The 72,089-nt window shown below is 40.8% G+C and overlaps 3 protein-coding genes across 10 annotated transcripts; 1 reads left to right on the top strand and 2 right to left on the bottom strand.

The window, feature by feature from the left end:
• Positions 1 to 36,119: 36,119 nt before the first annotated feature.
• Positions 36,120 to 39,899, bottom strand: lgals2a (lectin, galactoside-binding, soluble, 2a). The gene is made up of 5 exons (XM_061750125.1): positions 39,802 to 39,899; positions 39,416 to 39,563; positions 37,441 to 37,520; positions 37,091 to 37,262; positions 36,120 to 36,631 (listed from the first exon to the last, which is right to left on the bottom strand). The coding sequence occupies exons 2-5, from the start codon at positions 39,419 to 39,421 to the stop codon at positions 36,485 to 36,487; spliced, it is 405 nt and encodes a 134-aa protein (XP_061606109.1). The 5' UTR covers positions 39,422 to 39,563; positions 39,802 to 39,899; the 3' UTR covers positions 36,120 to 36,484.
• Positions 39,900 to 42,854: 2,955 nt separating this feature from the next.
• gtpbp1 (GTP binding protein 1) lies at positions 42,855 to 51,169 on the top strand. 4 transcript variants are annotated; one of them, XM_061748674.1, is made up of 15 exons: positions 42,855 to 43,088; positions 43,304 to 43,507; positions 44,728 to 44,839; positions 44,970 to 45,150; positions 45,241 to 45,424; positions 46,386 to 46,550; positions 46,623 to 46,746; positions 47,988 to 48,102; positions 48,189 to 48,333; positions 48,718 to 48,900; positions 49,142 to 49,277; positions 49,409 to 49,587; positions 49,765 to 49,875; positions 50,090 to 50,140; positions 50,311 to 51,169. In XM_061748674.1, exons 1-15 carry the CDS (start codon positions 43,017 to 43,019, stop codon positions 50,413 to 50,415), a joined length of 2,067 nt encoding a protein of 688 aa, XP_061604658.1. In that variant the 5' UTR covers positions 42,855 to 43,016; the 3' UTR covers positions 50,416 to 51,169. The 4 variants fall into 4 exon arrangements, with proteins under 4 accessions (XP_061604658.1, XP_061604660.1, XP_061604657.1 ...); XM_061748673.1 differs by having other exon boundaries at positions 42,857 to 43,088; positions 49,717 to 49,875; XM_061748676.1 differs by lacking the exon at positions 50,090 to 50,140 and having other exon boundaries at positions 42,856 to 43,088.
• Positions 50,606 to 66,306, bottom strand: sgsm3 (small G protein signaling modulator 3). 5 transcript variants are annotated; one of them, XM_061748669.1, is made up of 22 exons: positions 66,127 to 66,306; positions 62,152 to 62,271; positions 61,815 to 61,980; positions 61,614 to 61,699; positions 60,374 to 60,437; positions 57,357 to 57,565; positions 57,181 to 57,288; positions 56,849 to 56,992; positions 56,566 to 56,761; positions 56,282 to 56,427; positions 55,900 to 56,130; positions 55,569 to 55,751; positions 55,260 to 55,415; positions 55,118 to 55,172; positions 54,967 to 55,016; positions 54,692 to 54,844; positions 54,536 to 54,606; positions 54,380 to 54,428; positions 54,134 to 54,219; positions 53,908 to 54,030; positions 52,123 to 52,183; positions 50,606 to 51,998 (listed from the first exon to the last, which is right to left on the bottom strand). In XM_061748669.1, the coding sequence occupies exons 3-22, from the start codon at positions 61,819 to 61,821 to the stop codon at positions 51,915 to 51,917; spliced, it is 2,262 nt and encodes a 753-aa protein (XP_061604653.1). In that variant the 5' UTR covers positions 61,822 to 61,980; positions 62,152 to 62,271; positions 66,127 to 66,306; the 3' UTR covers positions 50,606 to 51,914. The 5 variants fall into 5 exon arrangements, 4 of the variants coding, with proteins under 4 accessions (XP_061604653.1, XP_061604654.1, XP_061604655.1 ...); XM_061748670.1 differs by having other exon boundaries at positions 61,815 to 62,271; XM_061748671.1 differs by lacking the exon at positions 62,152 to 62,271.
• Between the last annotated feature and the right edge of the window lie 5,783 nt (positions 66,307 to 72,089).

The raw sequence follows: 72,089 nt of genomic DNA, 5'->3' as shown, positions 1-72,089 counted from the left end.
GTGGTGGTAGCATCATTCTTTGGGGCTGTTTTCCTTCAGCTGGGTCAAGTCAGCGTTAAGAGAAAAACTTTCTGCTAGAAAGAAAACAAGTCAGGAAAAGCCTACAAGAACATCTGAAATTTATTTGGGGTTAATCAGAGGCACTTTAAATGTTGGCAGGTTTGCTTTGACTCCCATTTAACATGAGTTTGAATGTGACTGCTTATTTCTGAACAGAGCCACATCCCATTTATAAGAGGGTGTGCACACTTGTGCAACATTATTTCACTTGTTTATTTGTACTTCTTAAAAGTTTTTGTATTTTTTTATTTCAATGGGCTTTTTGCACATACCGCCATGACTCGCATATCCGCTGCAGATATGCTACGTTACATTACATGTATGGGTCTGTCCCAGAACCTGCTTTCCTGGACACAACAGTGCATGAAAACATCAAATTAAAAAGAGAAATAGACTCCGGGAACTAAAAATTAACTCTAAATTTGGAATACTAAGATTTGACATTCACTTCTTTTAAGGTAAGATAGACAAAAACTACTCAGAATTTTACAGAGCCAATTTCGTTACACAGGTTATAGGTGACAAAAATACTATTAGAAACAGTTTAGAAATTTTTCATTTAAAATTTTAAATTATTATTCAAAACAATATCATTTGAACAGGAGTATGTAGAGTTTTTTTTATATCCACTGTATGTCTTTGTTGATTTTAAACATAGTTAGAGGACATTTAGCATATGTACAGCTTGTACAAATAGAAATCGTATCGCTGTCTTCATATAGATTGAGGAACAGAAGGATACGAATTAATGTTTGATAGCAACTGCAAAATTCTGGACATACCCTGTAAGGAAGACACATTTCCTAATGCATTATTTTGCTCAAAATATTGCCTTCCTTGGTTTGATATCAAATAATTGATATTCATGTAAAGCTAGCCAAACCAAAATACGAATGTATCAAAATTGCCTTATGCAAATGATCCTCCTTAGTCTATCCCATTTCCCTTTCAAAACTGACCAAGTTGAAGCAATTATTTGCGCGGTTTCTCCTCCCTGCTCCCTTTCACCAGTCTGTAGGTAGAATGATGCAAGCCCCCCACCTTCATTTTCTCCCTTACTCTCCACTCCCACTTTCAGCTTTGTCTTCACCATCATTTCCTCCCCATCTCCTGCCATCCTCCCCTCTGTTCCTCCTCCCGTTTTCATCCTCCTTTCCTCTCCCTTCCTCCCCTTCCTCACAGAGTGCTGTGTCAGGTCTTTTTACACTCAGCCGTGTGAAATGAGATTTGAAAATGGCTCTCAAAGCAAAACTAAACACACATGCACATACACACGTAAAAGGAAGGCCACTCGTAAATATAAAGATTGTGATGCGGCTTCATAGCATACTCACATATGAAGGGAAGGAGAGGGAGAATGGGTCAGGGATTATCGCAAGAGGAAAAACGGTGAAATAGAAGAAAATAAAACACAGATGGATGATCAAGTGGAACAAAACATGAACTGAAAGGAGAGGTTTCACTTGAAATTTACTATCCTTCTAGTTTGTGGTTTCCCCAGTGAGAGTGAGAGAGACAGTGAAGGGAGTTGCAAAGAGCTGGGTATAAAATGCCCATCAAGTTTCAAATGACGGTCTCCAATTTATACAGGGAGAGATAAGACACCTCCACTCTGTCCCAACTTTGTTACTCAACAGCAAATTTAAATATGAATTTCCTCCATTTCATAAACCATCTGGTGGGTTTCCAAATACATTTGTTTGATGTACAGAGAAACCAAACATCCCCAGACCAATCAAGGAAAACAACTGAAAACCAAATTAAATTTCTTGAGTCCCGTGCATTTCAATTCTTTCTCTTGGATTTATTACACATTATTATTCGAATGGTTGGCAAAACAATGAATATCCACAAAAGCAGGAGCCAGTGAAAAGCTAAAAAGGTTCAGTTTGGGTGGTTTAAAAAAAAAAAAAAAACTTTCAGCCAATGTCCGGAACATCATAACTTAGCTAGATAGATAGAAGTTAGAAGATGAATGACAGGCAATTACAGAAGTAATATGGTGAGGACCTTTGATCCGTGTGCTGTATGGTAAGCCCATGCCTGCAGAGCATTTAGCAGGTCAAAGGTAAATTAAGCATGCAAAGACATGATATCCAATAATAGCTGTGTGGTTTCCGTACACTTTCAATCATAGTTAACAGTGAATAAATATAAAAAACAAACATATTAAAATGTCTGTTACAACTGCACATAAATAACACTACGGCTCGAGCTAAAGATGCCTATCATTAGATTTCTTTTCAACATGCAATCAATCAATCCTTTTTTTTTTTTTTTTTTTTGCCCGTACAAAAACCTCCTAGATTTGCATGACTGTTTTTTAATTGAAGTTTGGTTAGTGTGCTATTAGTGGTGGGGTCACGCTGGGGTTAATGTGGTATGCAGGTGGGATGGAGATTATCCCGTCAGCAACAAATTGACTTTAATGCTCCTATTTGCACCCAAATACCCCCACCAATGCGTACAAAGAACTAAATTATTTAGAGTTGCTCTTCCCTTCCTCAGCTCTTCATTATTTAGAAGATTACAGTTTTTTTTTTTTTTTGCTTTTATTTCTCTTCACTCTGCAGCGCCCTTCATCTTGGTAAGCTCATCTCTCTGATTCTTTTGTTGATGATTCTTTGTCTGTTGTTTTACAACAAAGAATCAAAATTGCTCTTAATGGTACTGTCTCTCGATCAAAAAACTGTGCTTCATTGATCTCCTTGGGATAATATGGACCTTCTAGTTATTATTACGATGTAGGCTCCACCTGCTACAGCTTCCAAGTTGACAAAGCCAAAAGACTTGCTGTAATTGATGCGTTCACATTCTTCAGGTATTCACTCAGATGAATCATCCTTGTCCCACTTGCTGCGTGCACATTATGTAACTTCAGCAGAAGAAAGGTTGTCATAGATTAAGGGTGCGTTTTGATCAAATCAAAATGAATCAATGCAACTAACAGTGAAGAAAAAACATTGTTTTCATCAATGTCCAGTTCACTGTCAAGCAACAAGCAAATGAATGTGATGAGAAGTGACAACAACACACATCTACAGTATTTTCAGTAAGTTGCGCTGTATTGCTTTACTCCCGACAGAAAACGATGACAGTCAACTGTACACTATAAAGTACTCAAAGAAGACAAAAGGGGAACAGAAAGAGAGTGGCAAAATGGAAAAGATATGATAAGGAATGCAAAGATATTGTGACAGCGGGCCTAGAGACAGTTCTACACTGTCAGGCATAGGTTCCCTCAGGGGTGCTTAAATGCATCATGGCTGTCCACTGGGAAGCACTGAAGTCATTAGCTGTACTTTTGCTTCAGGACAAAAATAGTCAGGATTGCCTGGAACTGAGGGTTTACCACATGAATACGCATAGATATTTCTAAACAAATATAACATCACCCTTCTAATATAATATTTTTTTTTTTTTTGCCTAAATCATCTCCTCATGATCCTGGCCACTTCTGCTTAAGTCATATACATCCTCAGTTGAACAGAACATGCATTTCTATCCTGAAATTAAATTTTAATCATTATTGTTAGGTTCAGTTCTAGAAGTTTTCTGATTATTCAATAATCATGTAATTGAGTGAACTAATACAACCAGCAGAGGCAGTGTTGGTTCAACTAGTTTGTGCCCTGAAGAAGAGGAACATGACAGCTCAGGCCAACATCATTGCAAGACCTACTCTATGGACAACTCATCAAATATATATGAAAAAGAAATAAAACATGAATTTATCATTAATCTTTCACATAGACAGATGTGTGAGCTGATCTACTAACCTGGCGCGCCCAGGTATGCGACTGACAAATGCACAAATGGCAAAGCAGTTAGTTTTGCAAGTAGTATATGCAAATAGATAAATTTAACACAAATGCGATGAGATTAATTAAAGCAAAGACAAATTGCAATGGCTGATTTGCATCTTTGAATAAGCACATCTAACAAACACACCAGCATGAAAAGCAGTGTCACTGTTGTGCAGGCAAAATAAGACGCAGCAGGGAGGCCTTTTCCGCTCGAATAAATATATTTGAAACCAGCAACAACAAAAAATAAATAATTTAAATAATCGCAACATATTGCCTATTCAGCAATGCGATTTTGGAACTTCTGAATGATCTAAGGACTGATTTGGAGCCAGTCACAAAAAGGTGTCATGCTTTATGAATTATGACAAAACTCCGGTCAACTCTGCACTTCCTTGCGTCTGGGTTATTTCAGAGCACTGTGACAATTGGTGCTGTTTTTCTCCCAGAGCTGTTTTCCGGGTTTGCTGTCACAAGTTTTAGATGCAATGTTACGCAGGATGGGCACTCGGTACACATCAAATCAAACAAAGCACAGCTTTTATATGGTTGCTTGCTTCCCCCCAAATTATCGACGTGATAGATTTCTTTTCTGTAATTCAGTAATAATGCGGTCTCCACCACTTATATACCTGTTGCACTTCTTTTTTTTTTTTTATATAAATAAGCGCAATGTTAATGTTCAAAGTGTTTATGTTACAGTAACTTTTTATTATATTAAATTAAACTTTAGCAATAAAACCTCTGCTAAGTTTTTGATGAACACTACCTATTACAGTACTGTTTTTTAATGTTGGTCATTATGGTGGGACTTGGAGAGCCATGTTTTTTTGTTAGGGGATACTTGGTGTAAAAGGTTTGAGAACCACTGCTGTACTGTATTATTTTTTTATTGAACCACAAAAAACATTGTCAAGGCACAATGGTCAAGAAGAAGCAGGTGGCCCTGGCTGCTGTAGCTATTTAAAAATAATACAATGAGAGGAAATGAGCAAGAACGAAAGGAGAGAGGTTGGATATTTGAGAGGCTGTTGGCAACGATCGCCCGATTCATTGACTGCACTCTTGCATTTCGGCGACAGACTCTCCACGCTCCGCTTTTTCGCCACAGGTGCATGTTATATACTGCATCGGTATGGTTTGGCTGCAGCTGGCTGGATCTTGCGAAAAGTAATTTTTGTTGTAAAAGTTGATGTGATTTGACATGGCATTTCTGATGGACCTCTAAATCTGCGACATGGTTCTTCCACGATTCAAATTTCGCATCGCTGCAAAATCGGCACCTCACTCACTGCAGGACAGTTCAGTCGTGTTCAGCCGCGTCACACGGTGTGCGGTGGGCCACACAATTTTGCGGATGTTGTTTGGGATCTTACTAACTCAGGCCCTATAACTAGAATATTATCCATGTTTCGTTAAACATGCATGCATATTATATTTGCCACCAGTTTGGTCAGACATGTTAAATGTACAGTGATACCCCAGAACCAAACATGAAAAGATTGCTTTAGAATTCAGCAGAGAAAATGCGGAATGGGAATAAATAGTGGAAACAAATATACAAGGTCCTTGGCATGAAGGCACTGTTGGCACACTATCAAAAGCACATGATCTTTTTGTTACTTATTTATCATCTACATATTGTCTCAGCAAGCATTCAAGGCTTTTGTCAGTCTGGTGTATGCGAGTGTGTGCTCTGCATATCTTCTAAGTAATCCATGGATGACTGTGGGCAAAACAGAATCCTAAATTCAATTACCTCAAACTTGGCACAGAAAACTGTTGAGCAATGACCTTACATAAATGTCAAACAAAATTTATGCAGTTTTATTTTACATAGTATTGAAATTTCCCAGAAGAGCAAATTCATCACGGCACCCTTTTGTCAAAGAGCCAGTGGCAGCCAAGTGGACAAAATGTCCACTTTGTACACATCTGATCTTCATGTTTTTCTAATCACATTCATTTGCATGATAGTGACCAAAGCAGGATACAGTAAAGGTACGCAGCTGCCACAGGAACTCAGAGTTTAACATATTAAATATTAATTGAACAATTACCTAGTTGTACATGCACTTGGGGCTCCTGTTAAATAAAACATAAAATGGCGTAATGTGGTGCTTTCTAAATTTAAAGTGGATTATTTGCAATATAGAACTTGTGTTTTGTAACCTCAAACACCCAACCTCTAACCTCACACACCAAATATTTGAAAAAGAGCCAATAGATACATCCATCCATCCATTTTCTGAGCCGCTTCTCCTCATTAGGGTCGCAGCCGTGCTGGAGCCTATCCCAGCTATCATCGGGCAGGAGGCGGGGTACACCCTGAACTGGTTGCCAGCCAATCGCAGGGCACATACAAACAAACAACCAGTCGCACTCACATTCACACCTACGGGCAATTTAGAGTCGTCAATTAACCTACCATGCATGTTTTTGGGATGTGGGAGGAAACCGGAGTGTGAACGGTGAAAAAGATGCTTAAGCTATACCTCAACAATTCAGCACTATATTATGTCTTTGCATATGTTTTCATCACTTATCTTCAAAACATATTTAATTTATTCAGAAACAAAACACGGATATCTGCTTACAGTCCCTTTAAATGTTGTCCTGTTCCAGGTAAACTGCAGCGACAGCAAGAACCATAGTTTTGCTGTCTGCCATTCTTCCTTTAGCCACTAATTGGTCTTTTCAATGTTTATCTATCCACATTCATGTCTGAAACTTGGCAAGATGAATTTGCAAGATTGCAGAGCTGTAGTCACACAGCTCCATCTGCCACTATCAACATCTGCTATTCCTGCAGCTGTTGGAGGACCATTCCGTGAAAATTTGTCAAAAAAGGTACCTACACGTAATCACGAGAGGTTCTTGAATTTGCTAAATGCACACACTCACACATAATTCAGCATGAGTGTCTCACACCGTCCTCAAAGAACAAGGCTAAAAAAGCCCTTGAAGCTCCCCAAAGGCAAATATTAGCCCCCTATATGTCACGCTGCTCTTTGGCATATGAGGCATCATGGTGGCAGTGACACACGCACATACTGTACGTCAGACAGACTATATGTCTTTCACAAAGTTGTACCTAATGACATGCACCTTGATGCCATGACAAATATGAAATCTGACTGGTGTGTTTGTAATTTGTGTGTTCATCTCGCCATCGGAGACTCATCACACACATGAGGTGTGTCACACAGCAAAGGGTGAAGGAGTGTAAAGTGTACACAAACACCGTTGCTGAGTGCCAAAATGAAAAGCAGACCCAATTATCAAAGGGATGATTCACCCGCTGATCTTCAAAGACCACTACGTCTCATTTCTCTTCCTCTTCCCATCTCACGCTCTCAAATCATCTGCTCCCGCTACCTCACAATCCGTCTGCTTTGTCCCTTGCTTATAGAATGATTTGCTATTTGGGTCTTAGTAGGTGTGCTCTTCTATAAGCGTCCGTCAGACGGAGTTAATAATGCAGCCAGCAATTGTTTGTTTATTCAGTAGAGAGGCGCTATACTGAATAGAAGGATGTCATTTTTGTCTTATCTGTCTGAGTCACTCATTTGTTGTCCTAAGTCTCAGCTTGGATTTTTTTCTTCTTTTGCCTTTCTTGACCGATAAGTTTGCTTCATTTTGTTGTGCTGTAGATGTATTTCCAACAAGCATGCTAGTAGGGGGAGCCATTAGTGAACTCATCGACGCCCAACGTGTCATTGTAATGTCTGTTTAGAGTTGTGTCGCTGATATAGACCAACGTCCTCCGTCTGTCGGCGGTGGGGTCCACCAGTCAGCACCGCTACGAAGGGGCCCCTTTCAAGTTGTCATTGCACCGTTAAAGCAGTTCTGAATCACCTTTTGGCGGCACGGTGGACGACTGGTTAGAGCGTCAGCCTCACAGTTCTGAGGACCCGGGTTCAATCCCCGGCCCCGCCTGTGTGGAGTTTGCATGTTCTCCCCGTGCCTGCGTGGGTTTTCTCCGGGTACTGCGGTTTCCTCCCACATCCCAAAAACATGCATGAATTGGAGACTCTAAATTGCCCGTAGGCATGACTGTGAGTGCGAATGGTTGTTTGTTCCTATGTGCCCTGCGATTGGCTGGCAACCAGTTCAGGGTGTACCCTGCCTCCTGCCCGATGACAGCTGGGATAGGCTCCAGCACGCCCGCGACCCTAGTGAGGAGAAGCGGCTCAGAAAATGGATGGATGGATGGATGGATGGATGGATGAATCACCTTTTGTTCCCCGTCCAAGAGTGTTCCGAAATACAGTGGAACCCCGATTTATGAACGCCTCAATGTTTGAACTATTCCATTTATGAACCACAAAGCGAACAAAAATATTGCCGGATAGTCAAGCCTTATCGCAGTGTGCAAACATTTAATTCTTCCATTTTCTGATGGGCGGTGGGGGGAGGTGGATTACTCTCAGCCGCTCTAGTGTCGCGGTCAGTTACTACTTTGCTTATTGGGTCATTGTGTGCCTTTTCGGGTATTTAAAAAAAACATTTTTGCCTTTATTTTCGTGTTTTGCCAGCACAATACGGGTCCTAGAAAAGCAAGGGACAAGCGTGGCAAGAGGGAGGGACTCACTGTGGACTTAAAGAATACTATTTGTGAGGAGTATGTCAATGGCGCATGCATTGCTGAGTTTGCTCACAAGCACAGTATAGAAGAAACAAATCCACAATGGCCACTATTGTGAGAGGGAAAAATGGCCAAGGGAGTGAAGTATATTTTAAAAGGACCGGGTGACCGGGAAATTGGATTTAATTTTTATTTTCATGATGGTAGCAACCTTGGTTGTTAAAGTTAAGGGATTTTGTGATTTCCGACTGACTGTGAATGCACCAGAAGTAGTCGTGACACTCTTTGGGCGCGTGTTGGCACGGCAGCTGTATTTTAAATGAGGACAGTTCTGCTTGGTTAATAGATATTTTTGATCAATCACTCCTTGTTATGTTTTATATACAGTACTATATAGCTTCTTATTATGTTCAAAGTGTGCAAACATTTAGTAAAATAGGGACTTTTGTCAAGACTGGAAACTCATGTTTACATTATTTCTTATTGGAAAATGATGTTTAATTTACAAACCCCGTTCAAGAACCAATTAAGTTTGTAAATCGAGGTTCCACTGTAAACAATCATTGAAAAAAAATATATATAACAGTTTATTACAGTCATTATAATCCGTCAAGGGGAAATTCAACTCAAACTCTGCTGTATATTTATGCTGCACACCACACAGCGAACCCGATCACACACATGCTGGCGAGCACGGAGAGATGTTAGCGTGGGGGGACACTGACTCTCCCCTCCATTACTTTTAGATGAAGGCATTTCTTAACTGGGCGCCATCAATAATCGTTTTTTAATTTAATGGTTTATGCGCCTATAACGAAGCATATAAATTATATTTAATGGTCTATGTGTTCGCTGTTTGGTTCACTGTGGGTGTGTTGTTTAGGAAGACACTTGTTTGTGCGTCATCAATTTGGATATTTATGTAGATGGTGAGGCGGCACGGTGGCCGACTGGTTAGAGCGTCAGCCTCACAGTTCTGAGGACCCGGGTTCAATCCCTGGCCCCGCCTGTGTGGAGTTTGCATGTTCTCCCCGTGCCTGCGTGGGTTTTCTCCGGGCACTCCGGTTTCCTCCCACATCCCAAAAAACATGCATTAATTGGAGACTAAAATTGCCCGTAGGCATGACTGTGAGTGCGAATGGTTGTTTGTTTCGATGTGCCCTGCGATTGGCTGGCAACCAGTTCAGGGTGTACCCCGCCTCCTGCCCGATGACAGCTGGGATAGGCTCCAGCACGCCCGCGACCCTAGTGAGGAGAAGCGGCTCAGAAAATGGATGGATGGATGTAGATGGTGATGTTAGGTTTATATTTACATTGCATTGTTGTATCCAATCTCTTGATTTGAGCTACAGTTAATATTGGCACGTATCATCTGACTGGCGCGAGCCATATCCAAATTGGGCCACTTGGGAGCAAAACAAACAAAACAAACCACAATTGTGACGCTTGAACTTCCTATTGCAGTATAAAGATAATGAGCAACATTTTCCCACTCCAAGGTCCATAGTTCTTTTTCTGTCACATGTGATTTTTGGCATGTCACCATGCACAGAAGGGTACCAGCAATGGCAAAGAGGAAAAGTGGGATGATTGTGGTCTGGTTGCTTCGTACAATATAAGCAATACTATCAATTACATATATAATCACTTGACAAAAATTGACTTCAGGATAAGAAATTATGCAAATGTAAATGTATTCTCTCCTTTATTAAGTGTGTATGGTGTCATGATTTGTTTTGGATGACTTGGGTTTGATTTGATTGATTGTTACATTCTTGTTTACGCGTTTGCTTTATCTCCACCTGTTCTCATCAGCCCTCTACCTTGTGTTAACCAATCAGCTGCCTCCAGCCACTCGTGTCTTGTCCAGGTGTGCCTCGTTGTCTCATTAATTTGTTTGTATTTAGTTCCCTAAGTATGTTGTGTTCCAAAATTCCAAGTCCAAAATCTGCAGACTCCATTGGAGAAGAGCAGTTTGTTTTGTCTGGTTGTTTACTTGTACAAACAAAGCAATAAACAAAGCAAATTTGGCTTCAATTCAGTCCTTAAGTGAATTACATAAGCGATGATGAATACAACTGCTTGACTGCCAAGCATTATTTTCTGCTTTTTCTCAAGTGCTACCACAATCCACAGGTAAGACCCACACATAAAAATCTCTCTGCACAGCAACAATGTATTTCAGTATTTTAGGTTTGACTCATCTCCCCTGCCTGAGCTCTCAACTTCCTCTGCTGCCCAAATAAGCAGCACAGACAGAGGCAATGGTGGACAGTCAGTCACAAAAGACATTTATTTCCATAAAACTAAGATGGTACATACAGCCCATGGAGGGGGAAAAAACAAACTAAGAAGGTAGCTTGGTCTCCAGATATAGCCATTTAAACAAATAAAAGTGATGTCTCATCACATAAAAGGCATAATTGTGGCCAGCTTCAAAAAGATTTAGATGTCCTAAATTAACTCGTCTTTACGCTGAAATCTACCACTAAAATTTGGCACAATCTGACACACACACATGAGCGCACATAAACTTATTTAACAACCTTGGAGGCAGAATTCAATGTATGATTTTGGGAGACTTGATCATAAATATATACATGTCTTGATGAGAGTATGAAAATGTTTTTTGAGTTTTTCAGGATTGAACGACTGTACCGTTTTCTGGTACAGATTCATCCTCATGGGGCTCATAAGAAAAAGAATTTGTGTTGGAATTCCTGTGTGATTCTTTGTCCTTCTCACTGCGCATGTGTGTATGTAGCAGCTAGAATGCCCCGGGATGCTATCTGCCTCTCCAGAGATGAAAAGTCTCGTCAAAAAAATAGAGAGCTTTCATGGTCTACTTGATCACTTGTGTCTGCATCAACAATAGATTTAACTGTCGTCCTTAATTGCTTGCTCCAGTTCTCAATAATGCTGAAATATAAGGCAATGCGAATCTGTTACATGGCAATTAATAAGTATCCTGTCTGAGTGTTCGTCTGGCCTTCTATCCTTCTCGATGGTTTCTGGGAATAATGCCAGAGAAGGATGCTCGACACTTGACAGATGTAGTCTCAAGAAATTTGCTTGGCCTCTACACACACATGAACTGCTATCATCCATAGTTAATTTTACATTGTATGTGGATGCATCTAAACATACATTACTGGCTTCAGTTTGGGTTGATGTTGAAATGGTAATTTGTGTATGAGTTCAGTCTACATTTTCAATTGAGTTGATAACCTGTGTTTATCATCCTCCATCCAACAAACGCTTTACATTCTGTCCGGTTAGTTACTGGAATACAAAGCCAGATTATTGAGTCTACACACCAGGGACAAATGTTTGACATTGTGTTGGCAAATTAAGTATTTTCCATTTTCATAATTGTTTCATAAATTTTAACAAAAAGGTTAAATTACTCATTATTTCCTAAAACAGGCATATTCAATGTTCTAAAATGTATATACTGTAGTTGAGTTCTTTCTAGATTATGCAAATAATCGAAAATAGAGCCCTAAATGTTTAGTCACATCATCATAATATTACATAATACACATCATTGGCCCCTGTAATCGATTGTTATATATATTTGTTAACAACAAATAATTAATACACTCTAAAATATAAAAGTGCTTTGGAGGTTCTATATTGCACCCCTGGTTCCATATAGCGCCATTGTACACCACAGTGTTTCTTTCGAGGTTTATTACCGGTTCTTTACAAATGTGATATTTGTATATAGCATCCATGATTCTACATACTGTAGCTACTGTACATTATCACTCAGAATTATGTTTTCGCTAGGAACCCCGTTCATTGCTTGAAGGTTTGGGGATGTTTTTTTGTAGTTGTTGGGAGAATAAAAACTAGAAAAAAGACTGCATTCCAAAAATATAAGATTGATTGAGAGTCCACTCAAAGCCGACACTTAAAGCATTCGTCACCCTGCTTGTATTAAATATCTGAAGCTGATCAAATTCAGGAATTTAATTCACTTGTATCTCTGTGAATACAAACGTTTAACCCTCAAGAGAGACGAAAGATGAGATGTCACTGTCAATCATTGTCTTGCTTTTCTGGATTTTACTGTGATAGTTTTTTTTTCCCCCCCCCCCCCCACATGGCTGGCCCCATACCTGAACGTGTGCAGACATATCGACATGTTCTATGCTCCATGTGGCTGAGCCATCTAAAAAAACATTTAATATGCAGCTCAACTCTTCCATGCAAGGCATCCTGAAGACTCTCGCCTGTGGACTTTCTCTTCATCTCATCTTGACAGAGCAGGGGCCAGCTTAATAGAATTCATAAGACAAAGAAGGGATTGTTTGGTAAATGAGGCATGTGAGCGGGAGGGAGGTCCGCGTAGAAATTAATTATTAGACCCCGGCTTGTGATCAACAAGCATGGACTTGTGGAGTTTTGAGTGTGTGTGTGTGTGTGTGTGTGTACGCACGCATCTTTTTCCAATTAAATACGTTGAAATTGCGAAACTTGACCTGTAGGAATCTAATTACAAGAGTCCTTCAGTGGAAAGAGAACATTCATTGGTTAGTGTATGTTGTAGCCTATCTAGTGCTTTACAAATTTATTAGACCTCCACCCATTGTAAGGTTTATGCCACAAATTCCCTAAACCATAGGTGTCAAACTGGTGGCCCGGGGGCCAGATCCGGCCCATCATATCATTTTATGTGGCCCGCGAACGCAAATCGGCAGGATCTTGAGGGTAGCTGTAATGATGAAGATAACAGACTCTGTGCAACCAATATGACTTTGAAGGGTTAGGATTAAGGGTTAATTTAAGTTCACGTCAACGGTTAGTTTAAGGGATTGTAGTTCCATTACACTCAACTGTTTTTATTTTTCATTCACGAAGTACAATATTTACCATTTCAGTGTATTTTTACAGTTATGTGAAAATTTTTGATTTGTCAGTATTTGAACTCAATTATTTTTTGGGAGTTTTCTGGTTTTGCGATGAAATGGAATCAAAGAACTCTTTGAATAAAAAGTTTAAAAAAATAATTCAAATTACCCTCTTAATATGTATTTGCGTGTACTTAGAATACCCTAAATCAAAATTATTAGAACCAGAAAACCCCCTAACTCATTTTATTCAATTAACGCCAGAAAATGTAGATGTCTGCCTGGTGTTTAAACTCTTTATCAAGATGCTGTTGTATGCTATTAAAATGGAGCATTCCCATCATTGATTGTGCAGTCACGTTTTAAAAGTCCTCTATAAATCTGTCACTGTTTCTCTGTAATCCACAAAAATATATAGTTGTGTCTCTAAGTGCCTGTGCAACTGAGTTGAAAGTGCATTTAGCTTTATGCTCACACGTAAACTGTTGCAATTTCCCTGTTGCTGTGTGTTTGCAATTACAGGTTTATGAGCGACAAGGGCTGATGATTCAGGACGGCAGGAAGGTGCGCAGCCGAACACGATCATCACTATCAGCCACGACAATTGTACCATAAATCTGTCAACTCCCCTTCATGGTAGGTTAGCAAAAACAAAACAGACAGATGTGTAATTGAGGTATGTGACATTTACCTTCCACATAAACATAAGCAATTTGACTTCAGTGAAGATCTCAAGACTATTCAACTAATTTCAAACCCTCTCAGCAGACAAGCATTTCCACAACAAGACAGTTTTACTTGCACTGGTGCACCACTGCAAACTACAACCAAAATAACTAACATCATCTCAGTGTCAGTCAAAACTGAGCAATATTATCTTTGACACAGCTCTCATATGAGAGATTGTATTGTGCAAGTGATGACAATGTCGTGGCTGATTGGTGTACAAGTGTATGAAATCTCCACAGTTGTTAGCTAATTATTACCACCAGACTAAAATAATAAGTTCTTCTCACTCACTTCCAAACACACACACACAGTGACAGAATCTGACATTTTATTGCTTAACATTTCACAATGAGATCAGTGCGTCCAAGGGTTCGTACTGGCGCTGAACTAATGCATCCCAGTTTTTCCTGTGATGTTAAAATGTCAACTCATATATATATACACACACACACACACATTTTCTTTACCGCTTATCCTCACTAGGGTCGCGGGCTGCTGGAGCCTATCCCAGCTATCATCGGGCGGGATGCATCCTGAACTGGTTGCCAGCCAATCGCAGGTATATATATATATATATATATATATATATATATATATATATATATATATATATATATATACGATTAATTGCTTTAGTCATACGACATGACAGCAAGCATCATCTGAGGAAGCCATTGATGGCATTTTGGAAAATAAAGCCATATATATATATATATATATATATATATATATATATATATATATATATGCGCTGTACATAACTCAACCCCTCAGGCTTTATTTTCCAAAATGCCATCAATGGCTTCCTCAGCTGATGCTTGCTGTCATGTCGTATGACTAAAGCAATTAATCGTATTTCATAACTTCAATGTCACATCATTAGGATCCTTGACGAATGTATTGTAACACTTTGGAAGAAGGAGCAGGTTTCAGATGTCACAAGAGGGATATGGTTTCATCTCAAACTTGCCTGCGTGTGGGATTTGACAAGTTGTTAATCACTCAATACTTGCAAAGGCATTTTGTGCATGATTTGTGCAGAGCATGATGAAATTTAAATGATTAACATGGAGCCAAATTTAAAAAGGTACACATCTCTTTCCACTGAAATAGTTATTTCAGTTCATTGTGATACCCTGATGTAGTAGTACATTTGATGGCGTTTCCAACTTAACAAAAGGTACCTACTGTATAAACAGTGTCCTCGTAAAGCCATATATAAAAGTGCTTGCATGCACACACAGACACGCACACACACACTGTCAGTATACCACGATCAATCAAATCTATCAACAAATAGACAGAGTGAGGGCTGACATTTACACCCCTGCAGCTCTCAGCTTTGTGTGAACTGTGGACTTGTATTTGTGTGTGCGTGTGTGCGCATGCAAATGTGTATTACATATCCAGCATGAAAGAAAGGTGGCCCCAAAGAACAGGTTGGCTTTGCCACGAGGCAGGAAAGAGGGCAAACAAAGTGCTTGAATGATATGATACGCATAAGTGATGCTCCATCATACTGGTATCTTTAACACCGCTAACCTTTAACTAAAAGCACAATTCAGTCTTTCTGACATTTTAGTGTTTACACAAAACAGATCACTTTTCTTCCTGTACCCACAGAGTAGCAGTGGCAGAAAGTGAACAAATGAGCTTTGATCACCCAGGGAAGATCTCATGAAGAGTGATGAGCACTGAGCATTGTCATTATTACGTCAGGGAGTGTTGTTGGCTTAAAAGAGCTTTGCACTCTTCAATATAATGTTTTGTCACCAGCAAACATGCTACGCAACATCATGTGTGTGTATACTTGTATAGGTATTTTTGTTGGAATATATTTTGGTTTCCTTTTAGCCTAGTATGAAAGTGAGGACATGCTGAGAAAGCAGGGACTGATTGTTCTTGTGCAATCACTACAGAATAGAAGCAAAGGCAGATCAAATAATTGGCATGGGTTTTTTTTGTTTTGTATTTTAATAAACATTTTATAGTTAATACAGAGTTGGGTTTCAACTGCTTTTATATTGATAAAAGTGATCATTATAGTGTAGTTTTAGAACTAACTGTTTTAGTTAGTGTTTATTTGACTTCTTGTTCCTGACAGCTTTCTGATCAGGGATACAGCATCATTAGCCCCGAGTTTGTCATCTAAAAAAAAAAAACAAGTGTGTGTGTTTTTTTTCTATCTCCCATTGGCCCTATGGACTCTCACTGACACCAAATGGCTCGACAAATGTGACAGGACCAGGAAAAAAATAATGTCTGATCTTCTAGAATGCTAAAACTTTATTTGTTCAGGTTTCAGTTGTTCACGTTTCTATAATGAATCATAATGTCACTATCCAATGAAAATGCCATTCATTGACTTTATGCTGATTTTTGACTTTTCAACATAATTTCACTCGAGTATCCATGCTCTCTTGCGTATGTAGTTTGTGTGTAGACAAACAACAAATGAGAACTTTTGGTAACATAATATTAGAACAAGTGCATCAATTTGCAGCCAGAACAGTTCTTTAAAACAGTGCTGTGAAAGTTATTGTTCCAGGGAGAAAAAAAAAACATACAACATACAAAACACACAAAAGCAATTGGAGAGGGGAGGGTGGTGGGGTTGTACTAGAATAGAGTGACCAGATGACCGTACTTGGCTGCCTTCCTGTAATGTGTAACGGTAACCAGGATTGGCTAGCATTTCAGGCTCTGCTCATGCAGTTTATTGGATGACCTATTATGACGGTCATTATAGCAGCCCCACTGATCTCCAAAGATGTAAAACATATTTTATCTACAACAACGCAACATTGGCTTTTATTGTAATAGCCATGTTGTGGGGTGGAGGGAATTCACAAAACGTCAATTCAATGTCAATTTATACAGTACAACCCGCACAAATGCTGAAGGACCCGTTCATGAACACTCTAAGACTATACTTGCACCACTCTGTCTCGGAAAAGGTCACAATTTGTCGTTAAGGGAGGCCATTTGCTCCCATCACTAAGCAGTGAGCAGATAGGGGTTGAACGACGGGACGTGTTGTCCGTCAAAATGACTTAGTGATGGTAGAGCAGGCTTGAGTCTGCCTTCCTCGCTGGTGTCTGCAGTGACAGGTAACAAAACAGCTGCGGGAAAGGCGTGCCAAGAGCGCACAGGCATATCCGTGTGTGTCACAGCGAGAAGGAATGGGGGAAGCTGATACAATGACTATAGGATTTTGTTCCATTTAAAGATATTTCCTGCCTGTTTTGGGTCTTTGCGACATTTCGTACCATCAGATTATAATGCTAATGTTAAATGCCTCAAGGTGGGGCGGGCTTCTGTCTCAAGATAAATGACATGATAAAACTGACTCGAGGCACAATTGTTGCATTTAAAAACTAACTAGGAGAGACAAATCTTCGACCATTGTGCTGCCTTGTGTTTATCGGGTTAACAACCCATAAGACACAATCTTTTCTTGCTGCTAGCTGGATAGTAATTGCGCTGAATCCATCTCAGTCTGCAAGAACTTGCCTTGGGTCTGAAGACCGCTTCAAATAAAAAAAGTAGAATACCTGCTACTCATCAAAGATTGGGTTTTTGGCACTATTTGCCAGTTTGGCTCTCAAGCACAGCTGAGGTGCCCTTGAGCATGGTACTAAACTCCCAATAGATTTCTTACTTTCCATCATTGGCATTTGCATGGATGCGTTTTGAATATAGTAGAGCATCAAATGAATTTTCACCCAAGGGGACAAATGGAAGTGATTGCACAACAAGGTCCCTCTCTCTTTGGCTTTTTCAGTCATGTTTTGGCTTGGTTTTTACAACTTTCTATTTATTCAGGCTAGGGAGAGAGACTGCAGAACTCCAGTGACTGCGTGCGAACCAAACCTACATTCCTACAATGACATACTGCTGCTCTCCTGCACAATTCTATTCTATTCTGCTTCACCATAATGAGTCGCACCGGTTGCTTTTTGAACCCTTTCATCAGTTACTAAATATGGTATCTTTATCATGGCTCCAAGGTGGAAGTTGATCATTTTCAAAGCAGGCTGTCCCTTAGGTGGACTGTGGTCTGAATTGAATACTTCCACGACGACATTCTCTCCCTCAACCACATTTGATAAAAGAGGTAGATAATTAGGAAAGATCAATAGGGAAATCTACATTAATGAAACTGGGGGTTGTGTATTTTCCTCAAGGGCGCGTTGATTAATCTGGGGGAGAACCCGAAGTTGAACCAATAGTCCATTTCATGTGACACATGATAGTCGACTTTCCCGGCATAGTAGCGCAGGCATTACAGAGGCAGCATGGTGGCTGCGTGAAAGGAGATATGAGAAAGCTGGGGCCGCGGCGTTAACACCCGAGACTCACTTCCCCTTTGCTCCTTCCATCCCCTCCACATCCATCCAAACATTTATCAATTCTCTACACCGCTGATCCAGTTCAGGGTCGCTGGTGTTGGAGCCCATCCCTGCTGACTTCAAACGAAACATCACCCTGGGCTGGTTGCCAGTAAATCACAAGGCATGTATAGAGACAAACAAGCTTTCACACTCACATTCACACTGTTCCTGAGTGGAAACTGAACGCATGCTGACTGCATCGAAGTCAGGCAAGTGTACCACTACACCATCAGTGACTACTTGCTCCTTAATGTTGAAGGCAATAGTATCTGTCCAATGAGAATTTTATGTCACACCAGTTGCTGCTTGCAAGAGTACACATGCAGCCACTGCGGTGTCCCACTTTGTTGAGTTCTGTCTGAAAGGCACTGGTGAAAAAAAATGCCAGCTCTACTGTTATACCACTGATGTGTCAATTTTGCAGAAACTTGCTATGCAGCCCCCCATCTGCGCAACACCAATCTGAATGTTCATACCAATTTACACACTAATCCAAGAGCATGTTTACTTCTCAACCACATTTAAGTAGCAAGTGTCAAGTGCTCATAGTAATCCCTGACATGACCCACAACAAATCCCGACACTCACGTGCTGTGCACCATACAATTATCTATCATTGGGATATATTGTGATGGGCCACACACTGCGGCTTGTCATCAGAGATTAGCTGGAGACGTGTGCCTGCGTGGGTTTGTCACTATTGTTGCACCCTGGTGGAAGCACCTGGATTAACTGCAAACTATAAGAACACAATACAAACACACGATTGTTTGTGCACAAACAAGTACACAACCTTTAAACACTGTTCTCTTCTGGCTGAGGGCGGAGGATCTATTTTCACTGTTGCTTGTCTCTTATAAAAGGCCAGTAGAGAAATATATGTGACATAAATAATAATAGTAGGAAGACATACCAGGAATAAATGCAAGGGCTTCACCTGTAACAACAAGCACAATCTCCAGAGTGAAGTAAGCATGATATAATGATTATATTAAAACTGCTGGTGCAGACTGGTAGAAACAAGCAAGCTGGAAGGAGGTAGTGGAAGAAAAGTCTTTTGATGCTTGTCTGTTAAGCAAGTCCAATTAGGATTAAGAAGGGGAAATCTGATTGGTGGAACACAAACCACTTTATATCATAGGAACACCAAAAATGGAATGCTTTTGGTACAGTTGTAAGTAAAATGCGTTGGGGGTAACAGGATTTGGACCACCTGTCTTTATTACTCCGCCAGAGTAAACTACTGGCAAAAGAGAGTTGGTATCTTTCGATGCTCTCTAAACGAATCCAATTTCAAGGAGATGAATGAACGTTAGTGATGGACCCACTGCCATCCGTATAATCCTCGGGCCTTACATCATTCTATGTCAACCCCCAAGAAGTCAACTCACTAACAATCAGAGAAATTCTTGCACTCTGTGATTTATTCATGTTTATTAGAGGAATTTATTTTGACATTTTATTCACTGTGAAACTGTCGACAACTCCATATTTAGACATGATATGATGCCATGTCTTAAGGAGGGATTTGAAAATTGAGGCGCATGCATTGACCTTGAGATTTTGTCTAACAGCAGCTAAGTTGTTTTTTTTTCCACAAGGTATTGGTATTATTTTACCAACTGCTGTATCTTTTTCTTGGAGCTAACGCATTAAGAGTCCCCTGGATACGATCTGTCAGAAGCATGCATGCTTGCACCACCGTCCCATTGGTCACACGCACTTGTGGTCATATTCACCATGACACAATAGCAGGGCCCGTGGGTGCAAGAGTCAAGAGCCTGCTCCGCTGGGAGGCATATGTGACTCACGTTTGGAGGATGTGTATTATATTAAAAAAATAACTCTCACAAAGATATTTTGCTGCTTGGAATTACTGTATGTAGTACTCAGTTGTGGAGATGTAGTGTTAAACTTTTCTTCACCATTTCAGTTTTCATAATTTTCTTTGGGGGGGGGGGGGGGGGCATGGATAAAACAGCGCCTCGTACAGCTTGAGCATGACTCGCACCTCCCCGATTATATGAGAACTTAAGCGCCTTTGTTTGCATCAGCGGTTATCCGGCGCAATTGTGACATGCCATTAGGGAGCTAGCTAGCTTCCCTTTGCACAATCCACTGACGTGGCCGCTTTAGAACGACTCTTAGTTGGACACGAGTTTATGCACGCTACACAGAGAAAGACGGAAGAACGAGGAGCTGGAAAATTTTTTTCAAAAAGTGAGACATGACAGCCAACGTGTGGACAGGGGCTTCTCGCCAGCATGGCTGCTTCAGAGCGCCTCGATGTCTCAGCGTGGAAAAACCCTGTGACCACCCGGTGGGATAAATTCCAGCCACTGGAGGCTTAAAGTGCCTCAAACGTAGTTATGTGTAGGCATGAGAAAGATGCAACACTGAGTAGCATCCATTATTCCAGGTCAAAGTAGCGGTATTTGATGGACAGTTGCCATATCTATCCATTACATCATCCATCCATTCACTTCCACTTATCCATGGTCGGTCGTGGGAGCAGCTTAAAAATATGGGACCAGACTTTGAATTATTTTACAATATGCACGAAGGACATTGAACTACTCTGCTGAGGAGTCTTGTCTTTCTAGAAATCTCTATAAAGATGAGGGGCACGCTGAGATCATTATCTGTAGGTTTTGTAGGGCATTTAGGATGAAACTACATGTTGGTATTTTAGATTAATCAAATTCTGTTGCCCATATTTGAGTCAGTCATTTAGTTTTCTATTGTGGTGGTTGTGGCTTTTTGAGTCATCTATGTGCCTTTTTTGCTCTGCCGGTGTCCCTGCCCCCACCTGCCACATTTACATGTTTTTTGTTCTTCAGTGCAGAATATCGACAGCCGCAGAAATCGAAACTCTTCCCTGCTCGCCCGCCTTCTCTGGGCCTGATTCTCTTTCTCTTTCTCTCTCTCTCTCTCTCTCTCTCTCTCTCTCTCTCTCTCTCGCCTTCTCAGGAACGCATCCAGGCGCTGTATGTGGCTGCCCTCAGCACACAGTTGTACAGCCATTGTTTCACTCCACTGGATAACGGCAGCATTCACAGCAGCCTCCACTCACATCCGCCTCACGATCCCTTTCTTCTACTCCTTTTTTTTGTTTTTATCCCCCTCCAACTATACGCTTAGCCTCGTTCTCCCCAGACTCCTCACTTGATCCCTCTCATCCTCACCCCGGTGTCGCTCTGATGCACTCGACGGCCCCCTTGCTTTTGACTCCCAGCCTCTTTCGTCCGTCTTTCCTCTAGTCATGCATTTCTTCTTATCTTGGCACGAACGGCTCTCATTTTTGCTTAAGATTCCGTCTCATTTCTCCTTATTCACACCATCTCCTGTTACTTTGAGGTTATAGAGAGCCGCCGCTGCCCTCTCTTTCCCTCCTGTGGCGAACCAACCCAGACACGACGTCGATGTGTGGTTGTGTGCCCAAAGTGAGCTGGCATAGGCTTCGGCTCACTCGCAGCCCTAATGAGGACAATGGTTATAGAAATTGGTAAATCCATACCTCCAAAATCTACAAGGGGTGTTAAGACAAGAATGTGAGGAGAGACAGAAGAAAATATATGGAAGAAGTAATACCACAGCATTGCCTTACTCTCTTGTCTCTTGTTATTAAAGTGACTTCTTTTTACACCTTTATGACAAGCAAGAATGTTAAAAGATGTGATGTGAATTAAACAATTGCATTACAGATTTGGCTCTATGTTAGACTTAGACTGAGTGTTTCAATAGTCTAAATTTAACAGGGGTTTACTTATTTTTACACTTGCATGGAAATTAACAAGTTACATTAAACATTGCTTGTACAGTCAAATGATTAATAACATTTAATAACATTCCAGTTTAACACTGGAACAGATTATTTTGATTATTTGCTACGGTGAAATTTGATCTAAATCCAAATGAATCTGACAGATTGTGTTCAGCATTGGAGGTGCTGTAGTATTAAGGATTGTTTTAGGTCTGTTGGCTGAAAGAAGCACTGTGTTGCTTACTGTGTGTGTGTGCGCGTGTGTGTGTGTGCGCGTGTGCGCATGTGCGTGCGTGCCTGTGTTTATGGAACTCATGGTTTCATAGCCTGTTTTCTCTTTTTCCAGAGACATATAATTTGCTAACATCCTCGTTGTTATGGTTATGGCTTGTGTGTTCAATAAAAATTGAAATAAATATTATACAAATGTTGGGTACAATGTGTTGATTACTCCTTTGTTGGTTATTAGCAGAGTCTTCATGCAGCATATACAGCTGCGTTGTCAGAATTAACAGCAACAAGGATTTTTGTGTGTGTTGCTATTAGAATGAATGATCAGGCGTATTGATGTGTTGTCCAAAGGGGTCAAACTTCAATGGAAATAATTGCCCCATGCCTCGACTCCAGGGCATTTCATTATTATAAGGCCTTTAAGGCGGAACGTCGGCACTTGCAGTAATTCCACAGCATGAAGCATAAAATTCATCCAGGGAGGGATGGCAGAAGGGAAGCCTGTCCCTCTTCTGCATTATGTTTGTTTATGTGGGCAATCCAATCATATTACTAGGGGACTCAAATGATGGCAGCCTTATGCAGAGACACTTACAGCATGCAGGAATGAACCCACTGGTATAGTGCAACAGTCAGACTATATTATATAAATCACATCACCCTGAAGTGACTGTTACAGCAGATTATTCACTCCCAGCCTCAAGATTTGGACCACCTAGACATTCTAATGAGATTCAATATGTTAAAAAATCTTGTCTTTACATAGACAGTTATGCAACAACCTGTTTATTATTGTGGTTGTAGTTTGCAATTTGTTGCACAAAACTGAGGGGATCCGATATTTAACCCATTGTGTGTATCTTGATAACGTGAAAAACGACAATAAAGAACAGGTTCAGTACAGTAAGGCTCAGTTTTACTCATGCTAACTAAAACCACAAAAACAAACTTATATAAAAATGTTAAATGATGATGTCTCCAGCAGAGTCTATTGATCATTGTCTCACATTGGTTCTCATTTACTTGTGATGTAGCAATGAAGTGGACAAAGCTGAGAATTGCACTATCCTCATGAAGATAAAGTAGAGACAAGAGTGGGTGGCAATGGTGGTGAAACATGTGACAAGGATTGTTGTCTAATGTGCATTTCCTTTAAAACATACAGTAAATATATGGAAACATACAAGGTAATCATTGATTGACAATGAAAAAGGACTTACTGTTACACTTCATATGTCCAACAAGACAAGTTAAAAAGGAAAAAAAAGAAAAAACCTTCTGTAACTTGTTTTCACCCGTGTGAGAGCGTCTGAACCGCATCCAGAACCATGGACAGCACCATAAACCGCACAATTCAGCTACACACGTTACAGACAACTCATTTTGAAAAATAAAGATAAATAAATGCATTTTGATTATATGTCTTCCACCCAAAATAAATAAAAAGGTCTTATGGACCTCCCATCCTTTGAATTCATTTCCATCCAGTTGTTCCTTAACAACAAACATTAATATAGGACAAATAGTCACCATGAAAATGGGTCAAACTTACCTTTACTGTCATTAAAAGCGAAGAGGGTGTCCAGGAATTACTGGACAATCCAGCCAATGGTTTCCTGTTCGGTGCACACCATAAAGAATCACTATCCTTTGGCCATGATCAGTCCGTGTAAAGTAATTTTTCTCCAAGAACGTCTCCGAAATGTTGCCGTGCGCACGTTGCGAAGCCCGGCTATAGAAAAGGTTTTTTTTTGTTTGTTTGTTGTTGTTGTTTTTGGCGCATGCGTTGCAGCCTCTGTCCCTCCGTCTGGTGCGCGCCGGTCCTCTTTTTTGGACTCACATGTCCAATAAAGTCTTCCACCTGACCAGGTTGTACGCAGGGTAGGGGGCTCCTAGTGCACCCTTGTGAGACAGCAAATGTTTAAAAAGTTCATCATTATTTGCAGTTTCACTTGAAGTTGCATGTGCTGAGAAATTTTGGGGGGGGACTTTTGTATTCCACCCTCAGTCACGTTGATCAAGCACGCTGTAACGGGGGAGGGGGCTGGGGAGGGGGGGGGGGGGTTGCACGATCTAGGGTGTGTTAGTTAAAAAAAATAAAATAAGTGGACAGATGTGCGTGAAACCCCCAATTTAGGAGCCCCACTTGCAAATTTTCCAAGAGACGTTTCCTCACAAAATTGCAACGTGGTATGGAGGGAAGGAAAAAAAAAATAAAAAAAATAAATAAAAATCCGATGAGACTTCACTTCATCACGTGTCCTCATGGAACATGTGAAAACGGACAAAATAGTTCCCGCGCATTTGTCAATAGTTTGTCTCCTGCAGCGCACCACAGCATAACCTCTTCTCACTGAAGACATCCAAGAGTGTGTGCGCGCGTCTGTGTCTGCGTGAGTGAGTGAATGAGAGAGAGGGAAAGAGAGAGAGAGAGAGAGAGATGGAAAGAAAATGCTGATGCACTTGGATTAAAATAGGGCGCACAATACTAAACTCCACCTTTAGTGGCCTAAAATGATAAATACATTTAACTTTATATTTATTAATTTATTTGAATGTTTTTTTTTTTTTTTTTAAATCATCCTTTTAAGCTCCTGCGAGGAAAATGTTGCACGCCGGATTGCATATTTAACGAGCCGTGTTTAGAACCTTTAGCGGCACCAGCAGCTCACACTAGCTTTGTAATTGGATGCACGCAAACGCAGAGCGGTGCATATAATCAGGTTGAGTGCTTAATGTGTTTATGCGATCGGACAAGCGGACGCACCGTCGCTAGGTGAGCGCGCACGACCGGAAGCACCGGAGCGGGGGTTGCCGTTTGCAAAGAACGGTGCAGGGTGGGGAATTTTTGACACATGACAAGAAGATAATTTGGAGAGGGACTATGAGCACACAGCAAAACCTCCAAAGTCCAGTTGGTCTCAATGGCTGCAGACATCTCATCAAAAAATACAAATTCTAATTTGAGAAGCAGTTTTTATTTGTCTGGTTTTTATATTAAGCTAGAAATAAAATAGTACTGTGGAAGTTCTATAAAGCTATAAGTACTCTCACATTTAAGGGCATAAGACATTCAAATCAAATAAAGGTCAAGGGGAGTATTTTCTTGCTTTAACATTAATATTCGATTAGCAGGTCTGCCTGAAAGTTCTGAAATGTGGAGTTGGAATTATGCACGTTAGGTTAATTGAAAACTCAAAATTATTCAATGAGAGTGTTCATGTTTTTTGGTCTTGATGTGCTCTACGATTGGCTGACGATAGGTCCATGGTGTCTTCTGCCCAAAGTGGGATAGGCTCCCGCTCATAAATGGGGAAAAGTGGTATAGAAAATGGATGTAGCACCTTTTGATGTTAACTTATTAACTTATTTTTTTACATTTGAATGATTAAGACACCTGCGATTGGCTGGCGACCAGTTCAGGGTACCCACCACCTCTCGCCTGAAGATAGTTGAGATAGGCTCCAGCACGCCCGTGACCTTAGTGAGGATAAGCGGGACAGAAAATGGATGGATGATTAGGGCAAAGGACAGCACGGTGGAGCATTTGGTTACGTCTAACTCATAGGTGAGCGGACCTATTTTGTGCCGCTAATTTGATATACAAGAAATCACAACAACCAAGGAAAAGCAACCAATCAGACAGAAGGCGTGACTTACGAGGTTGCCATCATTTGTTACATACACGCGAGCATACTGATCACAGGCACACCTGTGCTCGCAAAAAAAATAAAAATAAAATAAATCTTCAAACTGATGATATTTAGTGTTATAGTGTGACTGCATTTTACAAGTAAGTTGCTTTTTTGATTGAAGAAGGAAAAAGGTCAGCGCAAGCCCGGAATGAGTGTACCCACGAGTGTATGCCAAACGACTGACTCCTTATACTGTAAGTCACGCCTTGTCTCTGATTGGTTGTTGTTCCACAGCCACTATGGTTTCTTGTATATCAAATGAGAGGCACAAGATAGGGCCAAAGAGGGCTGATTTTTTTTTCTTTTTTTTTTTGGTCACAGGTCATTTTGATGATGTAGTACTACTGTCAAGAAAACTGAAAAGTCCTCTTTACCTTATTTGGGTATTCAATATGTTTCCTAATTGTGTCACAAAATGCGCCCGGTTGTTTGTCTAAATGAAGCAAGTTTAGCATTTAAAAGTCCTCTAACCAACTGAATAGGCCTTTCATAGTCACATCCTCTGAACAACCTTTTCATTTTGCCGCGCAATAATTTATAGCTGCAACTTTTACACCCGTGCATGCTGATTTGACTCGAATTGTGTCTGCCCAGTCACTATATATGTACGTCAGGTCTGCTCTCTTTCCGCCACGCGACCTACACTACAGGAGTCAGACTTATCTAGTTTAAGACAAACCTTGAAATTTTACACCAGGATCTGTTATAATTGGATCAAGAATTCTTGAGTGGCTTTTTTTTAAATAAAGAATACGACGTTACAGTAATTCTTAACTGTATTTACATTAATCAGTTTAAACATTTATATAAATGAAAAGAATAATAAGAAAAAGACAAATATCTTGTAAAACCGATAATTTAACACAGCAATATCCATATTGTGTTCATTAGAAATAACCATTCCTTAAAGAACAATGTACACAGAGGAGCGTGAGGTTGCAGGGATTTTACAACCCCAATTCCAATAAAGTTGGGCGTGTTGTGTTACACAGAATACAGAATAAATAAAAACAGAATACAATGATTTGCAAATCATGTTCAACCTAGATTTCATTGAATACATTACAAAGACAAGATATTGAATGTTCAAACTGATAAACCTTATTGGTTTTAGCAAATAATCATTAACATAGAATTTTATGGCTGCAACACGTTCCAAACTGGGACAGGTGGCAAAAAAGACTGAGAAAGTTGAGGAATGCTCATCAAACACCTGTTTGGAACATCCCACAGGTGAACAGGCAAATTGGGAATATCTTCAAAAGGTTCAGAGAATCTGGTTCAGAAAATCTGGAGAAATCACTGCATGTAAGAGGCTAGGCCGAAAATCAACATTGACCTTTGATCCCTTAGATGGCACTGCATCAAAAACCAACATCAATGTGTAAAGGATATCACCACATGGGCTCAGGAACACTTCAGAAAACCAATGTCAGTAAATACAGTTTGGCGCTACATCCGTAAGTGCAACTTGAACTCTACTATGCAAAGCAAAAGCCATTTTTCAACAACACCCAGAAACGCAGCCGGCTTCTCTGGGCCCGAGCTCATCTAAGATGGACTGATGCAAAGTGGAAAAGTGTTCTGTGGTCCGACGAGTCCACATTTCAAATTGTTTTGGGACGTCGTGTCCTCCGGGCCAAAGGGGAAAAGAACCATTCGGACTGTTATGGACACAAAGTTCCAAAGCCTGCATTTGTGATGGTATGGGGCTGTGTTAATGCCTATGGCATGGGTAACTTACACATCTGTGAAGGCACCATTAATGCTGAAAGGTACATACAGGTTTTGGAGAAACATATGCTGCCATCCAAGCAACGTCTTTTTCATGGATGCCCCTACTTATTTCAGCAAGACAATGCCAAACCACATTCTGCACGTTACAAAACCGTGGCTTCATAGTAAAAGAGTGCGGGTACTAGACTGGCCTGCCTGCAGTCCAGACCTGTCTCCCATTGAAAATGTGTGGCGCATTATGAGTGTAAAATACGACAATCGAGACACCGGACTGTTGAACAGCTGATGCTGTACATCAAGCAAGAATGGGAAAGAATTCCACCTACAAAGGTTCAACAATTACTGTCCTCAGTTCCCAAATGTTTATTGAATGTTGTTAAAAGAAAAGGTGATGTAGCACAGTGGTAAACATGACCCTGTCCCATCCTTTTTGGAATGTGTTGCAGCCATAAAATTCTAAGTTAATGATTACTTGCTAAAAACAATAATGTTTATCAGTTTGAACATTAAATATCTTGTCTTTACAGTGTATTCAATTAAATGTAGATTGAACATGATTTGCAAATCATTGTATTCTGTTTTTATTTATTTATAACACAATATTCCAACTTCCTTGGAATTGGGGTTGTAGATTAATTTAAAATGACTTCACATGCCAAGTCAGTCCCCACTAAGTGCCCCCTCAGTCTTTAAGCATATTGTATATGTTGGCACCAGTCAATCTTCACATATATTGAAGATAAATGTGGCACTTTCCCAGTGAGTGGGGAGAAGGGCGGAGCTATGAAAATTGTATGTTTTGCCATTGTGAGTTTATGACTAATTCACAGCATCAAGTGCAAAAATACCCCCACTTGCCAGCTTGAGGTGAAGTGCGTTATCATAAATTGTGAATAATTGAAGTTTCGGGAACACAGCTGGAAGAAAAGAAAAAAAACAGGCATTTGCTGACTGTGTGCTTTGTCTGGCTTGGCACTTTGGAAGAATACAACGCTTGGGTCAGGCAATTAGCTGGCACAACATACTGAAGAGGAAAAGTTAGGTAACTTGCATATTTTAATGATGACAATTAATCTACCATATCCCATTATTACTGTTTTAACAATTGATATCTCACTGACTTACCATTGCAGCTTTTCTTTTGGAAACATTAGGGCATATTAGTGTCGGAAAATGGAGCGAGAAAATCTTCGCTGATGATGGAGTTAATTTTTCATGCATCAATAATTTAAAATGAAAATGGATTTGGGCATTTTCATTTAAAACATATTTTGTGTTCAAAATGATCTTCAAAATTAAACTTTAGTTTTACAAAGGGAGTGACTGTATTAAATGTATGTTAGGTGTGTTTCAAGAAGTTACTTATCGATGTGTGCCAGACAGTTGAAAAAAAAAATTTGAATTTGGACAAAATGGCTTTCAACCAAGAAAACTTCAATGTAGTGGTAGTAGTTGTCTTATTTCGTCGGTGTGCCCATGAGGATTGGAAGCTTGAGGAGATTTTTTTACTAGGGCACAAAAGCACTTAACTTTTCTGTTGGATCATTTTCGACAATGCCGGTAAGAGCCTCGACCATGCTCCACAGATCAGCCACAACAGATGTGTTTAGATCTGAATACGTTTCCTTCAACCATGTAAATGTCTTCTAAAGTTAATATCCTATTCCTCTCGTTCTCAATTTCTCACCTCCGACTCCATGGCACCATGCTACCTTAAGATCTTTGGTTTTACCTTGGGTGTCACCTTTTTATCTTGTACACTTTCCTTTTCCATTGCTGGAAGTAGTTCTCCTCATGACCTGTCCCAGTCAGTTGATCTAGAATCCTCCATGACAGCACCTGCGGGGCAGTGGTCCTCCTCAGATCTTGTCCCGGTTGGTCGATGCAGAAATCTTACAGCAACAGCCCCACTTTGATCGTTGCCACCTGTCCCCATCTCCGAGCAGAAGTAGAGGGGGGAAGAAGAGAAAAGAGGTAGTAAAACAGGTCAAAATCCAGATGTCAGTGGGTAGGGCAGGGCAAGAGGCTCTCGACACACAAAGTGTGGTTTTACTAAATGTGAGAGAGTGAAAATAAGTCAAGTCAAAATTTAAACCTTTCTACAGAAGTAGCAGTTCTAATTTTGTTTAGTTCACAAGAACCATTTTGGCTGGGCGAAAATAAACCCAAAATTCAAACTTACACCCTCTATATGTTATCCATTCTGGGGTAGATTCACCTCACTTGATGCATGCACCATCATGCAGATATTGTAGTTGACAGACAGACACACACACTTTTACCTGGAGCTTGAACTCTGGCCTCTCTGTGTTCCAGTGAAACGTTCATCGTCCCGCTTGAACAGACACGTTCGGCTTTGAGCGGATCAGCCGGTGAATGTGTGTCCAGGTGAGTTTAACATCATTCACAAGTGCGCAGGCCACATGGAGGAATGCTAACAATGAGACACTCTTTAACGGCACGTGAAGATGTCACTATCAGATGGTTGATGACAATGGGATGACAATGTGCTCTCTAATTGTCTGGTGACCAGTCTAGGGTGTACCACACTTTTCATCCAAAGTCAGCTGGAATAGGCTCCAGTTCACCCATGACCCTAAACAGGAAAAGTAACTAAAGTAACTCTAACAATAACAACAATAAAATCATAATAATTTTGTCCTCTCCAAAGGCAGACATTTTTGCAGAGCCAAAATCCTGTTTTCCACTATTGCGCCCCCCTGCAAGCGCAACACACATCCATCAACTTGACATTGAGGCAGCAAGTGAGAAGAATTTAAACCCATTTGACTCACTGTCAAGTCTATTTGCCGAATGCCTCCGCTCCCACCACACAAACACTTACACACACAAATTGTGCACATACATCTCTGACTATAGTCTCATTTCACAGTCTGATCCTTTCTTACCTTGCCAGAAAAGCCCCCAAGGGGGATTGGGTAAATATAACGCAAGTTTGTACTTACCATTAGAGTCTAATTCTATTACGCACCTGGCTTGTATCGATCCAAACACTGAGGTAGACGGCAGGAAAAGTAGAAAGTGGAGTCCAGTTGACAGCAGTGTGTTTTGTTTATATAGAGAAGCTTTAATGGGTTTCGCTGCCAGTTTAAACTCTAGGAGAAGCACTGACCTACATTTACAAGCTAAATCGTCATATTTGTTCCATGAAATTGTATTAATTTATTATAATTTTAGTCTATTCTCTTCATTTCATAGCATTTCTCTTTCCTGCACTACCTCCTCCCATGTTAGATTTTTTTTTGTCCAGTCAGATATCAACCTCTATGTGCTGCCATGTGAATCTAACCTGCTCAAGAACGAATCACGAGTGCTGGTCGGTTTGACATAACCGACATAACACGTATATTAGGAATAAGAGTGTTTCATTACCCAATCAGATTTCTAATTTGTCCTCACAGGGCCAGAGCGCTGAGCCTCAATGGCGTCAGCATATTCTCTGATTGGTTGGTCTGAGCAAAACTTCAACGAGCAAAAAAACATCTCTAGCGATCTGCATACATTAATACATTTGATAATCTGCATCCCTGGTGAGTGCAATGTTTTTTTTAAATTTTATTATAATTTTTTATTTATTTTATTAGATAAATATTGTTTCCGCATTGCTCCAGATTATGTACATGTTACAGTTGTGTGCTGTTTTACGGTATTCCCTTTGTTTAAACTAATGGTTAATAGGATTGCAACGTGATATCCATCCATGATCTGAGCCGCTTCTCCTCACTAGGGTCGCAGGCGTGCTGGAGCCTACCCCAGCTATCATCGGGCAGGAGGCGGGGTACACCCTGAATTGGTTGCCAGCCAATCGCAGGGCACATAAAAACAAACAACCATTCACATTCACACCTACGGCCAATTTAGAGTTGTCAATCAACCTACCATGCATGTTTTGGGATGTGGGAGGAAATCGGAGTGCCCGGAGAAAACCCACGCAGGCACGGGGAAAACATGTAAACTCCACACAGGCGGGGCAGGGGATTGAACCCCGCTCCTCAGAACTGTGAGGCAGACGCTCTAACCAGTTGGCCACCGTGCCGCCGCAACGTGATATAATGGTGATATTAAAGTAGATTAAGTTTGGTAAATCCCCACTAAAGGCCCAGGTAACTAATGCACACCCCGTCACTGATTCACACAAAACAACACAAGATTACCAGTAGCGTCTTTGCATTGTGATCCGTTGACATTAAACATCAATGTGTGGTCACACGGATTACCATCCATCAATCCATTTTCTCCCGCTCATCCGAGGTCGGGTCGCGGGGGCAGTAGCTTTAGCAGGGACGCCCAGACTTCCCTCTCCCCAGCCACTTCCTCGAGCTCTTCCAGGGGGATCCCGAGGCGTTCCCAGGCCAGCCGAAGGATGTAGTCTCTCCAGCGTGTTCTGGGTCGTCCACGGGGTCTCTTCCCGGTGGGACGTGCCCGGAACACCTCACCAGGGAGGCGTCCGGGAGGCATCCGAATCAGATGCCCCAGCCACCTTATCTGGCTCCTCTCGATGTGGAGGAGCAGCGGCTCTACTCTGAGATCCTCCCTGATGACCGAGCTTCTCACCCGCTCTCTAAGGGAGAGCCCGGACACCCCGCGGAGGAAACTCATTTCGGCCGCTTGTATCCGGAATCTCGTTCTTTCGGTCACGACCCACAGCTCGTGACCATAGGTGAGGGTAGGAACATAGCTCGACTGTTAAATCGAGAGCTTCGCCTTTCGGCTTAGCTCCTTCTTTACCACAACGGATCGATACAAAGTCCCCATCACTGCAGACGCTGCACCGATCCGCCTGTCGATCTCCCGTTCCATTCTTCCCTCACTCGTGAACAAGGCACGCCACCCTTTTCCAACTGAGGACCATGGTCTCAGATTTGGAGGTGCTGATTCTGCGCATTACCACAACACACTAATTCACATTGACAGCATGCATACAGTGTTCAGGGTGCCCCATATAAGTCCCACATACACGTGTGCAACACCGACCAAAATAAGAGGCAGACTGGAGCCCGAGGGTGCAAGTGTGAATAAACTTGGCTATTAAAAAAAAGGGAAAAAAGAGGGAGACAATGAGGAACATTTCTTCAGAGGCACGCATGGATGAAGAACGTGATAAAAAATGGTGGCAAGGGTTGACAGAGCAGATGAAAGGAAGAGATTAGTTGAGTGGTGGGTGTGAAAGAAGTGGTAGGTGATATAGGAGATCAGATCAGACATCCCCCTCCTAAAAATGTGAACATACAAAAAAAAAAAAACACAGGCGTTACAGTGACCTGCCGCTGTGATTTGTCTATCAGTTGTGCAGCGTACAACGAGGAGAGATCCTGACTAAACGTGGACTCAGTGAGCTTCACTGCAATCACACGGCAGAGGGAAGACAAAAAATTGCTAAAGTGTTCTCTGTTTCTAGAAAAGAAAAACATGCGTGAGGTATATCTTTAAATACATTTTTAGCAACTATGTTTCCAGAAGAACAGAAACTGTTAAGATGACCGCGCCTGAAGTTGTGCAATACAGAATATGCCCCCTAAAGTCACTCACAACCTCAGAGTTCGAACAGTTGCAATGAATGATGTCAAACAAGGGCTCAGTTCAACAAAGATTAGCAGAGGATGAATTCATTTGTTTCTAGCTTTTTGCAACACATATTCCAAGAAAGACAAGCCTCAAAGAGAAGAAAGTGTAAACAGTGTTTAACTTATCTTTTGTAATTATAGTTAGACTGCGTGTTCAACTTAAATTGGCACCTCAAGGTTGTTTGAATTTTAAGCACATGAGGTTATTAAATGAAGTTTAAATAAATCATTTTCAAGATATATTGCAGAATCCATTCAACCTCTTAAGGGGCCAACTGTCACTACTCTTATGCCGTTTATACTGCAGTTTTCTGCATACTGTATATCAAATTCAATTATACCTTAAATTCGAGAAAGTTTCCAACATTGCCAACAACTAAAGAATAGACAAATGTGTCTCCCCAAGTTCATAGTTTAGTGCACAGAGTTCAGCTAAAGACTGGCACTTAATATTTGAACGGGCTTGCTTCATGAAAAAGGTCACCTGTGCTGTTCAGCATACTTATACTCCCGAAACACACACACACACACAGTGTCAGGTTGGGTTAGTGAACGCACACTCTCGAAACTGTCAGCATGACTGTGATGTCTGCTGGGATAAATGGGTAAAATTCTTAGGACCAGTTAGTGGCACATACCAGATGCAAATGGAAACCTTTCATATTTGTTTCAGAGGCTTTTACTTTTAAAAGACAATAATGCTCGGTTTTCATTGAGACTGTCAATGGACAATAATTCACCAACATGTTCATTTTCACCCTACTGAAATGTGTTTTAATTGTTGGTATCTTAATACGGAAAATATGAGTGTCAAACAGTAAATGTTAGATAGCCAGTGAGTGTATCTAGTATATGAGTGAATGACCACATTAATCAACTTTAGGATATTTATCCTAATTTAGTGTTGTTGCTTCAGCAAAACTTTATTTAGCATCTGTGCCTCAGTAGGAATCTGATTTAAAATGAAGCAACTTAACTGTTATAAAGGCGGCTGCTCTGATAAATGGCAAAGTGAGAGACAAACCTCTGGCTACTTTAATCTTTCTGATTCTCATATTGTCCTCAATGACCAAGATCACCTCTTTCTGGAAATCATGACATATGAGCCAGAGTTTAAAGTCTGACCCTTTCGACCTTCATCTCTCTCTCTCTGTTCTGATCATTGCTCTGGGTGAAGAACATCTGGAGCCGCTATCACTCATTCAGAGCACATCTGGACAGTCAAGATGATTACGAGAAAGCAACTTCCAATTGTTACGATTACTAAAGGGGAATGTGGTCAGATAACTGATACTGCTACCAGTTGTCGACTCAAAATCGTCTGTGGGTTTACAGTAAATGTGAATGAGAATGGTTGTACCCGGCAATTGACTGCTGACAAGTCCAAGGTGTACCGCACCGGCACACCCGCGACCCTGGTGAGGATAAGCAGTACTGAAGATGGATGGATGGAAGTTTCAAACCAGTTCTGGGTTAGCTGCAACTTCCTTTGATGCATGCACCAGCAAATATTATACTTAAAATCACACATGCAAATGCAGCTACAATAGGGTCCAGCTCACCATGAACAGGATACGGGGTGGAAAATGAATGGATCTTTTGGATGTTTTAATTTAAATAATTCCCTAAATTAACATCATACAATGATGCCACGACTCAACAGATTACATTATGTGTATGTGTTAATAAGGTATTAATACAAAAGTAACCCTGCAGAAGAGAATGTTGATGTAGTACCGCAGCGAGCCCGTGCTGAGGCCCACGCACATCTCAATGTGTGGCTGATAGCTTTTACTGCAGAAATCTGGAGTCATGAGGGTACTAAATATAGATTTTATGTAAGCTGAGGTGAATCATTTTTAGTCCACACATTTCACATTTCCTCACACCCCCATGAGGTGACACTGCGCAGGTAAATGTTTTAAGAGGGTGTGTTTGTATGTCTTGGTGCAGCACCATCCTTAGTTGACATCCCACCTTTTCTTGAGTTTGCAATCCTCTTTGCTGGGACAGTTTTAGTTCAAATTAAAAACAGCAGTGTGTGTGTGTGTGCCAATCAGTAGTCACACCAATAAACATACCTTTCACATTTTAAAAACTTAAAAAGTAGTGTCATCTATCTTTGGGTGATTATAGCTCATAGCATAACTACTTGTTGACATGCATAGCTGGTTCCTAACATGTCTACCCTTCTAAAATCAGCCACATTGCCTTTTGTTACATCAGATTCAAGTATAAGAACACTTGCATGTCTCTCGCGCACAGGCCAGCATTGAAAATTGAGTTTGGTTGGACTGAATAAAGATATCTTTCCTGATCTGTGACCTTGCATTTGTATGCGCCACAATATATAGTTTCCAATTGCCACACGAGCTGAAGTCTAGCATTTCAGTCTTATAACTGACATTTACACTTGAAAATAATCATTTGAACTTCTGTGGGACTGTATTTTTGCTTAACATGGGGAAAGTAACAGGAAAAAAAGACCATCGTCAGCATTAGAATTATACAGTACCATAAATGGCTAGTTAACTCGCTTTTCATTTGAAATTATTACCAGTAACAACCAAGTACAGTAATATACATTTTTACTACAATGGCGTCATCTAGTGGCTAAATTGGATTTTCACGCCAGATACATTTTACAGGACTCAGTGAACACGATCACAAAAGTCTGTGTTTTATTCTGCTTTAATACTTATTAAATGCAAGCATTGGTACAAATTTGGAATGTTTTGGAGGATAAAAGTTGTAAATTTCAGTTTATTAGGAAAAAAATAGCATTTTATGTTAGGTTTACTGTACAGTCAATCATAGACATTCCTACAGTATGACGATTGCTGTTAAAGATATCCATTCATCTCTATGTCCATTATCTGCACATGTAAAACAGCAAAAGTACTGCATAGATACCAACTAAATCAGTTACATTGCTGGGTTCATTTGTAAGTAAATACTGTATGTGTGAGCAAATAAAAGGGCTACAATGATTTTTGATGTAAACACCAATTTCAATGAACGATCCTAAAGTCACTGTGGTTTATTTAATCTCGAAGTTGATGACACGAACATCTCCAGTGAAGCTGATGAAAGAGTATTTTTCTGTGCCCATACGGTTGGGAAAATGGATTTGCGAGCCATCCGACAGAGTGACCTGGAATTCCGTGGGAGTGAACACAATGATGATCTATGAAGGGAAAGAAAAATATTGTTTGTAAAACTGTAGGAATTTGTTGGATTTGTGACAGTAAGTTAATTATACTAATTTCTTTGAAAATGACGGCTCGAGTTCAGTGATCCTTTACCACAACTCAATTCGTATAGGCCACTTAAATACTTGGAAATTCATCGCTTCAATCTCAGAAAACTACTGTAGTCTAGGTGTAAGATTTTTTTTTTTTTTTTACTTGTAATTTTTAACCATGCATCATCACAATAATTTTAAGTACAGTAAATTAGTTTCTTTCATTACATTTCATTTTATAGTTCCTTTTAATATAGCTAACTTTCTTTTGCATTTGGCTGGGAATAAACCACATGGTTCTTCTGCCTTAAAACCATGGCCACTTAAGTGACCACATGGTTCCTTGCCATATAAAGAACTACCGAAAATAAAAATACAAATAAAAAATAGTGATGGACACACCTTAAACTCCTCTCCCTGGTGGAATGGGAAACCTCCCTCACGATGCTCCTCACACCATTTGCCTTCCTGGTAAGAGTTGCAAACCACTGCGTTCTCATCTCCGTGCGCATTGAAACGTGGGTTGATATGCATGGTGATGTCCTTCTCATTTGGGCCAATGTTTAGTGCAAAACTGCAGCACACAGACACAAGGAGCACAGATACTACCACTGCAAAATATTCAATTCCCTCAGCATTTTCTTTGCAAAGGATCTATAGTGTTAAATCGAAGGTCAAATTCTTTATCCATTCGCTAATCAGAGTTCTGTCACTTCCTGAGGACACATTTTAAAAGACCAAATAGTACTTACTTAGTAGCATCAGGCAGAGCCTTTCCAACAATAGTCATAGTTTGCCCAACCTTGAAGGACATGTTCTTTATAACCATTCCCTGTGCAGAAGAAACACAGACACAAGCATATGAGTGAATAGCATCTACAAAATGTACTGTGAGATCCAGAATAGGTAGCTTCTACAATCCCGTTCAAATCTCATTGTAAATGTTTTTTTTTTTTTTTTTTTTTTTATATAGCTTTCATTGAACTCTTACTCAAAGATTGCTTAAAGATTTCAGCTCTTGGTTCTCTGCAGCTCAGTTCCACCCCGATTTTCCACACTACGCCACATCTTGGCGGAGGTTACAAATGTTGAGGAACTAATTATGATACAGTGTATGGTGTAACTATTTCCTCAGATATAGTGGAAGGAGGAAAAAAAAAAAAAAAAAAAAAAGGCTGAGCACAGCAGAAACGCTTTTGTGCACGTGGCAGTAAGAGTGGAGTAACTCAGCTCTGTTAAGATTTGGACATTTTACAACAGCAATGTGTTAGATGACTGTGTGACATGTAGTCACTATTAAAATGATGGATCATGGGAACAGTTGAGGGGGAGAACATACAAACACAGCCGCCATTTGAGGATTTTCAATTCTGCCATTGCCATCTACATTCAGATTAAGAAAGTATTTGCCATTTAGGATTATCAACCACTCGTCAGTTGAAGCTTGCATTTCTCTCTTCACTTAAAAAAATAAAAAACATCTAAATTAGGCAGGGAGATTGGGGTGAATCCTGCCACAGATTAGAAGGAAACGTTAAGGGAAACTGAAAAATAGTAAGTTGGAGACAAGCCAAGCCATGATTGGAAAAGCAGGCTTGGAGGAACAGTATGGCTGCAACATTCTTTCCATGTAAGCGTCCAACTGCAAAGTGGGCGTGTGCAACAAATGGCACCGGGGGCCCTATAGTCTGGTTGGGGAATCCAATATACAAGCTATCAAAAATTTAGCCTTTCATAATGCTCAATTTGGATTGACAGAGATATTATTTTAACAATGTTTATTAGTGTGGTTGTGGTTTTATAGTTAACATTTCCCCTATTATTTGAACAAAAAGATGACTAAAACACGAGAAACACTTCTCGGTATGATGCAGTGCAGGCTACAGACAATCTAGACTTTTCTTCTGAGTATGAAATATTGAGCATCTTTGTCCAGGCATCTTTCTTTGATCCAGCTCTTGCATCACATCTCATTTGAGCGCTGTACGTAATATTACGGATAGGGAGCACATTTGTTCAAGATGACGTTCTCTGGCTAAAACAGATTTGACATATCAGTATTAGAAAAATAAATCTTTGCGGGGCAGGGCTCATGTCTGAAAACAGCCCTTGTCCATCTATTCTCGACTCCACAGTATTACTGTACTTCATGAGGGTATCTAGTGACGTGGAGGCCTGCTTTTTATTCCTCAGCAGACACATGGTCATGGCCCGGCCAACAAAAGCAGACATTTCTAGAATTGAACTTAGTTTATGAGTCCAAAGAGACCTAAAAAAACTAGTGCGTGATTTTGGATGCCACATGTTATTTTCGAAAAAGGTCAATAGAGTGCTCAAACAAACAAGCCTTGAGGTTGAAGAGCAATCTAATAATTGCAGAAGGAACGCAGCAAGTTTATGTGCTGACTGAGAAGCAGCTGAGAATTCAGCCATTAGTTGGCAAATGTTCACGGGAGGGCTGCAGTGCAACACTTTGACCATAAAAGGCAACAGAAGACAACCACATCTCTAAAAAGAAAAAGAAAAAACATCAGCAAACAAATATCCATTAAAGTGTTTTCATTAACCTTTAATTGACAAATACTACTGACATTTTTTAGATTGTTACATGTCAATCATGAGTTGGGTGCAAATTACAAGAAAAATATGCTCAGCACTGCTTGTTAACCAGTTTAGTTATTAAGTAGAAAGTAAAACTACAAGTACACTAATGAGACTTTAACTTACGGCCATTGTGACTTCAGATGTGGTCAACGGTGATGAGCAGCTGAGGAGAGGAAGTAGCGAGTGCAGGGCCTCGCCCCACTGACCTCGAGAGGTTTTATGCAGAGTGGGAGGTGGCTCCAATTCATTGACAGTCCAGGCAGCCACAGCACTCCAGCATTTGAAAGACAGCGACCAATGAGCTCACAGTAAGGCTAGACACCACTAATAACGGTTTTAACAAGCAACTGCAGACACTAGTGAAGTAAACCTAATTACTGCTTGACATTACATTATACTGTCACATTGTAACTCAATTGAGTCTCTACGCCAAGCGGCCAGAATAGAAATGAATTTGTCACCTAGGAGACAACTAAATATTTCGCTCAGCTGAATGCGGCAATGCCCACCTACTGTGTTTAGCCTGTAGCAGGATCAGATGACAGTCAGCCCAGCTTGGAGTGGGTTGAGACTCCAGTCTGACCCCACTTGTGGCAAGTGAGATGAATGCACTGTATTCACAATGAGGAGCATGGTTTTCTTATGAGGTCAAATATGGCAGATGTACTTCAATACAAATATAAGCAAGATATATAACTTAAAAAAGACATTACAACCCCAATTTCAATGAAGTTGGGACGTTGTGTTAAACATAGATAAAAACAGAATACAATGATTTGCAAATCATGTTCAACCTATATTTAATTGAATACACTACAAAGACAAGATATTTAATGTTCAAACTGATAAACTTAATTGTTTTTAGCAAATAATCGTTAACTTAGAATTTTATGGCTGCAACAGGTTCCAAAAAAGCTGAGACAGGTGGCAAAAAAGACTGAGAAAGTAGAGGAATGCTCATCAAACACCTACTTGGAACATCCCACAGGTGAACAGGCTAATTGGGAACAATGGGTGCCATGATTGGTATAAAAGGAGCTTCCCTGAATTCCTCAGTCATTCACAAGCAAAGATGGGGCAGTCGAAATGCAGTCCTACTTTTATTTAGTAAATGAGAGAACATTACAGTTGTGCTCATGTTTGATTGGCAAACATGAGCACAAGGGCAGGGCAGGGCAGAAATCGTAATATGTGTCTTTATTATGCGCTAATATATCAATGGCATTTAAAATAATAATACTAATAAATAAATAAAATAATTTTTTTTTTTTAAAAACTGATACTATAATTTATCATCAAAGTTTATGGGGAAATATATTGTTCTAAAAAGGCTTAAGGCCATCGTGGAAGGCCTAAACACAATATATTGATAGAGAACAAGCAATGGCTAACACAAAAAAATATTGTATAGACAGCATAAAAGATTAAAGAGTGACTAATAAAAATCTGCAATATAGCGGAACCGTGAAGCAAGAAACGCGATGTAACGGAGGATTACTGTATCTGTATTTTGTGATGATAAGTTGCAGGGACTCATTGTTCCAGGGCTGGGACTCGTTGTTTCCATCAGATGTGCATCCTGAGACTCATAGTCTCAAGTGTAAAATGATCTATAATACAGTATCGATGTAAATGATCTCTATCTTTTCCTTGAACGGACATGACGCGTGTCTTTGCAGAAGTAACTGGCCATTAGGAAGTGCAGTCAGGAGGGCTGATAACAAAGGGACCTTTGTAACACAACAGCGCAGTTTCAGATCTACAGTATATTGCATGACTATAATGTGCAAATTCAGTACTGTACAATATAAACTTACTCTAGACTTTGTTAGGAAAGCAGACATTATGCAAAGGGGTCTAAAAGAGCTACCTTTGCTCAATCAGGTTGACACCATAAGAGAGGAGTATCATTTTGTAGTGCAGTTGTATAAAACTACATTATACTGCAACTACAGCAACAACCATATTGTTAGAATTAGCACTCTATTAACAGTGTGTGTGGGTGTGCGGAAGGGGGGGTGGGGGGGGGGGGGTGGTGCGGAAGGGGGGTGGGCCCTAAACGTTCCTTTTTTTCATCGCTTTGTTTCTGCCCACACTGTAATAAATGTGCGTTTAGTGGGCTTTTTTCTTTAGTGAACCCATGACTGTGTGTTATATGATGAATAATGATCTTCCGGCCAGGTTCACTGCATCAGTAGTTGTAGTTCTAGGAATAAGAAATGTTTTTTTATCAAATATGGTTATATTCAAAATTATTAAAAAAAACAAAAAACATTGATTATGCGTTTTGTAACTACTACATGTACTTACACGCACACCAGAGTTATTTAGTAACACTGTCACAGTGTTAAGGGTAACTCTTTCAAAAGTGTTGATTTAACACTGAACCAGCGGTTGCCATTTAAGCTCTGGGCGAGTGTTGATTTCAACTCTGCGGGTGTTAAATTTGTGTTTTCGAATTTGCTGTGCAGACAGACAGAAACATACATAAATGTGATAGATATAGATATAGATTGATAGAGTGAGAGAGGACTGAAAGAATGAGAACACACTGTGAGATAAATAGGCAAGGTGAGCTGGAATTAGACCGTTGTGATCTCGAGACAGATTTAGTTTGACCCTACAGATATCTATTCACAAATACCTGCTTCAACGTTACACACAGGCTTTCTTGAGTTTCTTCAACTAGAATCTAGCTCAGTGGTGTCAAAAATACAGCCCGCGGGCCAGAGCCTGCCCGTCAGGGGAGTGTGATGTTGAACACATTCATTGCTATTTTTCAATAAAAGTAACTTGTGTTTCTAATTTTGTCAACTGGAGAGTGCACTGACAACACTTAAATGACATGGATGCACTTGTGAAGGCCCAACGATGCCAAGTTTCAGGAGAACACTAATATAAAATGGCGTGCCATGTTCACACTACAATTCTGTGAAAATAAATACCTCCTTCAGAAATGATTTAAGAAATTGAATCTTACCAAATTTCAGTCAAAAGCTTCACTTTAAAAGAGTTTGGTTTGTTGGAATATTTTTTTCTCCCCCATGCACTGCCACAACTTAAATTGTTTAATGTATACTTTTACAAAAGGATGCATAACTGACTGGTGCACGCTCACTGGTTCATAATACTGTTGAAATCATTTTTGGTTAACTCATGCTCATGATTTGCAACAAGATAATGAACAAATGTGAATATTTTTCCAAAAGTACGCAAAAACAACAGAGCAAATTTTTGAATAGTTGTTACTTATGGATTTTTAAGACAAAAATATTGTGAGATCTAAGTTGGGTGAATGTGGCCCGCGAACTAAAATGAGTTTGACACCCCTGAACTTGATGATCCATTCAAACAGTACCGGTAGTTTACAAGCGTAGTCAAGATGTATTACATATAGATGGACGAGTTAGCTTGATGAATAAAATGGATAAGATATATATAGGACGATATTATTATTATTATTATATTGGCACTTAAGTGTTTCTTAATTGATGGTCAGATTTAATAAGGTGGGAGAGAGTCATACGTCACAGTAGGCTGACGTCGATTTGAAATAGAGCAGCTGATTGTTATCATCATCGTCAGTCACTTTAAAACCGTTTCCAGGTTAGCCCTTGTGTTTATCAAACTATAGTGGACTTTGAATGGCAGATTTGTTTACGCATGACGGCCGGCGTTGCACACAAAACAGTGGGGGTAAACGAGAGGAGGAGGCTGCGGAAACATGCTCGACCCCCCTCCGTGGCATTGGTTCTCTGCTCGGATATTCCAGGGAATCACAAGAGACTATTGGCGAGTATGTAACATATTCACCCACACCTACCTCATTATTATCAACAGGGCGGTGACGTGCTATTTTGAAAGGCAAACTGACAGCTTACAAATAGCCGCACATCTCCCTATTTGCAATATTTGCACAATGTAAAGTTTGAGTGGTGTAGCTAGCCGCTATCCGACGTTAGCACCAAGCCGTCATCACAACAACCAAGCGAGCCTGATACAAATCTACAGGAACGCTCCTCGCATCTACAAATGGCATCGATAGCAGCGGCGACGCACGAGTCGAGCTCTGCGCTCGCTGATGCTTTACTCCCGGCGAGCATATTCGCACCAGACCGTGGAGGATGCGCGGACGACCCTGGGGACGAGTTCTACGAGGACGGGGACGTGGTCAACGGAGAGTCCGAGGACCGGAGGATTGACTTTACAAGCAAGGTGAAGCTAGGCCCTCGATAGCACTCTGCTAGTGCTAGCTATCTCTCCGTGAAAAATGAATGAGAAAGTGGTTCACTCGTGAGTTTGGACGTATCTTTTGCCAAACATTGCATTTCATATCAGAAATCGAGCATACTGTATCATTAACAATACCGAACACGATACAAGACGGGTTGTTTGTTGTTGTAGCAGCTAAGGGTAGCCAGTGAAGCTGGAGCTCCGAGCTGTTACTACCGACGATAATAAAGCTCTCGTTACTTGTAAATTAAAGCACAGTATTGTATTAACTGCTGTTTCTTTTACGTGGTTGAAACTTGTAGCCTTAAAGCTTTCACACAATTTGGTAGTGAGTGACAGTTTAGCGAGTGACAGTTATCAATAATAGCACGTGACTGTAGATTAACGTTAGTTCATAAACAGGCTGATGAAACTAGTAGAGCAACATATGGAAGGACCTGTAATTTGGTTACTCTTTAGAGACAAACATGGGGTGCCGTTTGTGAAGTGGCTCACATTTTGTCACATTTAGTTGACAACAATATTTAAACAAAAAAAAAAAGTCTGCATTTTTTAGTTACTTTTTTTTTTTTGAAACTCAAAAAATAACCAGTTTTGTAAGTGTGACAAACTTTTGCTGTTATTTTCAGTGTGAGCCACTTTTAAAAACTGCTTCCCTTCCCCAACACAAATACGCCCTGCTTTTGTTTTGGTATTCATTTGTGTCAAACGAGTTCAGAGTATGGATGGAATGATGTAAACTTAAGACAGTGGCTGTAATAATATACAATTGGCTGCAAAGGTCAAATTACTCATCACAAAAGATTGGGAAGTGCCAACCACATTACACATAGGTTGCATCACTTTCCTACGCTTCGGCTCCAGTCAGTGAATCCATTCCTTAATTTAAATCAGTAAACGGTACTCTCAATGCATTCAATGAATTAAAGGGCTTGAAGTTTTAGTTAACATAGTTTTACTGTGATGTTAATACACACTTTCATCAGCAGTCATCTGTAAGATGACTTACATATTTCATAGGAAAAGAGAGCTGTATTTGTGGAATGTTTTTTCCAGTTTTTCTTACCCTAAAGTTGTGCCCTTTCCCTTTAACAATTAGTGCTTAAGAACAAGGGATGATTTTTTGACAGCAGATTTCTTATAATCCTGACATTACAATGTAATGCTCTGTTTTCTTTCTCTCTCTCCCACATGTAATAAAGTTGGCCCTTGTCAGTCCAAATGGAGAGCAGTATGACTCCTTACTTAGCCAGCTAAAGGACAGGATGGAAGAAGGGTCCGGAGAGACCATCTATGTGGTTGGGATGGGTTCAGGTGAGACTCACTTGATACACATGCACTGGTGAACCTCCTATTCATACATATCCTATTCCAGACTTTTATATAAATCCTATGTTGGATCTTGTTATTGAATTTTTTAAAATATCCTTTTTGGTCTTTGAAGATGGTGGCGATTGGGGTCTCAATGAAAAGGACATGGAGGCTTCAGAGGCCACGGTGCGATCCATGTGTGCACAACTGGACTCTGATCTGATCCCGCTAAGGGAACGCACTGAAGCGGAGGGCTTGGTACGGGATTATCTGATCCGTCGGCGTGTGGGGGAGCTGGACTTCCTGGAGGTCAGGTGAGTAACAAAAGACTATCTGTTTGGTACTATATTTGCTTTGTATTTGTTTGATCACATTTTCTGCATGACATTTGTTTTTTCACCCAGGGTGGCAGTGGTAGGGAACGTGGATGCTGGTAAGAGTACTCTTTTAGGAGTGTTAACACATGGAGAGCTGGATAATGGCAGAGGCTTCGCTCGCCAGAAACTTTTCAGACACAAGCATGAGATGGAGAGCGGCAGGACCAGCAGTGTGGGAAACGATATACTCGGATTTGACCAAGCGGGACAGGTGAGAATGACGGTTTTGTGCACTGGAAATGCTTGTATCCTACCTGGGGAACACAAAGGGGTGCACTGGATTCATTATCCACTGTTGCGTAGATTTATGTGTGCACAACACAAAACCATTTCATTTTGGTCAGCAATGTATGTAACAGTACTTGAGATGTTGACATTGGCCAAGAATCTCTTCAATTTTGATTGAGTTGTTTTAAGATAATTCTGTTGAACAACTTTTATAGTACATCTAATATAAAGAAACAATTGGAACATGCATTGTGGCTTATTATTATCTCTCTACATTTTGTACTGATGCCAGATTTATATTCACCTTCAATAATCAGGCGATGATCCTTTTCAAATCATTCCCATTGTTAAATTAATTACCTCTTTTACCAATACACCATTATGTCATGTCTCACTTGAGGTTATAGCACCACCTGCTTCTTTACCTACAAATGCCTACAAGAGCCAACAGATGAAGCTGAAGATGGTTTTTACTTTAGGATAGCAACAACTAGTTTTAAGAATTAGAACATTAACACATTCATATAACAGTTACAGTACAGTCAAGTGTTAGCTTTTGATGTGATGGTTTTTACAATAAGCAGCTAGTACCACCCCAGCAAGCTATTAAGTATGAAGTATGCAAACCAGCCACAACATATGTTACTCCTCCACAAAATAATGAGTGACACGATTATTGAAAGTCAAGACCTGTAGCAAAAATGTTGCCTTTACAAAAATAATAATCATGGTTTTATTTGACACCGTCAGAAGAGTATTAATGTGTTGTTGTCAAATCAATTGTGTACTGTACAAGTGAATTACGCCATTCTGAGAGATTACTACCTTGTTTCATTGTATTAGATGAACTACCCTCTCCTTTTATGCATTTAAACATGTGACCTCAAACGGATAATCGTTCAAGTGGCATTTGGATTAAAGTTGTCCACTCTGTATGCTTTTAGGTGGTGAACAAACCGGACAGCCATGGAGGAAGTCTGGATTGGACCAAAATTTGTGAGAACTCCTCAAAGGTTATCACCTTCATCGATCTGGCCGGCCATGAGAAATACCTCAAGACCACCGTGTTTGGAATGACGGGACATTTACCAGACTTTTGCATGCTCATGGTGAGAAGTGGCATCTGAGAGTGCTCTATAATACTACAAGCTTGCCCTAACCTTCTCCCTCCTCCTCTCCAGGTCGGCAGTAATGCAGGGATTGTGGGCATGACCAAAGAGCACCTGGGTCTGGCCCTAGCCCTTAACGTTCCCGTCTTTGTTGTGGTGACAAAAATAGACATGTGTCCAGCTAACATCCTGCAAGGTCAGTTGTGTGGCAAGCCCTTTCTTGCTTGTTTTTCTCCAAATGTGCTTGCTTGGTCGAGACATAACGACTCCATCTGCTGTTGTTAAAAGCAGCTGTGCTCTAGAGTGTGAGATGATAATCAGGGAAATAATTTTAAGCTCCCTTTGGTTGCCACTTTTGGTGGTCAAAATGATAGATGTCTGCGTTATTTTTTCACCCATACAAAGGTTCTCTCTAATTGACAAGTGAAGTTAAACCCAGCTGTTGTCCAACTACCATGCAAGTTAGTCTTCTAAATCAGTGAGCCACAAATTGAAATTGTGTGTTATTAATTGTACCACATTTAATTAACATCCAGAAAAATGTTGTTTCTCTAATACAAATTAAAAGAAAGTTTAAACATAGTACATACATATTTAAACATAGTATATCCTTGTGTAATGTTTGCTGGGGAAATTTCAGTTGTATCAGTTAGTGTAGGCCAGCATTTAAGGAAATACAGTGTCATGTAATAGTGCTCCTCTTCCTAATTACTGGTTTTTGCAAATGTATCACATTTAAATTTTTGATTATCAAGCCAATATTAATATCTCACCAAGACAATCCAAATAAATATATGAAATTTGAAATGTTTTTTATTTGGGGGGTAACCCATCTTGTTCTTATAGAAAAAATAATGTCCTCTTGTTAAATCATAAGTTAGTCAATTAATCACAGTTTTGGAAAGCCAAATATAATTTCACTGGCCACATTTGTTAAATCAATAAATCACCTAAATAGTACCCGTCAGGCAAAGTGATGTATCGCTCCAATACCTCAAAATGTAACATATTAATGCCACATCCAAAGAAATTCAAGAACAAATGAGAAACAAAGTGGTTGAAATCACAGCTATTTCCAAGGCTTTAAGACTCTAGTGAACCACGGTCAGTGGCATTATCCACAAATGGAAAAGACCGTGAACAGTGGTGAACCTTCCCATAAGTGGTCCGCCAAACCTACCACACATCATTTTTCAGTCCATTTTATACGTACTTGGGTTGTCTGTGTGAGATGATAGAGAGATATTTCCCACTCTAGAAATCAGAAAGGGGGAAAATACTTTTTCATGGGACTGTATATTATAACCGAACGTAGACATTCATTATTAACTGCTCTTGGGGCCAAGAAACCAGGTCATTATTTCTTTACTAGAAGTCTAGAGATAAAAAATAAATGTTAAGAGAAGCTGTCATTCTTGTGTGTGCTGATCCTAACAGAAACATTAAAGTTGCTTCAGAGGTTACTGAAGTCCCCTGGTTGCAGGAAAATCCCTGTCCTGGTGCAGAACAAGGACGACGTCATTGTCACGGCATCCAACTTCAGCTCTGAGAGGTACAAAGTCTATCCCAAGGCACATTTCAAGTGAGTGTGAGAGTTGAATTCTCTTCAGTAACTTCTGCACGTGTTCCTTCCTGCAGGATGTGTCCCATTTTTCAAATCTCAAACGTGACTGGAGAGAACATGGACCTGCTCAAGATGTTCCTCAACCTGCTCTCATCCCGGACCTGCTACAGAGACGACCAGCCAGCTGAGTTTCAGATTGACGACACCTACTCTGTACCGGTGGGTGTCTGTTGCGATCAACGAACTTCCATTTTACTGTATGTTTGCTGAGTTTAGAACAGTGCAGGACCTGTTACAGCAGTGTTTCCCCAACCTTTATTGAGCCACGGCACATATTTTACATTTTAAAAATGACGTGATGCACCACCAAACAATAATGTCCCCAAAAGGATATACAGTATACTGAAATAATGATCTCAAATTACTCACAAATGTACTTACTCATTGTTAAATCTGGGAATGTGAACATCATTATTCTGTTGTATGAATGGGCACAGATAATTGCACGTTAATTCTACCTGTTACAAGGCACAGTGGTTGGGAATTACTGATGTGCCGTACCCACTTTGCTATTAAACCAACTCCTCATATTTCCTGTCTTAGGGAGTTGGAACAGTAGTATCTGGAACTACGTTACGTGGACTAATTCGTCTGAATGATACTATGCTCCTGGGGCCAGACCCTTTGGGCAGCTTCATTCCCATTGCTGTAAAATCAATTCACCGCAAGCGAATGCCTGTGAAGGAAGTCCGAGGGGGTCAGACTGCCTCGTTTGCACTTAAAAAGGTAAGTGGGAGAACAGCACCACTTAGTGGCCACGTTCAGGTCTGCAGATAAATTCCTAGAAAAAGGCTGAACATGGGAGACTTTTGACTCAAACTGGGACTGAAAAAGCCATGCATTGTTATTCCATATTAATACACAGTCACCTAGTATGTTATAGTAATTGGGAATCACTTGGCCAAAGTCAAATGCATATTTGAACAATTGTTTCCATGATCCCCCACCATATTTCTGTATGATACAGATCAAGCGTTCGACGATAAGGAAAGGCATGGTGATGGTGTCCTCAAGGTTGAACCCACAAGCCACTTGGGAGTTTGAGGCAGAGATTCTTGTTCTACATCACCCCACTACGATATCACCCCGATACCAGGCTATGGGTGGGTAACTGACAGGCACAAGTTGGATCGTATTTTGTTTTGGTGTGTTTCTGTTCATACACGTAGGCAACCTGCTTTTTTGAAATGGTTACTTACCTTCCCATCTTGCACCTCTTTAACTCTCCACACAGTCCACTGTGGCAGCATAAGGCAGACTGCCACCATCTTGTCCATGAACAGAGACTGCTTACGGACAGGAGACAAGGCCTCTGTCCACTTCCGCTTTATTAAGACCCCCGAGTACCTTCACCGTGACCAGAGGCTGGTGTTCAGGGAGGGACGCACAAAGGCTGTAGGGACCATCACAAAGGTAAGATAAAGGACGCCTCAAGAGTTTGTTTGTATGAGGTGCTTCCAGAAAATAAAATGTCCTTACCTTCAGGGCAGGAGATTTGCACAGTTCAACCATCAAAATTATTTCCTATCGCATTCTTTTCAGCTCCTGCAGTCCACCAATAATTTGCCATCAAACTCCAAACCTCCACAGATAAAAATGCAATCCACGAAAAAGACACAGTCTCGAAAAGAGGACGGCACCACAGCAACCGGCGATGAGGGCATGACGATATCACAGTCATCGGGCCCAAGCACGACACATGTGAGATACAGAGTACAAAAAATAGACAAATACCAAACGGGATTCTGCTTATTATCTTTCTCTTGTTAACTCACACTGTTAACTGCTTCTCTAACTTGTCAACTCTTCTGTGTCCTTATTCTATTCTTGGAACATCTCATTCATCCATTCAAACTGTATCATACATCATGTGTCATATTCTCACCTCTCTGCTTGCGTGGCTGGCTCCCGAAAGGGAGAGGGGGAGGAGGACCCTCAGTTAAAGGAGGGCAACAAAGAGAACAAGGTAAAGTGGGTCACCGTAATAGTGGTGATCCTGAGTGGGGGATTAAGTAAGATGGTTCTTCTTTCACTGCAGTTTTTTTCTTAAGGTTTTCTGCATATTGAAGTTTTGTCTTACCACTTTTGCTCAGTAAAAGTTGTAAATGTTTTTCATTTGGTATCTATTCTGCCTAGCCAAAGACGGGAGGAGGTGGAAGAAGAAGAGGAGGCCAGCGACACAAAGGGAAAGGACAGAACAACTCTGCAGCAGTAGCCTCCACTTCAGGAACAGGATGCTGAACTGACTCCCTCTTTGCTTACCTCCCTCTCCATCAATCATTCCAGCTATTTTAGTGCAAAACACTCCTCAGTCTTACTCCTCATTGCCTTTTATACCAGGATTTTATTATCAAGAGAACATGAAGATTGGATTTTATGTCAATAAATCTGCCATCACTGTTGAGAATGGTTTACATGACACAGTCGAGAATAGTTTGTCACAATCATTATTTTTATTTATAATTTTTTTTTTATAAAGTGGCTTAATGATAGGAAGGGGGGGGGGGGTAAAACCCAAATCAAGGGTCCAAGAAATACGAGCAGCTAAAAGTGACACTTGCCCATGCATTTCCTGTGAATTTGCAATGAAAAGAATATTTCGTGTACTATTTATACTTGTTCGCACCCTGTTTGAAAATATAAATATACAACTGAATGTAGCAGGGAACACATCCTGTTAATCCTAGATGTATGGAAACTAATACTAGCCGTTAAGTTTTATAATTGTCAATTTATTTGGCATTCATGCAAAATTTTACCCTTGGATACTTGTTCTTAACTTTTAACCTTGTATCACTTGTGATCTTCTACCCACTAGTGTGCTACAACATGGCTCCACCCTACAGTAATCTTGTCTCCCCAGCAGTCACTCATGATTCTAAGACATGCAGTGCTAATTGTGAACTCTAGTACCTATTGTGTTACAGCTTGCTACTGTTAACGTGACATTTGCTCAGCTAAAAACTCAATAAACTGGTTGTACCAAGCTGCACAATAGTAGTTTTCTTTTTTTTCATCTAGACTGGTCTTATTTTTAGGTTAAGTCATAATTGTCTTTCTAGGGTTAACATAAATCACCAGTCTTTGCTATGAGGGAGTGGGGGGGAATGTGTATAAACAATTCAAGGTGAGATTTGTTTGGATTGCAGAAAAATTACATGCAGTGTTCACTACTACTGTTCAGGTAGCACACATTCACACACATCCACTCTAACAGGCTATACTTGGCATGTGCAATGTTAGTATTTCAACATTTAGGGTAATATGAGACACGTAACATTTCTCTGAAAAATAATTTATAACTTTACGGAATGTTGTGTTTTGGTCTCAATATATTTGTGACAAATAGAAAAGTCAATTAGTGTGGAAGAATCTGTAGCTGTACTTCACAAGAAATTGTCCTTCAGGTCTCCTTGTACCAACAACCAATTATTTTGGAGAAAATGGCTGAAATAAAGTGCTGCAGTCCAGTGGCTACAGATTATTCTGTACTACTTGGGTTTGTTTGACCTTCATCGTAAAACTTTGACAAAATAGCTTTCAATACCACACTGAACAAAAATAGGATGCATCTTGATGCACACACATTTGAGTTCACTGGGGGTTTATAGTCTTTGAAATGTGTTAACATTGTTCAACAGTAAAGTTCATAATGTGTCCCAAGAATCAGACAAACATGGTTCAAAGACACACATTGACACACGCAGACCAGTTAGGATGCAGTTTTGTTTAGTGTTTCTCTATCCGTCGATGTCCCAGCTGAAGAGATGATGTTTCACCAGCATGTCCTGCACGCCCTCTTTCAGTGGCCTCTGCTCCTTATCCTAGAACAGAATGCACAGAAGCAGCACCATCAGACTACAAAAGTATAAGTGCGGTCCCTACTGAATGGAAGATGCTTAAAAATCCATAACCAGTAAAGATGTGCTCCCCTCTTTCTTACCATACCTCTTTTTGCTCAGGTAATTCACAATCTTGAGATAGACTGAAGGCAAACTTTGAAAGGACCCTGTGAAAAGAGGAAGAATTTGTACTTGTGCTAACTACTGTTTACAGGGCAGTGAGAAAGTATTGGCCCCCTTCTCAAATTATCATTTTTTTTGGAATAGTTTCCCTACTTTAAGATCACCAAACAAATGTAAATACCAGACAAATATAACCCATGTGAACTTAAAATGCTGTTTTTAAATGGTGATTTCATTTAAGGGAAAAAAATAAAGTTACCTGGCCCTGTGTGGAAAAAGTGATTGCCCCCCTTATTCAATCATTAATTAATTGTGGCTAATCACAACTTATGGTTAATTTTCACACCAAAGCCTGATTACCTCCAGACCTGTTCAATCAAGAAATCACTCAAACAGAATCCGTCCCGACAAAATCAAGTCAGATAAAAGATCTAAAAAAGCTGCAACAAAATGACACGATCCAAAGAAATTCCAGAACAGTCGAGAAATAAAGTAATTGACATTTATCAGTCTGTAAAGGGTTACAAAAGCCATTTCTAAAGCTTTAGGATTCCAGTGCACCATAGGGACAGCCATTATCCTCATATGGAGAAAACATTGAACAGTCATGAACCTTCCCAGGAGTGGCCAGCCTACAAAGATTACCCCAAGAGAACATCAATGACTCATCCAGGAGGCCACAAAGGAAGTCAGGACAACTTCTAAAGAACTGCAGGCCTTCCTTGCCACAGTTAAGGTCAGTGTTCATGACACAACAATAAGGAAGAGACTGGGCAAAAATGGCATCCATGGCAGGGTTCCAAGGTGAAAACTACTGCTGACCAAAAAGAACAAAGTCTTGTCTTTCTTTAGCAAAAAAAAAAAATAATATTTGAATCTTTCCCAAATTTTGGGAGACTATTATATGGACTAACAAGATGAAAGTTGAGCTTTTTGGAAGGTGTGCGTCCCAGCAATCAAACGTGGTGGTAGTGTGATGGTCTTGGATTGCTACTCCTTCATGACCTGGACAACTTGCTGTGATTGATGGAACCATGAATTCTGCTCTTTAACAGAAAATCCTGAGGTAGAATGTTCAGCCATTCAGTTTGTGACCTCAAGCTGAAGCGCACTTAGGCTCTGCAACAGGATTTACGATCCAAAACACACCAGCAAGTCAACTTCTGAATGGCTTAAAAAAACAACAACATGAAGGTTTTGGAGTGGCCTACTCAAAGTCCAGACTTGAATCTAAATGAAATCCAGTGACATGACCTTAAAAAGGCCGTTCATGCTCGAAAACCCTCCATTTTTGCTGAATTCAAACAATTCTGCAAGGAAGAGTGGGCCAAAATATCTCCACAGAGATGTGAAAGACTCATTGCAAGTCAAGGAAAACGCTTGACTTCAGTTGTTGCTGCTGAGGGTGATTCAACCAGTTATTAAGTTTAAGGGGCCATTACTTTTTCACACATGGCCAGGTAACTTTGAATAGTTTATTTTTCCTTAATAAATGATATCACCATTTAAAAACAGCATTTTAAATTCACTTGGGATATATTTGTCTGATATTTACATTTGTTTGATGATCTTAAAGAGGGGAAAATATGCAAAAATATAAGAAGTTGAGAAGGAGGCCAATACTTTTTCATGGCACTGTACAAGGATTTTCCCAGGTAATTTCTGCCACTGGATTGATAACATTCATCAACAACCATGATTTTTTAAAATCCTTTTCAAATGCAAGTATAAGTAAATATCCAGAGGTTCCATTTGGGCAAATTCTTACCTGAGTTCACATTTGATTTGAACCCATCCGGGACTGCGTAGAAATGACCACGGATGATACCATTTCTCTACAGCCGCCATGCTGGAACACAGCACCTCCAGCCATAAGTGCAACACCTGCTCACTGTTAGGAAAGATGCATGTGCATGTTTAGACTGAGTTTATTTTCCAACTTTTACCCTCTAATCAGAAACAATCTGTTAATTCTAGCACGTGCATGAACTCACTTGAGGCCAATGCAGACGAGAGACCTGAACTTGACATCCATCTGAACATGAGCCACATCATGGCTCATGTTGACTGACTGCACTGCCTGAAGAGAGCAGACAGGAGGCCCTCAGACAACATAATCTACATCCAGACAATTATCTTTGAAAGCAACATAAACCAAGATATTTCTGATGCAGTACTTTTCACAAGCCAATGAATCAACCAAAATAATATACTGTACTGTATATAGAATGCCTACTCACTCTGTAAAGGAGCTCCTCTGGTGTTAAAACCTTCCCATCTTCATCTAACCTGGAATAAAAGCATTATCTTGAATGAAATCTACAATAATAAACACACACTGTACATCTGTACCCCTGCTACCAAATAAGATCAACCAATTGTAAATGAGAGTTTACCTGTAGGTTTTACACAACACCAGTCTAGAGTAGACAGAGTTGAAGTCCCTTTCGACCTCTCTGCTGGCCGCCTGGAAAAGGGTTGTGGGGCAATGACTGAAGTTGTAACAATTCTAAAAAATATGGAGTGAGATGAAATTTTAAAACAAACTATACCTCTTCTATGAATAACCACGGATGACAGGGCCCGCCCAAAATGGAGGGTTTCTTGAGCCCGTGCAGAAAAATGGCCTTCAGGGCCGGACACAGAGTTCCCCTGGCTAGGTCAGTCACAGCTTCTGTTACCGAGTCATCTCCTGCGAGTGAGTACTACAGACACAGAAGGTGAAAGCAGCTCTAGTAGTATGATGCAAATGTTACATTGCAAGGCACATCTGGTCTAATACAAAGTACAATTTATGAATTATGAAGAAAATTAACTAATTGTATACCTCTTTACTTCTTTCATCTAGGATCGCTACAAACTTTGCAGGGAACCAGCCTGTTGAGAGCAAGACACAGCTATGGTACATTGGACAGATTATAGAAATGTAGATTAGCCATATTGCAACAGGAAATACACCTGCAAAAGCACATACATACCTCGAAGACCGTTGAGCTCTCCTACCCAACAGTGTTCATCCTTCTGTGAGACAATCTGAGAGTACAATAAACAGTTTGTTTCAGTCACTTATTTTGTTCATGATTATCAATGTTAATTTTGTGTTTGTGTGAGATATCTTACAGTGATGATATCATTTTTCCTGAAACCCAACTCGTCATCATCATGCCGCTCAAAATCCAGCAAAGCTTTCGCTCGTCTTCGTCGGTTTCGGGACACGACCAGGAAATTTTCATGGTCCCGCTGGTGGCTCTCCATAGAATAATCAGGGGTCAGCTCCTACAGTGACAAGATTGGCAAAATACTTTATTCACACGATATTTCATTGAATTAAAGTATCTATTGATTTATCTGTCTATGACTGCAAGTCTTGGTTTATTGGCTTGAATATCCACGGCATAGTGATTCGGTACTACAGTGTTGTGAACTCACAGAGCTGGAGTGGCGTGGGTCCAGACAGTGGAAATGTTCTGAAGTGCGGGTTATGGCCTCCCGAAGGGCTGCCACCAGTTCAGTCTGCTTAATGTTCTTGGACTTGAGAGCTTCGGCCTCATCCTCCCCAAACAGCAGAGAGCTTAGAGTGGACTTTCTATGCAGGGACTGTCTCCTCACCACCTGCACACACACCAACACAACGTATGTTGTATGTCAACATTTAAAAACAAACAAATACAGCAGTATCTTAATTTTGTTTTTATTATAATGATGGGTTCTAAGTGAGTGCTGAGAAGGTACCAATGAAGCTTAGTCTTAAATGACTGGCCTTGTTGAGATTAGAATCGAGTGGCGTGTTTCCACTGTTTAGCTGGGCCTGTTCGTTCAGGATGTAGGCAAGGTGCTTGTGCCGGTGGGCATCCAGTGTGTCTTGTGACAGATTCCCTGCCAGCCTCATCGCCTCACCAAGAACTGCAGGCCCATCTCTCAACTGGCTTGGTAGGTCGGACAGAGTGTTAAAAATCGACGCAGAGTTCTCCGAAGATATGAGCTCCTCCTCCTAAGGCAGTGGAAATGCATTCGTGAGGATTAATCATGAGCATTACATTATAAAACACCTTTTGACATTTCATCTTGGTGTTCTATAAACATTTATTTCAGAAAGAAATAAAGATATTAAATTATCTCCAATGAACTATCTCAGAAAATACCTTGATCTTAAGCATGCCCAGTGTGATTTGAAATAGCACTAGGGAGCCCAGGTAGAAGAGGAGGTCCCAGATCCTGAGGAGTAAACGGATGTCCACCACACTGGCAAAGGATGTCAGGAACCAGTGCAATGTGATCAGCGACAGCTCTAAATGTACAGCGAGGAAATGGTTGCATTTAGTAATCTTTCAACACAGATGTTAGAATAAAATGTGGACCTGTATGTTTTTTTTCCTTTTTAAATACTCTTGGGTAAGTTCCTTTATCTGAGCTAAACAAGCCATACCAATGTCATGCTCCTGCAAAAGGCGATCGAGGGCCGGTAGGTACTGAACAATAAGCTGACGAAGCACCCTCTGGTCTGTTTGGACACCCAGCAGGGTGGATGAGAAGTATGACGGAGGGAGGAGGTCTTCAATCAGGGCACACATCATCCATAGCACATCCTCCTCCTCCATGAAGAGTAACAGACAGGAAACCACCTAGAAAGAAGGGGGGAGGTGAGTCATAGATGAAGAAACAACAAGCAAAGTTGGAGGAGATAAAGAGATATTCAAAGAAACATTCACCATTCCAGTTCCCTGACAATACCCAATGTCAGGGTAAAGCCAGGCCAGACCTCGCAGTACCCGTCGCAGCCTTGGGACCCCGACACTTTTAAGGTTACTGAAGCACACGTTGGTGGGCATCGTCCGCAACAAGTCCTTCTCTATCTAAGGGATGGATTAAAAAAAAAAATAATGTAATTAGAATCATTCTGCACACTACATTTGTCAACATATGAAAAGGGATGGTAGACAAAAACATATGTTTTAATAAACCTCTTGAATGGTTCTCATTAGATTGTGGAGGCACCTGCAATCTTAAGTGAATATGTATGCACACATTTTGGGGATGTCACCTGTTTAGCTGTAGAGGTGTCATCATTGGAGCTGTTCTTGATGATTTCTTTGTACGAGATCTCAGATGTCCTCTTCTTCTGGAGTGCTCCAGACAGACGCATCCATAACTGCCAGAGAGAAAACATTTTGCATATTGTAGTTGTTTTTTCCCTTTGATATAGCACACGCCACTTACCTGTGGCCTCATGCTATGAGGAATGCCACCCAGTACGAGCGTCCGCAGGCGTTCGGAGCGTGGAAGGATAGGTGCAATGAGCTCCCAGGTGAGGTCGCCCACTGTGTGATTATGTGTGAACTCCAAATGGGCCTGCCACCGCAATCTCTGCTGAGGATTTTCACGTTGTGGTGAGCTTTCAGTGCCCAGGCAAGGACTGGGATCAGTCTCTGAATGAGAAGACAGGAAAAATACAAGACAATGTAATCGTAAAAAAAGCATTACTCTTATGAAATTATCATGTGACAATGACTGTCAAAGATTTTGATTAACATAAAAAAATCCAATGAAGTGTGGAAAAACCTCATAAGACTCGATGGACCATTTCAGGAAAAGAAATGCTAATTTCATGCCAGTACGTGTACAAAGACATGCTAAGTCAGTTGCAGTTATAACACCATGATCACATGTAGATACTAATTTAGGGCAACAAATGTGACCTCGGCGTCTGTACGTTGGGGTTCACCCCGGTGGACGAGAGGGTAGCCTCCCTCCGCCTTCGGGTGGGGGGACGGGTCCTGACTGTTGTTGGTGCCTATGCACCAAACAGCAGTTCAGAGTACCTACCCTTTTTGGAGTCCTTGGAGGGGGTGCTGGAGAGCCTTCCCGCAGGGGACTCCATCGTTCTGCTGGGGGACTTCAATGCTCACGTGGGCAAAGACAGTGAGACCTGGAAGGGCGTGATTGGTAGGAACGCCCCCCCACCACCCGATCAGAAATTGAGCGGTGTTCTGTTATTGGACTTCTGCGCTCATCTCGGATTCTCCATAACGAACACCATGTTCAAGCACAAGGGTGTCCACACGTGCACTTGGCACCAGGACACCCTAGGTCGCAGTTCGATGATCAACTTTGTGGTCGTGTCATCGGACTTGCGGCCGCATGTCTTGGATACTCGGGTGAAGAGAGGGGCGGAGCTGTCAACTGATCTGGTGAGTTGGCTCTGATGGTGGGGAAAGATGCCGGTCCAACGTGGCAGGCCCAAACGTATTGTGAGGGTCTGCTGGGAACGTTTTTGGCCTGTGGCACTCCTGAGGCAGCTGATGGGTACCGACATGCCAAGCGGAATGCAGCTTCGGTGGTCGCTGAAGCAGAAACTCGGGCATGGGAGGAGTTCGGTGAGGCCATGGAGAAAGCCTTCCGGATGGCTTCGAGGAAATTCTGGTCCACCATCCGGCGTCTCAGGAGGGGGAAGCAGTGCACCATCAACACTGTGTATAGTGGGGATGGGCCACTGCTGACCTCGACTCGGGACGTTGTGAGCCGGTGGGGAGAATACTTTGAAGACCTCCTCAATTCCACCGACATGCCTTCCCATGAGGGAGCAGAGTCTGGGTTCTCTGAGGCGGGCTCTCCTGTCTCTGGGGTTGAGGTCACCGAGGTGGTTAAAAAGCTCCTCGGTGGCAAGGCCCCGGGGGTGGATGAGATTCGCCCGGAGTTCCTCAAGGCTCTGGATGTTATAGGGATGTCCTGGTTAACACGCCTCTGCAACATCGTGTGGACATCGGGCACAGTGCCTCTGGATTGGCAGACTGGGGTGGTGGTCCCCCTTTTTAAGAAGCCTCAGCCTCCCTGGTAAGGTCTAGTCAGGGGTGCTGGAGAGGAGGGTCCATCGGGAAGTTGAATCTCAGATTCAGGAGTAGTAGTGTGGTTTTCGTCCTGGCCGTGGAACAGCTCTACACCCTTGGCAGGGTCCTCGAGTGTGCATGGGAGTTCGCCCAACCAGTCTACGTGTGTTTTGTGGACTTGGAGAAGGCGTTCGACCGTGTCCCTCGGGGGGTCCTGTGGGGGGTGCTTCGGGTGTATGGGGTTACCAAACCCCGTGATACGGGCTGTTCGGTCCCTGTACGACCAGTCAGAATTTGGTCCGCATATCCGGCAGTAAGTCAGACTCGTTTCCGGTGAGGGTTGGACTCCGCCAAGGCTGCCCTTTGTCACCGATTCTGTTCATAACTTTTATGGACAGAATTTCAAGGCGCAGCCGAGGCGTAGAGGGGGTCCGGTTTGGTGGCCTCAGTATTGCATCTCTGCTTTTTGCAGATGATGTGGTTCTGTTGGCTTCATCAAGCCATGACCTCCAACTCTCACTGAAGCAGTTCGCAGCAGAGCGTGAAGCAGCTGGGATGATAATCAGCACCTCTAAATCTGAGACCATGATCCTCAGTCGGAAAAGGGTGGCGTGCTCTCTCCAGGTCGGGGATGAGATTCTGCCCCAAGTGGAGGAGTTCAAGTATCTTGGTGTCTTGTTCACGAGTGAGGGAAGATGGAACGGGAGATTGACAGGCGGATCGGTGCAGCGTCTGCAGTGATGCGGACTTTGTATCGATCAGTTGTGGTAAAGAAGGAGCTGAGCTGAAAGGCGAAGTTCTCGATTTACCGGTCGATCTACGTTCCTACCCTCACCTATGGTCACGAGCTGTGGGTCGTGGCCAAAAGAACAAGATCCCGGATACAAGCGGCCGAAATGAGTTTCCTCCGCAGGGTGTCCGGGCTCTCCCTTAGAGATAGGGTGAGAAGCTCGGTCATCCGGGAATATCTCAGAGTAGAGCCGGTGCTCCTCCACATCGAGAGGAACTGTATTAGAGGAGCCAGACGAGGTGGCTGGGGCATCTGATTCGGATGCTTCCTGGACGCCTCCCTGGTGAGGTGTTCCAGGCATGTCCCACCGGGAGGAGACTCCGGAGACGACCCAGGACACGCTGGAGAGACTACATCCTTCGGCTGGCCTGGGAACACCTCAGGATCCCCCCGGAAGAGCTGGATGAAGTGGGAGTGAGAGAGGGAAGTCTGGGCGTCCCTGTTAATGCTACTGCCCCCACAACCCGATCTCGGATAAGCGGTAGAAAATGGATGGATGGATGGATGGATGGATGGATAATGAGACCCCCAAAGTAATTTTCCATTGAATATTTCCCAGAGAGAACTTGAGGAACTTCACTAGCAAAGAAATAAGCATGTCCAAATGGGTGAAACATTACCTTCTGTGTCCAGCCTGAAGCCAAACTCATCATACTTGAGTTCATTCTGTTCCAAATTGTCTTTCTGTAGAAGGGAAAACAATTTAATTTAGCTCGAAGGTAAACGTAACAGAATGGTTATGTTATCTAAACCATGTTTTTCTGACATTTATTGAAACAAAGCACATATTTTACATTTGAAAAAAATCTCAAGGCAGAACAAACAAAAATGTCATAAAAATTGGATAGGCAGGTTAATTTTGTATGTAGCTTCTGCTATCTTGTGGACGAGCATTTAATTGTTATGCGTGTCACTATACTTCACTGGGAAAGATAGTTGACCAAAAACATAGCATATTATTTGTCGTAAATAACTTATTTTGGGACTAATAAAAACAAAAATAATAATAAAATAAAAATTGGATAATTTCCCATTGCACATCTCAAGGTCTCTCAAAAGTATACTAATGTTCCTCAGTGTTTAGGGAATCACTGATCTAAACAGACTTTACGGCGATCTTATCGGTGTTATTGGTATTGGCCGATAATTAGCATTATATGCTGATCAGCTCATCGGCTTTCATGTCATAAGTCGCCGATCCGATCAATGACGTCATTAATCGGCTCCGCACAAGACATTTAACTACGCGTCTTTGCCGCATATGAATCCAAAAGCTAGTTTATTTTTAGCCTTGTCACGTGTCTTGTTGCGCAGTACTGTAACTATCTGACGACCAATAAAGTTTGTTCAATGTTGTCGGTGAAAAAAACACGTCGTCGGTGTGGGACTATTTTGCGGTGTCTCAGACAAACACCACGTAAGTTATTTGCAGTCTGTGCACAACTGAAGTACGTCGTGTCATGTTGTAATGTTGATTTGACCTAAACTTATGTCAGTGGCCAATCCTTGAATGCCACCTAGAGGTCATTGGTGTTTTAACTTTTGTCTAAAATGCTAGAGAACAATTTGAGCTGGGATGGGCTCCAGCACGCCCGCAACCCTTGTGAGGATAAACTGTACAGAAAATGGATGGATGGATGGATGGATGGATACAGTATACAGTACACAAGTATATACAATAAATGAACAAGTCATGTAAAAAGACACATTGCTCCATCTTGTCATCGAGATCGGTTATCGTTTTTTTTTTTTTTTTTTTTCCCCCCCCCAACTTGCTGGTTGGATATCGGCCCCAAAAATCTTGATCGTCTAAAGCCTACTAAACATACTGTATATGCACAAGAAAAGTCATGTGCTTACTTGATGGTACTTTGCCAAAATGTCCTGAGGCCACATGCTTGGAGTGAGAGCTGAAAAGGGCCCACCAGGGGCTGGAGTGTAAGTGCCTGAAATATAGACGTCCAATCAAACAAGACTGCTGAGGAAAAACATTCAAATATGAAACACTGAATCTAAATAGCTGTGTTTTGAAGACTGATTGAATACGTAAATAATAAATACCTGACATGGTCACTATTGGCTGCAAGAGTGCGGTCTTCTTGATCCAAAGACTGCAGTCACTCTGCAGTCAGGTGAAATAGTAGTTCCAGCACCCGCTTAATACAAAACAGCACAATGTGGTTCTTTAGCTGCTCATCCGAACATGAGAGTCTCTGTGAATGACAGACTTAGGGGGGAAAAAAAACAAGCAGGAATGAGAAAAAGGAGGACACCTCCTCTCATGACCACATGACTGCTGTTCTCACAAGAGGCTCAATTACTGGTATGAACTTTTCTCCACATTCTTTTTTATGCACATTAGCAGCCCTTTGGCAGAATTTGCAAACAGATCTCTCACCAACAAATGACGAAGTTGATTCTGTTCAACTTTGAAAGGATCTGTGAATGTAACATTGACTTCCACATCACTTCCCTCAACAGGCTCTGCTGAATTACAATGATGATTTTTTTGCATTTTCTGTAAAGCATGAATAACACAAAATACTAATTGTTAACCTTCAATGAAAGTTCAGCACATCCATCACCTAACTGGTGCCACTCGCACAACAAAAATAATAATACGGGAGTATAATATAAATTACAATAATAAAGCCAAAATATAAAGATAAAGTTGTAATTTTACTAGACTTTACACCGATTTTATCGGGCTGATCTGTATCGGCTGATATTTAGCATTTTATGCTGATCGGCTTTAATGTCATAATTCGCCGATCCGATCAATGACGTCATTGATCAGCTCCGCAAAAGACATTTACTCCGCATTGCCATCGTGCACAGTATATTTGAATCCAAAAGCTAGTTTATTTTTAGCCTTGTCGCACGTCTTTTGACGTAGTATTGGAAATATCTGAAGGCCAGTAAAGTTATTTTAAAAAAACAACAAAAAACGGCAGTGTGGAACTGACACGTCAGACTACAAGACAAATTTGCTCTTTCACGATTGCACTGTCAGACTACTGCAATAAAATTTTGTATTCCGATACACCGCATCCCGTTTTTTACGATCATTGGGCTTTATCTTGTCAACTCAACTGCGACCGGATACACGCGTTACCATGGCAACTACAACAAGAGTGGATTGCGCCGACTGTATTATGAGGACAAAATGGGGAAATACGTGTGTTGGTGGTCACCGGTGCTCAGGACAGGGGAGGACGTTCGTTTAAGGCATGTGGTTTGTTCCCGTACTTTGAATACGATACGGCTCGCAAGCAGGCAACAAAACGTTATGTAGCCTAGCAAGCTAGTGGTACCACGAACGGTTGGACGTAAACACGCCGCTGTTCTGTCATATCATGCTCTAAAGTTTCGGTGTGGGTGAAGTAATTTAATTTAAAAAAAAGTAATTTAATTACAGTAAGTTAGCACCCATTATTTCTGTCATGTAATGTTTGTTTGACCTGACTGATTAGAATACACGATCTGACTAGAGCAGTGATTTCCAACCTTTATGGAGCCAAGGAACATATTTTACAAATGAAAAATCTCACGGAACACCAACAAACAAAAATGTCACAAAAAGTGGATACATTAATTACTGTATGTACTTCCTGCCATCTAATAGAAGACCATTTATCATTTGTTCTGTCTGTCACTATGCCTCACTGGCATAAATAGATACAAAGATACATTATTAATTGCAAATGTCATTTTTTTAGCAATTAAGCACACAAGTATATACAGTAAATGAACAGGTCATTTAAATAGACACATTTATCCATCTTATGATCGGATCGGTGATCGTTTTTTTCAACTCGCTGATCGGCGATCAGTGATCGGCCCCAAAAATCCTGATCTTCCATCCATCCATCCATCCATCCATCCATTTTCTGAGCCGCTTCTCCTCACTAGGGTCGAGGGCGTGCTGGAGCCTATCCCAGCTATCATCGGTCAGGAGGCGGGGTACACCCTGAACTGGTTGCCAACCAATCGCAGGGCACATAAAAACAAACAACCATTCACGCTCACATTCACAACTAGGGGCAATTTAGAGTTGTCAATTAACCTACCAAGAATGTTTTTGGGATGTGGGAGGAAACTGGAGTGCCCGGAGAAAAGCCACACAGGCACAGGGAGAACATGCAAACTCCACACAGGCGGGGCCGGGGATTGAACCCCGGTGCTCAGAACTGTGAGGCAGATGCTCTAACCAGTCGTCCACCGTGCAGAAAAATTTCCTTCCATCATATACTTGTAAAGCCTAAATTTTACAAGAATAAAATTGTAGTTTTTCAAGAGAAAATGTGTAATATTACTTAATATAATCGCATTACCCTAGAGTCACATTTAGATAAAACACAGCTTTGAGGATTGGTGGATGGCAACAAAGTTAGCCGTGTATAGCAGCATACCCACTAACTAGGGAAGTAAGATTTGTGTGTGCAACCACACACAAACAAATCAGGGCGTTGAGCATGACGTGCAAGAGGCTGCACAGAAATGATTCATTCAGCTGCATGCTAAGGAGGATTTAGGACTTAAGAGAGATGAGAAATCAATTTGAGGATGGGAGGACGGCCAAACAGCTTCAGGGTATGTGGAACTCAGAAGAGTATTGGGATTTGAGAGTTACGCCCTGACATAGACTTTAATCACCTGCCAAAAAATCCAGTGTGACAGAGCCACTGCTATCAACTGTTGCACATGTATAGTACAAATACAAAATTTTCACCTATAAAAGTCAACATTGAATATTGGGCATCAGAATTTCTGGTTGACTGTAGGGTCAAGATTAAGATACATTTGGTTATAGGGAGGAACTTAGAAACGAAAACAGAATTTGCATGTCAAAATGAAATGTATAGACATGGAGTATAGGTGTGCTTTCCACGTCAATATGGACCAACTCAGAAGCAGTAAGGGGGGTCAACACTGCATTTGCGAGATGCAAGGTAGAACCTCCAAAGTTGCACATAAATCCAGAATTTATGTAAGAACTCAGCTCGGTCAGCATTAATTTTAGGTGGTTGTTTTGCTTATGCAACACCTTCACAGCCATGGAGTACTTAATGTGAGACATCAGCATCTTACACGACAAACAGTTTTTGTGATCCATCGTCCAACCAAAGAAAATAAGAGAAGGGAAGTTACCAGAAGTTTCCTTTTCATTCAAACTTCAAAGGAGTAAAACTCCAGCGTCAACACACCATCACTTAGTAGTTAAGAGTATGTTATTGCTTTTACATTTTACAGGGGATAACTTATTTTTACCCTTTCGTGACAATTAAGACTTTTTAAAAACTTGATGTATAAGATGCATCTACAGTGCGAAGCACCAGCTCATTATGCTTTTTTGTTTTATACTAATATTAACATTGGCTAACGTATGTTTACAGTTGAATCACCACTAAGAATGTTAAAACATCACTTAAAGTCAACAAAGATTTAACAATGGCAACAGTTTTACTTAAGAACAGTTTGTTTTTCCATTATTTCTTATAGGAAAACATTCAAGTTTTAAGTGGACAGTGTATTCTTTCTGCGATAATTTGATTCAATTACTGTACATCTCATTAAACTGAGTATTCATGATGGAATTGTAGTTTCTATTAGCAGTCAGGTTGTTCAGAAGTCAAACGTAACTTGACGGAAGTCTTGTCAAACATCGTTAATACTATGCTCGCCTTTGTTTACCCTGGAAAAACAGCATAGTGCAAGACGATTCTGCTGTGTGTGCATAGGATGTGACTTTAATTGTGCTTCTACAATTGAGCATGCACACAAAGTAAGCACAACACTGCGGTGACTCATGCTAGTCGTCCACCCACACAAACATGACGTTTAGTTTAAGATGGATAATGAAAAACGTGCACCATCTAGATAACAACTTCCTCATCATCATAATCATCATGCAAGCGGAACTAGTGGAAACACTGATTGTCATTTCTAAACAATTGTTCCGTGACGTCAAACCATGATGATGCTTGGCAAAATTATTCTTACACCTATTGCGTCGCAAGTTTTTCTTGCGTCACTTTTTTGGGGGGAATGGAGACCTTAAAAAAACAACCATATGGTCCATGATATAAACATGCAAATTAGCACGTCATATGACGTAACACGACTCAGGTCCCCCGAATGACGTCAAAAGTCTCACGCATTACTTTTTATTTCATGCCAATCCATTTGTCCAAACCTAAACCTCACATTGATATTTTTAAAAACCTGCACAGTACTTAACGCAGAAGAAACACTCCAATTGGTAGCAGACGTGTCAGCAATGTGTTCACTCGGTTGTCAGCTGTTATCTAGCATTAGCATACGGCTAGCAATTACGCACTAGGATGCACATTCGCCAGCTAGCTAGACTTACCGTGACATTCGTCAAGTGTAAACACAAGCAGCCGAGGTGTTGTTTACAATGAACGAAAAGATGAAAAGGCCGAATCCTGCGCCATGACGTGTCTCTCTCCGGACTTGAAAATTCACGAAGCTATGGTGCACCTGCTAGCGACGTGTAGTTCCGCTGTATCCTTGCACCTTTCAACGCGTGTTCCTTTGCCTTTTACAAGAAGTAGTCCCACATCCCAGAACGGCACGTCTCTGTGACAATATCCTTCCGCGCAGCAAGAGGTGACGTAGCACAACAATTCTGAGGTTCATTAATTTCCTCCTCATTCATTCCGGCTCAATGTACAATGTTGACAATTCACAACTCAAAAAATGAATAAAATAAATGATAATAAACAGAATATATGCCGACAAGTAACGACACGAAATGACGTCTACAGTTGCGACCATAATAGCCACAGGTTGGTAGAGTATACACAAAAATATTTATTTTATTTTATTTTACTTCACATTTTTAGTCCTATATTAAGCTACTGTTTCCTAGCGTGATATGACTCAAGTAAAAGTAAAAAGTAGTCCTACAAATAATTAAGAATAAGTATTCATTGAAAAAAATGATACTGATAATGCTGGGTAACTTCTGAATTGTTTATTTTTTTTGAATAGTCATACTTGAAATGCAAATTCAAATGTTACCTACCAATACCATTTTAAAACATTTTATTTTTTAAATAAAATAACATCAACTAAGGAAAATTCAGCCACAATAGACTGGGCTTAAATCAACTTTATTTACACGTGCTGTGGTCGACACTGCTGGTTTTATTCCACAGATCTTTATATTCTGCAAACACAGACCGAGACAGCCTCTTGTATGTTTCTCAAGTTCCAAGTAGACTCCTTGTAGGCTGAAATGCTGATATTTTTAGGCAGTCATAGATGACAGTGCATAGCTGTTCTTTTTTGTAGTCCACCTATCCATAGTGCTTATCCTCACTGGGTCACAGGTGAGCTGGAGCTGTAATGTAAATATAGATTTCTGTCATGTTTCACGTAAATGAGTTACTTTGAAAACGTTGCTTTTGTGTGGGGAGACTAAGTGGCAAAAATGCTGCCTGGCTCCATTTGACTGGCAAAATATAGTCAACAGTAGTTACATTGGATTGGTGAAACAGAGTCATATGACACAAGTCTATCTGACTGACCAAAATATATCATTGCAAGCAGTTACAAATCCCTGTAGATAAAAATAAAGCTTCTGAGTGGAGCTGAATGTAATGAAATAAAACAAATCGGGGGTGTGTGTGTGTGGGGGGGGGGGGGGGGGGGGGGGGTGTCTGTAACAGCAGCAACATGGAGAAACTTCAGGGAGCATTAACAACAATGGCAACAGGTTCGGAGAAGCAATTTCCCATTCATGGCCTTATTTAAGAGAATTGATGTTGTCAGCTCCAAGAATGGTTTGTGGCAAATGTGTTGTCTTGTGCCTACAGCCTTAAAACCACCAGCTTTTGATGTAAAAAAATAAATAAATAAAAATGTCTAACTATTTTCAAAAAACAATTTTTTTTCAGTTGTTAGCTAATTCAGCATTATTATTATTATTATTTTTGTAATTTCACAATGCTGCCGAACACATTTACAACATGTTTTGAAAACATAAAAAGCCTAAGCAAATTCTAGGTATTTTTGTTGTTGTCAGTATAGGAGTACTATTCAAGTTAATAAAAGAGGGAAACTATTTTTTCTGCAGGGAAGTTTTTTCATTTATCAAAACTGGTATTTTATATCAGAATCAGAATCAGAATCAGAATCATCTTTACTTGCCAAGTATGTCCAAAAAACACACAAGGAAATTGTCTCCGGTAGTTGGAGCCGCTCTAGTACAACAACAGACAGTCAATTGACAGAGAACTAACCCTTTTGAGACATAAAGACATTGAGAAAAACAGTCACTGAGCAATAAAGGGTTGCTAGTTATCTGGTAATGCCGGTACACATTTATTTATTTGATTTTTTGACAATTGTGCAAAGAGATGCAGAGTCCTCTAGCACTTAAAGCAGTTTGAATGACTAATATAGCAATAGTCCGGTGCAATGACCATTGTGCAAAGGGCGCCGAGACTTTAAGGAGTATATGCAGTTTAAAGTGACAAGTAACGCGATAATCTGGGACAATGTTGATTGTGCAAATGTTGCAGATACTCCTCAATCAGTGTGCAAGTGGGGCAGATGCTACTCTGGCATGAGTGGCCAGTATTGGTCAACAACAGATATGCAAATAGTGCCCCGTGGCGAGACTACTACAGTGAGTGTACGAGTATGTATGTATGCTGACAATCTTTTCAGCAGTTTTGATTGTCCGTTGCTGTCGGAGTTTGTCCTTTTTTGTAGCAGCACCAAACCAGACTGTGATGGAAGAACACAGGACTGATTCGATGACCACTGTGTAGAACTGCCTCAGCAGCTCCTGTGGCAGGCCATGCTTTCTCAGAAGCCGCAGGAAGTACATCCTCTGCTGGGCCTTTTTGAGGACGGAGTTGATGTTGATCGCCCACTTCAGGTCCTGAGAGACTGTAATTCCCAGGAATTTGAAGGTCTCGACGGTTGACACGAGGCAGCTGGACAGCGTGAGGGGCAGCTGTGGCGAAGGATGCCTCCTGAAGTCCACGATCATCTCTACAGTCTTGAGCATGTTCAGCTCCAGGTTGTGTTGGCCGCACCACAGCTCCAGCCGCTCCACTTCCTGTCGATATGCAGACTCATCACCGTCTTTGATGAGGCCAATGACAGTGGTGTCATCTGCAAACTTCAGTGATCATCGCTTGTATTTGGTCAGCGATTGGAATGCATGCCAGACTGATTTAGAATCGTTAGCGCTAAACTGTTTTTCCAATTTTGCTGCATAGTTTCTCTTTGCAAAGTTAATTTCTTTAGTCAGCTGGTTTCTAGCTCGATTATACAGGGCCCTGTCCCTGCTCTGATATGCGCCTTCCTTAGCTTGGCCAAGTTGCTTGAGTTTGGCAGTAAACCACGGCTTGTTGTTATTGAATGTGTGAAATGACTTTGTTGGTACAGACACATCTTCACAGAAACTAATATAGGATGTGACAGTGTCCGTATATTCATCCAGGCTGCCAGCTGAATTTTCAAAGACATTCCAGTCTGTGCAGTCTAAACAGCTTTGAAGTTCTATCTTTGCTTCATTGGTCCGCTTTTTCACTGATTATTACACTGTAGGCTTCACGCATTTAAGTTCTTGCCTGTGTGTCGGTATTAAGTGAATTAAGCAGTGATCAGACAAGCCCAGTGCTGCACGAGGTTTGGCACGGTATGTGTTATTTAGCGTAGTATAGCAGTGGTCTAAAAATGTTATTTTCCCTGGTAGGACAGTCGATGTGCTGCTTGTATTTAGGGAGTTTGTGGTTGAGTTTAGCTTTGTTGAAGTCCCTGAGAATAATGAGGGTTAAGTCCGGGTTTTTTTTTTTCAATTTCGTTCACTTGTTCGGCAAGAATTAGCAGTGCAGCGATAACAATTGACAGTAAAAAAAAAGAAAAAAAAATCATTTTTAATTTTAACTTTTGTACTGACCATTTCAGAGTCTGTACTCTATTACTTTTGCCGACATAAATGAGTTGAAATAGGACTTCTACTTTGACCAGTCTATTTTTATACAGGTTTCTGCACTTCTGCATCAGTAAAGAGTGTACTTTTCTCACTTCTACTGATAAAAAACAAAATCAGAATACAATGACATATATATGTAAATGAAATATCCAGATTTAATTTAAAATAAAATCTACTTTTTCTTTCCAACCGTGAATTTCCTGAATTTCATTGGTGATAAATATTGAACCTATTCTCTGTTGTGCCACGAGGTGTCTCTAGAGTGTGCAAGCGCAGGACTCGTTGTTTACAGTTTAGCCATTGAGATACAAATGAATTGACATGTTACACGTGTCCTTCCAATCCACCAACAGCACACGTGAAATACATGAATTAAGTTTTTGGGATTTTTTTTCTTTCTGCAGAGGACAAAATCTCTTCATTAGAACATAAAATTAAAATCATATGTATAGAAGTACAGTCAAGGGCGAGTCAGGATCAGATGTTTAGGGGTAAATAAATAACACTGTTTTCTACAGTTTAACTCAATAGCTATGAAAGAGAAGCGTAACACTTTCGGGGGAGAATCTGTAACTAAAGCATGAACTCTCCTTCTCTATGTGTCCTAATAGGAGTCATGTTACCTTTACATCATAAGACTTTGATAAGATTTGGAAAGACTCTTGGAAAACTACTACAAACCATTTTGAGGCAAGGGGGTGCTGTATTTTTGTTCTTAAAATATTAAGTTTAAACCAAGTAACGTACCATTATGCACTTCTCTAGCTTGCTTAAAAAGAACATACAGTAAAATAAAAAAATAATCCCGCCAATTTGAGGAGGGCTGGGTTTAAATTGCGCCTCTGAGTGCAGTCAGTCATGCAGTTTCTCATTAGAGTAATGCGTGAGGTGAAAGTCTTAAATTAATTTTTTTGGGCCTTTTTGCCTTTTAAACTACTACTACTACTACTACTACTAATAATAATAATAATAATAATACATTTTGATCAAATGTGATCAATTGCGGTTGTACATTCCAGTGGAGTAGAACTCCACTGTATTTTCCTCATTCATGATGAAGAAACTCCATGCACACACACACACACACACACACACACACACACACACACATGTGCACACACGTGCACACGTATGCTTCTCATGATACATAGCAATTCTCCACCTCTCCAAACTATAAATCTACAATAATACGCATTTATTAAGAAACATTTTGACCATTATTACCTTTGTCAAGGCAGACTTGTTGACGTATCTTAGAGTGTAGATTATGCAGATGAACCTACTGTATGAATAATAATGTACAAACTGGTGAGTGTGTCTCTTGAATCGTTCTCCCCCTCTCACCCTCCTTTGCTTCCACCTCACCACTCTTGACTCTTTCAGAATGCCGCTTCGGCTATTTTAACCCCCTTGCTTTGCTTGAACACTCATTTCCCTGCACCATGCCACAGTGAGTCACATCAATAAAAATGCTGCAGCCCAAAGCCGACCTTGCCCACGGCTTGCAGAGCCCCAATAGAGCATGCACCCTATATGTCATAGTGTGTGGGTGTGGCTTGGTTTGTCACTTTCTCCTCTGTATTTCTCATGTGTCTGGCTGCCTCTATCATTTTTGATACAGTGACGTAGACTGATAAAAACATAAAAATAAAAAAAAAGGCTCATACACTGCGGTTGCTATGACGTCAGACTCAAGCAGAAAGAGAAGAAGGATAGAATGAGGAGAGAGGCACTCAGAGACAGTAGTGGAGGTAATGGAGAGAAAACATGCTGTGATAAGAGGAGTGTGAATGAAAAAGAGAAGAGGATGAGCAAGACCATTGTGTGTGTGAGGGGCGATCATTGTTAAAGTGAAGAATAAATGGAAGAACAAAGCATTGCTTGCATTTGGAGTTGTATCCACATTCACTGGAGGAGACAAACGATTATGGATTGCCATGAAACAGCAGGCTGCCATCAGTTAAAGGGAAGAAGAAGAAACATTAATTCATTGGGATTCAATGCAGTCGAGCAGTTTTGGGGGGAGACGTGAAGATAGTGCTGTTGCATTACATCAGGGGGTTCGGTGCCCCTATGAATCAATCTGTATTCACATGAATTTTTTTCGACATATTTACAGTATGTGTCTATGTTTGCACATAAGATTGCGTAAGCAAATTTACACTAATTAATCTTGTGTCCACATTTAGTACTTATTTGGATCGAGCAAAGGCCCTGTTTCCATAAAAATTACTAATTCATTGTGTGACACGTCCTGTCATATTACAGCAGCACAAAAATGTATAACGCACATATTCATGTAACCTCGATGATGCCAGCTCTTCCATCTCGATCGTTTGCATCATTTATGGGTACAA

Source organism: Phyllopteryx taeniolatus, chromosome 16 (assembly GCF_024500385.1).
Source record: "Phyllopteryx taeniolatus isolate TA_2022b chromosome 16, UOR_Ptae_1.2, whole genome shotgun sequence".
NCBI classification, from domain to species: domain Eukaryota; kingdom Metazoa; phylum Chordata; class Actinopteri; order Syngnathiformes; family Syngnathidae; genus Phyllopteryx; species Phyllopteryx taeniolatus.
The sequence above is the reverse complement of the archived record's forward strand: the minus strand, read 5'-3'. Positions and strand labels throughout refer to the sequence as shown.

Excerpts from the sequence above, each read along its gene's own strand:
- lgals2a (XM_061750125.1), bottom strand. Across the intron at positions 37,263-37,440 it reads GCTCTGCCTGATGCTACTAA|TTTTGCACTAAACATTGGCC; the intron begins GTAAGTACTATT and ends TGTGTGCTGCAG. Across the intron at positions 36,632-37,090 it reads ACCAGGGAGAGGAGTTTAAG|ATCATCATTGTGTTCACTCC; the intron begins GTGTGTCCATCA and ends TTCCCTTCATAG.
- gtpbp1 (XM_061748673.1), top strand. The coding sequence starts at position 43,017 with ATGCTCGACCCCCCTCCGTGGCATTGGTTCTCTGCTCGGATATTCCAG. Across the intron at positions 45,425-46,385 it reads GATTTGACCAAGCGGGACAG|GTGGTGAACAAACCGGACAG; the intron begins GTGAGAATGACG and ends GTATGCTTTTAG. Across the intron at positions 49,588-49,716 it reads CTGTAGGGACCATCACAAAG|CTCCTGCAGTCCACCAATAA; the intron begins GTAAGATAAAGG and ends CATTCTTTTCAG.
- sgsm3 (XM_061748670.1), bottom strand. Across the intron at positions 55,173-55,259 it reads GGAAAAATGATATCATCACT|ATTGTCTCACAGAAGGATGA; the intron begins GTAAGATATCTC and ends TTGTACTCTCAG. Across the intron at positions 55,017-55,117 it reads AGAGCTCAACGGTCTTCGAG|GCTGGTTCCCTGCAAAGTTT; the intron begins GTATGTATGTGC and ends TGCTCTCAACAG.